Source organism: Lepidochelys kempii, chromosome 3 (assembly GCF_965140285.1).
Source record: "Lepidochelys kempii isolate rLepKem1 chromosome 3, rLepKem1.hap1, whole genome shotgun sequence".
Taxonomy (NCBI): domain Eukaryota; kingdom Metazoa; phylum Chordata; order Testudines; family Cheloniidae; genus Lepidochelys; species Lepidochelys kempii.
This window is the reverse complement of record NC_136382.1, coordinates 16704309-16776397: the sequence shown is the minus strand read 5'-3', so window position 1 is coordinate 16776397 and position 72089 is coordinate 16704309. Positions and strand designations below refer to the sequence as shown.

Genomic DNA, 72089 nt, shown 5'->3' with positions numbered 1-72089 from the left:
TTTATGCAGATCTACAGTAAAGTGGTTATAGGGATCTTTCAGGATAACGGGGACTAAAAATGTCAGATTATTTGTCCTCATGCTAATCTCCATCACAGAGTGTAAGTGAAAAGAGTCTCGGGCCCACTGTGTCAGAGCTTATATTCCGCGTTCCTATTTGCTGAAATCAAGCCCGCTCTTCAGTTACCAACAAATGACTTCCAGCAAAAATGTCCAGAGGGTTCACATGGCACAATATATTTCTTCCTTTTCAGTTTACAGCTAGCTACAGATCTTTGCCTGGCTTCGTATCAGCAAGAGTCACCAGTTTCAGGTAAGGAAACCGCCTTTGGGTTGTTTTTCTTTTTCAGAAGATGTGAGCCCTTCTTTCTTCTTGTTGTTTTTCCCCCTTTCAGGAGACACAAAACGAGGCATAGGAATGAGATGGCCCACAGTTACTGTGGTTGGAATCCATACACAGCATTGGGATAATAGTATGACAGGCCCACTAAAACACAAACAAATGGAATTCCCCTAAATGAGTGTGAATATGAAGCATGTGGGTGAAATTCATCCCTGTGCGTATGTCTGTGCAGCACTTTTAGCTCTCAAAATAGGGCCAAATTCATCCATACAGTGCCAGGTATTAGTACATTCTTGAATCAAAACTCTTTTTTAAATTCTTGGCTCTGTTTAGGGCTGGAAGTGTTACTGTGGACTATGAGATCAAAGCTGCCCCAGCAACAGTCTCCCAAATCAAAAGTGCCAGCAGAAACATTCAACACTCGCTAGATGCATCATATATGTTAATCCCTGATTCATTAGAAATAACAGGTAAGATTTAAGCTCTATTATGCATGCTATGAATTTGCTTTAAAGTTTGTGAACAATCGTTTGTAATACAAACAATAACAGTAACAACCATTTGTAGAGCTGCCTAACACTACTGAACACTTGAGACCAGACTTTCAAAACAGCTCAGCTCCCATGGAGGAAATGAACGAGCCAGTTGTCCTACATTGTGCTGCACCGCATCTCCTATTGACAACAAGAACCCTGTCACCACAGCAATGAAGCCCAAGCTAGCCTCTCCCAGAGAGATAAATTGAACATTGTATTGTTCATTGCAAGGGATCAATGAGGCAAGACGTTACAAACCAAGGCCCATCGGAATTGAGGCTGCTCAACATCTCAGGCCCCAAGCACCTGTCCACTCTTTGCACATTGCAAATCTCACAGCTCCTGTAATGAGAGCTGAGGTTTGCACTAGTGTTCTTGGCTAGAATTTCCACTCTGCTATTGGGCAGCGTGTTATGCACCAGTCATCGGCATAGCTGATGCCCTGCACCCCAGAGGTGGCTGCATATCATTGACACCGAATGTGTATAATTTGTGAAATGCTTTGAGATGGGAGGCACTAGGTAAATGTCAGCTGAAGTAATAAAATAAATAAATAAATACTACTACAGGTTTCTCTTTGCCTTTCCAGGTCAAACCAACATCTCTGTGTCCCCTGAGGACATTTTCCAGGGGGATACAGTAATAATGAATTGTAAGACATGGGTGGATACAGGGAACGTGACCTGGTATCATTCTGGACATGAAATCTTGAATAGCATCCGGCATTCAATACGTACAATAACTATAGAAGAAATTACAAAGTCAGTTCTGGAAATTACCAGTGTTACACAGCATGATACTGGTACGATTGTGTCCCTCTTGCAAAATCTGTATATGGAAGTGTATTGTTTGCAATAGGCAAAGGAACAAAGAAGAATGCAATGATTCTATTTATTTAAAACAGAAGGGCAAATGCACCTTTCCCCCCATCATTTTCCTATGACTTTCTTTAATGAATTAGCTTCTGAATGGTGATGCCAGCATAGTGCATTTATTATATTATAATAAAAAGTAACAGCTTAGAGTTCCATAGCAAATTAAATTGTTAATGTTTGGAGACCCCTTTGAAAAGAGGTGATATATTAGAGCTCAGTATTAAGGAGCCAGGTAACATGGACTGGACTGGGAGGTTAGGTCTAGTGGGTGAATAGCTGAATCTATTTTTCATTGCTTTAGGGGATTAAGGCAGAATGAGTTCTCAGCAGTAATATTGTATTTCCTTTACAGGTCCTTATACTTGTGTTTTCATGAGCAGCAGTGCGGACTACACATTGTCATTTAAAGAAACACAAAATATAACAGTAGCTCCAATAAACGTTGTACAATCAGGAGACACTGAAGTTGTATGTGACGGTACCAAAGTAACGCTGAGCTGCTGCGTTGATGGAAATATACAATACTTTACTACTAACTGGAGACCAAATAGAGCAACAAATATTTTGGGTAAGACAGAAAATATTCAGTCTCACATACTATAGGCCAGTTTTTTCCTAAATCTCTCCTCCTAATTTGCAGCTAAAAAGAGGCACATGCAGCTGTTTCATGCACAGAAGGGCCATATCCTCGGGGACTCCCCAGATGCTTAGACCACAAGTCAGTGGGTGCTGTGCCAAGCCAAGATGAAGTTCCCACTTGCATTGTCTTAGTGCCACTGTAGCCATTGCTGTGCACTGTTAGAGCCGCGTGAGGGCTGCTCTAACTTCTGCCACCCCATAACTGCCACAGAGGGCTGGAAACCTATCCCAGGACAGTGCAGCCTGCTGATATCTAGTCATCTTTCAGAAAGTGCATGTCCCCCTTTTCCTGCTTTGTTGACAGCAAGGTGGGTATGAGGTGTAGAAGTCCCTTTATTGGTTGTCCACAACTTCAGGGTCACCCTTATACTGAGAGTACCTTCCATGGGCCATGTACTCAGCTTTGGCAAGCAAACGGTGTGGCACAAAACAGCTGCAGCACAGCTAAAGATTGGGGCCAAAACCCCACATGCAAGTGTGAACTGTCCTGTGCAAAATGAATCATGCTTGATATTAAAGTTCCATTTCAAATGGATTTATAAATAATGAATAGACGTGTATAGCATAAACATGCTACAGACACCAGCAGAACATGGTATAGATTTTTATAAGCACATCAGTAGGTGGTGTTATAAATGGTTGTAAGTCTTAAGCAACCAGTTGCCCTTTTGGACTCTATAACAACCTATAGCAAAGGAGTAACCATTTATTAAAACACCTATTAATCATTTACTAGCCTTTTAGTAACTGTATAGAAATGGAACTTTAATATGAAGTATGACGGCAAACTAAGTAACTGTAAATGCACAAAGGTACATAAGAACATCCATACTGGGTCAGACCAAAGGTCCATCTGACCCAGTATCCTGTCTTCTGACAGTGGCTAATGCCAGGTGCCCCAGAGGGAATGAACAGAACAGTGATCATCAAGTGATCCATTCCCTGTCGCCCATTCCCAGCTTCTGGCAAACAGAGACTAGGGACACCATCCCTGTCCATCCTGCCTAATAGCCACTGATGAACCTATCCTCCATGAACTAAACTAGTTCTTTTTTGAACCCTGTTATAGTCTTGGCCTTCACAACATCCTCTGGCAAGGAGTTCCACCGGTTGACTATGTATTGTATGAAAAATACTTCCTTTTGTTTGTTTTAAACCTGCTGCCTATTAATTTCATTTGGTGACCCCTAGTTCTTGTGTTATGAGAAGGACTAAATAACACTTCCTTATTTACTTTCTCCACACCAGTCATGATTTTATAGACATCTATCATCTCCTCCCTTAGTCGTCTTTTTTCCAAGCTGAAAAGTCCCAGTCTTATTAATCTCTCCTCATATGGCAGATGGTCCATACCCCTACTCATTGTTGGTTGCAATTTTCTGAACCTTTTCCAATTCCAATGTATCTTTTTTGAGATGGGGTGACCACATCTCCATGCACTATTCAAGATGTGGGCATACCATGGATTTATATAGAGGCAATATGATATATTCTGACTTATTATCCATCCCTTTCGTAATGATTCCCAACATTCTGTTAGCTTTTTTGACTGCTGCTGCACATTGAGTGGATGTTTTCAGAGAACTATCCACAGTGATTCCAAGATCTCTTTCTTGAATGGTAACAGCTAATTTAGACCCTGTCATTTTATATGTATAGTTGGGATTATGTTTTCCAAAGTTTTACTTTGCATTTATCAACATGAAATTTCATCTGCCATTTTGTTGCCCAGTCACCCAGTTTTGAGAGATCCTTTTGTAGCTTTTTGCAGTCTGCCTGGGACTTAACTATCTTGAGTAGTTTTGTATCATCTGCAAATTTTGCCACCTCACTGTTTACCCCTTTTTCCAGATCATTTATGAATATGTTGAATAAGACTGGGCCCAGTACAGACCCCAGGGGGAGACCACTATTTACCTCTCTCCATTCTGAAAACTGACCGTTTATTCCTACCCTTTGTTTCCTATCTTTTAACCAGTTCCAAATCCATGAGAGGTCCTTCCCTCTTATCTCATGACTGCTTACTTTGCTTAATAGCCTTTGGTGAGGGACCTTGTCAAAGGCTTTCTGAAAATCTAAATACACTATATCCACTGGATCCCCTTGTCCACATGCTTGTTGACCTCCTCAAAGAATTGCACTTGGACCCAGGGATTTATGCGCTTGTGAATTACTCAGACATACAGAGTGAAATCCTGGCCCACTGAAGTCAATGGGACATTTCGACCATGAGTTTTGCCTGCACAATAGATACGCACTCAGATTCTGTGCATGTGATTTAGACAGGCAGTTTTGGTAAATTTGCCCCATTATGTCTAACCCTCTTCTCTTGACATCCAAAATACAGTTACAGGGTGGCCCTTAAAAATGTTAGTTTCCCCTAAGATAAATAGATGAGTTTAATATTTGCAGTATCTCTTTGTACTTTCCACTGCTTACTGTAAGAAACACCTTGAATCTGCCAATACTGAGAGTATCTGACTCCAAATACTTCTCTCAGGCCTGAATCTGAAACCGTTATTCACAGTGACTTGTCCTCACTCACCCAAACAGTGCTATTGGACTCAGTGGGATTACTCGTGGGAGTATGTGCTGCTCAGCATGAGTAAGGATTGTAGAACTGGGCCAATGGGTGTCTTAGGTAATTGGCAAGTATTAAGAGCCACTTCCATATGGGCACTTTGGCCCAATCCTGAAGTCCTTACGAGGCCACTGTGAGTTTTGCCCAAGTAAAGGCTGAATGTGGACTTCAGGGTGGGTGAGTTTAAAATGTCTCACTGTCAAAACTTGTGCCTACACCTAGGGTTTGTATAGGTAGGACAAGTCCTGTATCTACAGGCTTTACTTGTGGTTGAGGTAGACTGACAGCTCTGGGATTGTTTATTTCAATACAGGAACCATCAGTTTCACTCCAAACTGTGCTGAGTACACTCTCCAAGCCAATCAGTCTCAGTGCCCAAACAAGTCTGACCCTGAGATAACGTACACATGTGATCTGAGCACAGGGCATGGCGCCCTCAGAAGCAAAGCCATCAAAGTGACATATTTACGAGGAGGTAAGGAGCCTTTGCAGAATGCTGATAGAATCTGATTGCACATTGCTGAGTGTAAGTGCCTTGGGCAGGGACTGTATCTCTGTTCTCTCCATACGGCACCCTGCCTACCTATTGGGCCACATGCAAATGACAAATAACAATAATGTGTCATTTATCTTATATTTTTCAGCAAATGTAGAAATATCTTCAAACACAAAAGCTCAAGTTTCTCAGGGACACAGTTTTTCTCTAACATGCACCAGCAAAGTGAGCAATTGCAATAATGTCACCTGGCAAATCCAGTCTCAAATTATAGACTCGGGGCTGTACCTCTGTAACTTGGAATCCCCAAGCAATGTGAGGTCCGTGCTCACAGTGAAGGCTGCCACTCAGGCCTGGAATGGTAAGTGAAGGCGTCACATCACTGTGTGTTTCGGTCAGAATGACAAGATAGGTGACATTACCAATCATTTGAAAATTAGAACTTCACCTAAGTCCCCATCCTGCAAGACACTTAAACACGTGCACAGCTTTGATCACACAAGTGCTCCCATTGAAATCAATGGAACAAGGGCTAGAACTTGGCATCTCCCAGGTGGATGCCTTAACCAGCAGGCTATATTGTCAGTCTCATGGTCTGTCTCCGGCACAATTAATATTTAAGTATTTCATACAAAGTGGAACAGCTTCAAGGAGAGAGATGGAGAGAACCAACCCCAGAGGTTAGGATGCTCAACTGAGAGGTAGGAGACCTGGGTCCAAGTTCCTCCTCCAAAGCAGGCAGAGTGGGGATTAGAATCTGTCTTTCACATCCTTCATGAGTACTCCAGCTATTGCATATAAAGGGAGCACCATCAGCTCCTTCTCCAGCTGTGTTTTGAGCAGTGCACAATCCAGTAGGCATCTACTAACCTGGCTGTTGTGCTTGAGTGTTTGCAGGGATGCTCCTGATCTGGGTCGTTGTTTTACCTTTCCTGCTCGGTGTCTTTAGCAATCCTTTTTGATCTATCTCCATAGCAAGTAAGCCTCCATAAACAACCACACAGAGACATATACCATATTCATAAAAATGTCATGCAGCTATTTTACCATTCATCACATCACAGTCTGCATTCCGTGGCTTTCAACTGAGGCCTAGTTTTGTTTCATTGCTTTCAGGCACCTACACTTGCACGTTCTTTCAGAAGTTTTTGTCAAGTTCTGCTAGTACAACAGTTGAGATTGTTCCTCTGCCTCTGAGCCAGAATATTGTACGGGATCCCATTCAAGGATTTATCCAATGCAATGTACCTCAGATCCTAAAGTGCTGCATAGATGGAATGGAAAACTATGTTGTTATGTTCACAGTCCGACAAATGGAATTTAAGGGTGGTAAGGAAGTTGACACTTTACTCTGAAAATAGTATTGAATGTGTGGATAATTGTGGACATCCCCCCTTAAGATTCATTTCTTCTATGATGCCCACAATTAGTGAGCAAATAATTATAAGTATTTTTTTAAAATGTGCAGTCTCATTACTGTAATCTGGCCTCTTCTTATCCTTGTGCTTTGTTCCCCTTAATCATTACATCATGTCTAATTTGGGATTGTCACCATTTTGAACCCAAGATTTCTCTGTTCATGCCATAGTACAGGTCGCACACTCTCATAATTTAGTCTGAAAAGGTCTGACCCTGATTCTATTGGAGTTAATGGAAGTTTTGCCATTTACTTCCATGAGTGTAGGATCAAATCAAAAATGTGGTTATGTTAAAGTCCTACAGCAGGAATCGGCAACCTTTGGCACGCAGCTCATCAGGGTAATCCGCTGGTGGGCCACGAGACATTTTGTTTACATAGACTGTCCACAGGCCCTGCCCCCCGCCGCAGCTCCCAGTGGTCGCAGTTCACCGTTCCTGGCCAATGGGAGCTGCGGGAAGTGGCGGGCCACAGGGATTCTGCCTTTACTCTGTACCAGTGACTTTCATATCAGGTTTCATCAGTTTGCCAACATTTTCTAGCCATTTATTTTATTTTACATTCAAAATTTAGGATCATATTTTTCATGTGGGTCCATGTAACTGGATGCATAGCTATGATTCAGGTTGATATGATAGCCATCCCCAAGCATTTAAAATGCATAAACTCCAAGGAAAGAGACATCGTTAAGGGTGGCTCAAGTGTGTAGGGGTAATAGCCATGAAACTAAGCAAAAGCATATTTAAGATGAGTAAGAGGAAACATTTCCTGTTAGTAATGTCTACTAGACGATGGAACAGCCTCTCAAAGCTAGTGGTGAAAACTCCGCAAACCAAACCAAATGGGACAAAACTTTCAAGAATACAATGTAAGGAACTATCCCATATTCACCAAGCATATGGACGAAAGGACTTTTCCAGTGTAAATGTCTGTGGTTCTAGGTCTTTGAATTTAGTGCAGTTATACATTCTACCAATTATTTAGCACATTGTGTACAGTCGAAGTTCCCGAGTGGCTCAAAAAATTAACAAATATCATGAGATTAGAAAAGAGAGAGGAATAACCATCTAATTATGCAGATACAGAGCATCCTGTTTGCATCAGTCAGCAATTGCCATGAATTTGTACTCTGCTTGTAGCTAAAATAAGCAAGAACAGAAATGTAATAAAGTCAAAGGTTTAATTAATTTGACTAAAAATATTCCCAGAAATTACATACACCCTCAGCAATTCAGCTAAACAGTTATTGGAGACTGACATTTAGATTAATTTAGCATCGCTGTGGATAGGCTCTGAGGGGAATTGCATCTAACCTTCCTTGACTAGAAGACTGCTAAAGGATACAATGTGCTGGCCTGAGGTTTCTGGGAGGGCATGTAAAGCAGGAGGAGACTGTGGGTGGGGGATCATTAGGCTTGTGAGTAGGATGCAGAGAACAACACAGGAGAGGTTACTGTTGAAGACCCTTGGGATGACTGAAAGATAAACTGAGAACAGTGCAGAACCTGAGAGTCACCAGATGAAGAGTTAAAAATCCTAACCTAAACTGAAAGGCTTCAGCAGAAGCAGGGAGAGCAGAAATGAAAGAGGTGCACTAAAGTGGCTACCCCTGCCACTGTTGCTGCACCATAAAGGACTTTGGGGGAAAGTTGCTCTCATAGTGGAAGCCCAGAAGGATGCTTAAACTATATGTCTCAGTCTGTAAACAGAAGAGACAGCATAAGAAGGTAGCAAGGAATGAGCATAAGCAGCAGAAGATCATGAGCTCCAACAGTAGGAGACAATCCTTAGAAGGGCTGAGAGAGCTGTTCTTTAAGAGGCTGAGAAAGGAGGTTTTCACAAGCACTTCCTGTTCTACTCTAGCTACAGAACCAAACTATTGCATTCACGGGAAGTGGGTGAACCTGCCCCCCCTTCAGGGAGGCTAGTCCCCAGGCCCTGCCCTTTCTGCCCGAAGCCCCACCTGCCAGAGCCCTGACCACACACGTGCCTCCACCCCCACATGGGGCTGGAGGAGCCCCAGCTGGCCCAACCCCCGGGCTGGCCCGAGCCATCTCTGGCCACCACAGCCCTTGGCCACCAGCCTGATCCCCGAGCTCCAGGCCACCAACTGGAACTGAACCCCCGCCAGCTTCAGGGGAGAGGGGGAAGTGAGATCAGGGTCTCGGGATGGAGCATGGGTGGGGCCATGGCCTGGGTTAGGGGAGGCTTAGCCTCCACTGGCCTTCAATACCTGCTGCCCATGATTACATTAACACACCTAAAATCTTTCTTTGTAGTGAGAAAAACACAAGGAAACCAAGTGTGCTACACATACAATTACACAGAAAGGTGCAACCCGCCGTCAGATGTCGTAGCATATTGTACCTTTGTCAACCGCATTCAAGATAAGGTCGAAAGTTTACCTATGAACCTAAGTATTATACCAGGTAAGAAGAAATCTTGGTAATTATATACAGCAATTGCATGTATAATCCTGACGTATTTGCCAAATCAAAGGACATGTATTGTATCAGTGAGGTTGCTTAAATGCAGCAGCATGTGCTTTGGTTAAATCTGGTTGGTAATTTTCTATCTAAATGTTTTTTGATAGAAAATATGGTTGTCATAAGAAAATGTCAATTTTGCTGAAATTTTGAAAACCAAAACAAGGTGTTTTGTTTTGGCTCAGTTTCACATTGATCTCTGCAGCCATCTGAGCTGCCTTGGTGCCTCATAGGAATTATAGCTCCGGTGCTTCATGCCCCCAATATTCCCCACAGGCGGGACTCCCTGGCTAGACTACATCACCCGTGATGCATCATGGTCATGGGACTCCCATGATGCACCACAGCAGCTCACCCAGAAGGACACAGGTAGGAAATGTAGTCTGGCCTAGGAGCCCAGCCTATACAGGAGAATGGTGACTTGAGATACCAAAATTACAACTCGCAGCAGGTCAGGCAGACACAGATTAATGTTAACCTGAAATTAAACTTTCAACATTTCCAAATCGAGTTTTTATGCAATTTTTTGTTTGACAGAAAGTTTTGATATTTTGAATTTTTATTCTCATTTGGAACGTAAGCAAATGTTGACATATGGACTTTCCCCTGGGATGGAAATTCCATTGTTTGATCAGCTGTAGCTGCACTGCCTACCACTAAACCTGTGCATTACAGTAGAAATTTCAGTCCCCTCTTCTTCTGTTAATATAGCATGTATTTAAACAGCTTTCGAGGAAGACTGTGAACTCTGACTCACACTGGTGAATAGTTACTCACACAAGTGATCCTATCAAAGTCAATGAGACTATTTGTGAGAGTAACTGCTTCCCAGTGCGAGTAAAAGGTTCACAATCAAGCCCTTATTACTATTTACGGTTTGTGTTCCGGTAGCATTTAGACACCATCATCAGCTAGATGTTGTACAAACACATATTCAGAGATGTTCTCCTCCCCAGACAAATTTTAAAAATTGGGGGCTTGGATGATTATTCAAACCTTCTAAACTTTCAGGAGTCTGCAAAATTGGGCTGGAAATTCAAAAGATGTGTTTTTCCATAAGACTTTTGGTACTTCCTACTTTCATTTGAGCTAGAAATACTTCATCACCAGTAAAGTTTGCAGCTGACACAAAAATTGGGGAGTGGTAAATAATGAAGAGGACAGGTCACTGATATAGACTCGTGATCTGGATCTCTTGGTAAACTGGGCACAAGCAAACAATGTGCATTTTAACATGGCTAAATGTGATCTTGCAACAAAGAATATAGGCCAAGTTTGCATGATGGCAAGCAGAGACTCTGAAAAAGATGTGTGCAGTCACAGTGGATAATCAGCTGAACATGAGCTCCCAGTGAAATGCTGTAGCCAAAAGGGTTAATGCAATCCTTGAATGCATAAACAGGGGACTCATGAGTAGGAGTAGAGAGGTTATTTTACCTCTGTATTTGGCACTGGTGCAACAGCTGCTGGAATACTGAGTCCGGTTCTGGTGTCCACTATTCAGGAAGGATGTTGATAAATTGGAGAGGGTTCAGAGAAGAGCCACGAGAATGATTGAGGGATTGTAACACATGCCTTATAGTTCTGGACAGATTCCAGAAGCTCAGTCTATTTAGTTTAACAAAGAGAAGGCTAAGGGGTGACTTGATTACAGTCTATCAGAACCTACATGGGGTTCAAATATAATGTAGCAGAGAAAAGTATAACATGACCCAATGGCGGGAAGGTGCAGCTAGACAAATTCAGACTGGAAATAAGGTGTAAATTTTTAACTGTGAGAATAATTAACCACTGGAAGAACTGAGCAAGGGTCCCGGTGGATCCTCCATCACTGACAATTTTTAGATCAAAATCAGATGTTTTTCTAAAAGATATACTCCAGGAATTATTTTGAGAAAGTTCTGTGGCCAGTGTTCTACAGGAGGCCAGACTAGATGATCACGATTGTCGCTTCTGGCCTTGAAATCTATGAGAACTGTTGAATTTCAGCTCTTCCATTTCTGCTCCCACCTGGAACCCACAAGTGCTGAGGTAGATGAAAATGAAAATAAAATAAATTAATAACATGAGTGGATCGGGTCCTAAACCAAATCTTGCTGAACCTCAGAAAAACTTCTGTTCAGGCTTCAGAAGAAAGGTTGGAGAGATTCACCCATCCTTGTGATTTATTCTTATCCACTACAACAGCAAATCTTTGCATGCTTTTGCAGGCAAACAGCTGCCCAAAACTTATATCTAAGGGTGGGTTATAATTAAGGATAAACCCAAACCAAAATGCTGCATCCAAACACCTCTTAAGTTGGGATAGGTCAGCTGTGGATACAAACATTTCAAACCTGAGCCCATGTCTGCTAATAAATTTGTCCTTGCTTGCACAGTGCTTTGAAAATTGTGTGATTGTTTTAGGAAGAAGGATGATCTTGTGGTTAAGGTCCTAGGTCTAGGTTGAAGATCTTGGCTCTATTTTCATTTTTGCCACAGGAGTCTTGTAAATTACCTTGGGTAAATTACTCAATGCTGATTTTTCCATCCTGGAGATAAGACAACTTTTCTGCCTCTCAAGCGTTGCAAGGTTTCATTCATTAATGCTTGTGAGGCATGCAGATACAACACTACAGTGAGGAATGCTAGGGAAATATGTATGTACATCCATATATATAAAATATATATATGTATCCAGAAGGAAAATTATCTGTAATAAGGAAAATACAGAGAAATTAGAGAATTCTATTCCCTGTCATCCATTTATTTCTTTTTCTTAATACAGAAAATAAAGTTACGTGCTCAAACAGCATTGGTGTGGGACAGCAAGGAGCACAGATAATAAAACCATGCCCAGACTCTAAAGATGTGAATGGCACGAGCAGCCCTGTCAGAGGGACTATAATCTATGTGTGTAACAACTCCAACTGGGAAGTTGCTAGAAAGAGCTGCATATCTGACCGAATAAACACACTGCTCAGTAGTGCTGAGGTAACAACTTTGTGTTCCTCTCATGTTTTTTCAGTAGTTTTAAATAAAGACTAGAAGGTGCTTTCAAAACTTGTTTCTATTGCTCAAAATGCTTTACCCATTTAAAAAGACATTCAATACTGGAAAAATGCAACTGTTCAATTAAAAGTTCTTTTAAAGCTAGGTAATAAACCCCCTGTTCCATGGGCTACGGGGAGTTATGAGTGCGGCAGAGTAATTGCAGTGCTTATCAAGCCAACCGAAGGAACAGGGTTGTGAGGCACTGAAAATTCTATTACAGTCTAAAGCAAAGAAAATCTCACTCCCCCACTCTCCACACACCCTTAGCTTGCAGGGTCCACTGTTCTCTGACAACCTCTCGAAACACACACACAAATAAATTATAGAGTCTGAGCGCTGTTATTGTAGATGCACTTTTTGTGCTTGTTTCCCTAGTAAATATAAGGGGGTAGTGCAAATATGTGATGCTGAATAAGGGGTCACCAACCTGAAAACATTGGCTTAGTCTGCATGATACTTACCTACTGTGCAGACATTACTGTCCAGCTCTCTCACTAGCATTCCTCACTCAGGACAGCACTTAAGTGTGTGCTTAAAAGTATGCATGTGTTTAAGTCCCACTGAAGTCAATGAGACTTAAGCACATCCTTAGAGGTAAGCATGTGTTTAAGTGCTGTCCTGAATCAAGGCTTTATCCCATGCTCATCATCACAATGTGTGTGCTATATCACACATAACCAACCTTGGGACCATAAGCACAGGCTTCTACCACTTGCCTTAAAGGTGAATAACCCTTAGCTGTTAGACGTAGTAGGGCTTTTGTCTGCCGTAGGTGAGTGTATATAGTACACATACCATGACTAGCTCTGAAGGGAGCATTCATGGCACTCCACAGCCAGAGGGAGGGTCACCACAACACAGAGCCTTCACAGGAAGCGAGGAGGGAAATGAGGACCAAGTCAAGCCTCTCTCCAGAGCTGTCCAATACTAGCACAACATTTGCTTCTTGCCTCTGGTTCTCCTGTAGCGCTGCCGGTGAGCATCGTTGGCTTGCAACTCCCATGAGCATGCTCCTGCCCCCTGTTCATATTTCAATGGCCGGATGGTGACCACGACTCTGTCCTGCCATAGCCTTTACACTGCTCAATAACGGTGGCCCTCTATTTGCAGACACACCCCACGCATATGGCATCGCTTCACAGGTAGCTCCAGAGCACAAGCCATCCCTTGCTGTCAGCTAGTCCCCGGCTTGGAATAATTCCCACAGCATGGTGCCTGGCTGAGCGGTTGGTAGGACCACTCCCATTTTTGCTTTTGTCATAACCCCCTTTCTAATCTGCACTGTCCATTGGATACAACAACAGTCCTGCTGCTGCATCCTTTGTCTTCCCTTCTAGAAATCACCTGCAGTCACCATATTCCTCGTTCAACTCGACCAGTGCAGGAGTTACATGTCTTTCCCCATGGACTCATTGTGTATCTTGACTGAAGGTGCATTGCATATATGTAACATCGTGTTTAATTTCCCTTCTAGTCTTTGGTGTCTGGTCCCCAGCCAGCAGAACAGCTAGCCACATATCTTGAGACTCTTCATAATATTACAATAAAGGAACAACAAGAAATAAACAATTCATCTGCAAACCTGGGGGCAGTAATTACCATTCTGGATTTGGTTTCAACCATCCCAACAGATGCAGATCCACACACAATGACAGTAAGTTACAGTTAAGCCGTATAGAAGCTGATTGGCTCTTTGGCCTTTGCATCAGATGGGAATATACTCCCTGATTGGTTAGTACGTGGATTAGGGAGGAGTTGAGGGAATGATAAGGTAAGAAGAAATAAGAACAAAGATACAGATGAAGGCAAGATTATGAAAGGCCTTGAAGGTGAGGACCAGGAGCTTTGCTTTTACATGAAAGGATTCATGAAAGGGTGACATGTTTGGAACAACAGATTATTATCTGTACAGCATCTAGAAGTGTGCTAGGAACTTTACAGAACATAGAAGACAGTCTCTGCCACAGAGCTTCTGGTCTTCATTTTAGACATATACACAAGTGAGTCTGATAAATAGTAGGGATAGTGGAGAAAAGGAGGAGTACAGAGGTTACGGTGGTATGGTCACAGAGTTACTCAAATCAAGATGGTTCCCCTAGATTTATAAAGGAAGGACTTGGGATATTGTTTCTTTAATAAATTATGGTGTTTATAGAGAGGTTATGAGTTATCTGGGGCGTGAGTGAAACCGAGATGATGGAAATGGGGGAGGCAGCTGAGGTGAAGAGCATGTGTGAATGGCAGAGGTGGGTGTTGAGGAATGACAGGTTAGGAGCAGGTACGAGAAAAATGAAGCAGATAAATGTGGAGGGGTTGTGATCAGGCAAGGGAAACGAATTGGCAATAAAACAGGTGAAGTGCAAGAGATGAACAAGGAATAGTCAGGAAGTGGAGTTAGAGAGGACAGGGCTGATTTTTAGTAATAGATCTAGCTGGAAGAAATGGCAAGTTTCAACAAGAGACTTGCTGATTTACACGAGCTAAATGGACTGGATGTTTGAGCAGCAGGCAGACTGGAGTCAGAGATAACACAGAGGATGCAAACCTGGGAGCCAGGACTGGAGCCAGGCAAAAGTGTAGCAGTATTAGAAGGAAAGATGAGCACCTCTGCTTTCAGTGACCCTGACTGGAGACGGGACATCCTGGGGGAAAGGTCTGAGGGATTGCTTGAGACTGGGCAAAAGGAGAGAGGCCAGGCTAGAAAGATAAATTTCAGATGTTATTATTGATAGTAGCAATGATCGTAAAGAACTTAATACCAGATGTTTGTCTTTATTACAGAATTTCCTCTCTACAGTGGACATTATTGTCAACAGTTCCACAATACCTGCCTGGAAAGATCTGAACAATCAGCAGACAGAGAAAAGTTCTCTGTTACTGAAATCAGTGGAGAGATTTTCCCAGTCCCTCCAGCCAGCTAATAATATCATTCCTTCTATCACCAACACCAACCTTCAGCTGCAAGGTATCATTATCACAGAAAATAGCATGTTGGACTATAATAAGAACTTTACTTTCCCCAGTTCAGCAAACCTCAGCGGTAATGTGCTAATTAGAAGAAATGAAACTGAGAACTTGAAACCAAACTCGACCATCATCACCGTGGCTTTCTCAACCCTCAAAGATATTCTGCCCAAACCCAACGAGACAGGTAAGGTTGTGAATGGTTTGGTGATGATGACAACAACAATGAACAGCACACTCTCTCCGGACTTCCAGATCTCTCTGACATTTGCCAAAAGCAATTCTTCCCTGGAAAAGCCCCAGTGTGTCTTTTGGAACTTCTCTCTCTCTGGTAATGCAGGAGGATGGGATGACACCGGTTGTCACCTGAAGGATGAAGGAGACAATATCATTTGCACCTGCAGTCACTTGACTTCGTTCTCAATTCTGATGTCGCCCAACCTGAAGCTGACCCATCCTGGAACCCCACTAGATTACATTACCTACATCGGCCTGAGCATTTCCATAGCGAGCTTGATGATCTGCATATTAATTGAATCCCTGGTATGGAAATATGTGACCAAAAACAGAACCTCCTACATGCGTCACGTCTGTATATTGAACATAGCTGTGTCTCTTCTGATTGCAGACATCTGGTTCATTGTCACTGCCTCCCTACAAGACACAAAGAAGCTAGTGAATGGGAATGTCTGCATAGCTGCCACCTTTTTCATCCACTTGTTCTACCTCAGTGTCTTTTTCTGGATGCTTGCCCTGGGCCTCATGATCTTCTATCGCCTGGTCTTCATTTTACATGACACTAGCAAGACCATCCAGAAAGCTGTAGCATTCTCTTTGGGATATGGGTCCCCTCTTATTATATCAGTCATCACCATAGCTGTCACTCAGCCGCATGATGCTTACAGAAGGGAAAATGCCTGCTGGCTCAACTGGGAGAAAAGCAAAGCTCTCCTTGCCTTCGTTGTACCCGCGCTGATCATTGTGGCTGTGAATTCAATCATTGCGGTTGTAATCCTAGTCAGAATACTAAGGCCTGCCATTGGAGAGAAGCCAAGCAAGCAGGAGAGGAGCTCCTTGATTCAAGCCATCAAAAATGTTGCCACTCTGACGCCACTATTAGGCCTTACCTGGGGATTTGGACTCGCAACCCTTAGCAAAGACAGCTCAATAGTATTCCATATACTATTTACTCTCCTCAATGCTTTCCAAGTGAGTATCATGTATGCACTGCTTTATTTTTCATGACCACTTAACACAGACTCATAGAAAAAGAAGACAGGAAGGACTAAAGATGCTCATGCTCCCGAAGTTACAGGAAATAGATTGTGTTTCTTACTGACTGGTCACAGATGCAGGTGACACCCCTACTCCCAACGTCTCTGCCAATAAGTTGTGAGGCAATTCTTTCCCCAAATTGCGCAAACAGCTGTACTTTGTGCATGGAATCAAGATTCACTATGGTGAAGGATGTATTCCCATTTATTACACAGCCTGAGATACCATCAGATTCTGTCTCCTCCAGTGTTATTTTAGCAGGTTATCACTTCCAAATAATTAGGGATTGTAGGACAGCAGTCCAGGTCTAAGGCATCAAAGACACAATACATTGATGAGCAATACTAATAATTGCTCATCAATTTATAATAATAATAAGTGGGAAGTAAACAACTGAAATGGACCAACCCTGTTTTCTGCCAATCATGAGCTAAGATTTTTACTTGCAGAATGAGTTCTAACAGTTAATGAAGTAACCTGGCAGTATGGACTCCTGGGTTCTAGTCCTCTCTCTGCTTTTCATTCTGCCCAGGGCTTTCAGGTTCTATAGCTCCATGGCATCCCATCAGGCAGACGGCTCTAGAGCTGGAACCATATTCCCTTTCACTGAGAATGTTGAAATTTTTGGTTTCTTTGCAGATGAGAAAAACACCCAACAAATTCTGAAATATCAAATTCTCCATAAAATGGAATTACCTTTCTCTACCCAGCTCTGTTAACAAATAATAATTCACATGTGTAAACCACTCAGGTTTCCTGGGTGAAATGCTTTATAAAATTGAAAATAACTATCAGAATTATTGTGTCACTAAGGTGCAGGTCTGGGGGGGAAAGGAAACATTTGGAAAAGATATTTGAGGGAGGAGGGTCCATTTTTTTGCCCGGTATGGAAAAATTGTCAATTTTGGGGGGACAATTGAAAAGGAACTGTTATATGAAACATTTCAGTGAAATAATTTGTAGAGTAATGTTAAAATAATGTTACTGCTGCCTTTCTTGCCTTCAAAATATTTTCTAATAATAACTAATAAGTATTTTACATTAACAAAATGTTTCTCTAGGCAAAAAAATGCACCTAAGTACCTAAGTGTACAGCTGCAACTCATCCTTAATGCTAGATGTATTTGTTCTTATTATCTGAATCAAAACAATAAACTGTATACTTCTTTATTTCATCAGTATACCAAACAGTACTTTTTATAGGCTAACTAAATTATACATAATACGTTTCTCATTCTTAAAGAAGTCAATCAAGTTTAGTTTTGATAAGCAAGTAACTACTGCAGATATTTCAATTTTTCACAAAATTTCATTTCTTTTCTGAAACAAAAAGAGAAAAAAATGCTTTTTTTCCCCCCGTCTTCTAAATTGTACATGCCTAGTCACTTTGCATATTACTTTTTGATAGCAACATGTTAACCACACGGTAACAGCCTGGAAAAGAATGGTAGTTAATATTGTGGAAACACTGAATAAGCACTACTGCATTATAGAACAGGGCATTTAACTGCTCGCCATCTTCTCATGCAGTACCAAGGAACAATGGGATGATTTAAAGACACAATGACATCCATAACCTGGAAATTCCTTGTCTGTGTTGGTTTGTGTCACCTCTGTGAGCTGAACTATTATTGCTATCTATATTACAGCAATGCCTAGAGACCTCAAACAAGATCAAGACCTCATTGTGCTAGGTTCTTTACAAACATATAGCAAGAAACGGTTCCTGCCCTAAAGAGCTTATGATTTAAATAGTCAAGACAGACAAATGGTGTAGGGGAATGCTCTAGTGTGGTTGAATGTGGACAAATGCATATATTGTTTATATTTAAATATCATATTTTTATAGGGATTATTCATTCTGGTGTTTGGAACTCTCCGGGACAAGAAGGTAAGAATTCAGATAATGTCTTACACCTGATACAAAGATATGCTTATTATTTGAATTGACTGCATGGATTTACTGATTTACTTTGTTTGCAAACCACAGGTATTAGAAGCCTTGCTGAACAAATATTCATTTACAAGATGGAGTATGCAGCAAACAAAGGTTAATCCTCTCTAAGAACGGATTTCATAGTTACTTTATTAATACTCTGCAGTGCCTCAGATGTATTTTTAATCAATGTTAATCATTAATCATATTTTATATTCCTACTTATTTACTAGAACTACTCAAAAAAGAAAAGAGCTGGGAGAAATTAATTATTATTTTTTTTAAATCTCCTCCTTTTTTCAAAATTCAAAATATTTTGATCTATAGTTGGTCAAAAATGTGGGAGGTGGAGTTACGTAAATTTAATCAATATTTTTACTTTTAAAAATTATATTCAAAATTTCTTTGAAACTTTGAAATTTGGTTGATATTTTTGAAATTCAAAACATTTCAACCAGCTCTACTATTGACACACACAGGACCACAGAAACAAATGGGTTGCCTGATTCTGGGGGGAGTGCCCACTGACTACAAACAGGAAGGGATAGAAAGCCACGTGCTTCTGGGCATAAGACAGCTTCGAAGGGCACGTGTTAGCGGGGCTCGCATTAGCATGCTAAAAACAGCTGTGTAGATGTTGCTTTGACAGTGCAGCTCAGGCTGGAGCTCAGGTTCTCGTGCCCACCCCTTCCAACCTCCTCCCCTTCAAGCTTGAGAGCCTTTGCTCCAGCCCAAGCTGTGAGGTCTACAGAACTATGAGAACCCCACTAGCATGAATCTGTGTGCCTGGGCTGGGAGGCTCACTCCCAGATGCAATGTAGACATGCCCTGACTATTGGGGGTCGGGAGGGACTTCCTCTGGAGGCAGGTTTATCCCATAATTTCCTACTGCAGGGTTTCCTCCACTTCTCTCTGTACCATCTGGATACTGGGCTAGACGGACCATGGGTCTGATCCAGTATGGCCATTCCTGTGGCCCTGATGTTTTTAAATGGTTAAATTCATAGAAATATGGGCCTATGAGAGACAATGGAGTTTATGCACAGAAGAATGATTTATATCTGTCGTGAAGCCACTGCTGCAATTGATACAGATTAGCACCCTTACTGGCGGGCACGTTAGAATCCCAGGATGAAATACACTTGCCGTCCCAGAGCTGATGCCGCCACATAAAGGGTTAAGGCACTTTGTCCAGACAGTACAGGAAAGCTTGCGCTGTGCCTCCCTGTGCTGGACTTATTCCGTGGCTTGACAGAGGACTTCACCAACACACCTTCACTACAGACTCTTTGCAAACAGCGTTTGTCAGCCTCCTGTCAGACTGGGAACATTTCCATGAAAATATGTCATTGTTCATCTGGTGCCTGCTAATCTGCAGCCTCTGGTTGGGTTGTTGTTACGACTGGGTAATAGCGTTCAATCTGAAACTCATCCAGTGAGCCACTCCAATCAGAAATGACTAGCCTAACTAAAATTATACACTCCTTACTCACTCCTTATTCAGGTAAAGCCCCCATTGGGCCAACACAAATGCCCAGCAACATCAGTGGAAGTTGCACCCTTCAAGATTTTGGCCTCTTTCAAAGGGAGTTTTGCCTAGTAAGCAGAGAGTAAGCAGAGCAGATCGGGCCCTGTGTGATCATCCTTCTTAAAAATAATTAATTCACGTTCATCTTCTTCCTTGATCACTTTATGAACTTGTGTTTCACATCTATTAAATTGCACCCTTTTTTCCATAGTGACTCAGTCTGACAAACCTTATAAAAACACTATCACATTTAATAGGGAATGAGGACCCTGCTATAGAAAGTTTAAACCGATCTATTGCAGAGATCTCATTAAATTCTATAGGCTTTTAAAGTATTTCTATTGAACCCCTCTTTATTTCTGGAGAACCCTGTTGGTTCCAGCCCTATAGAATTCTATGGGACTTTTCCATAAAGGAAATTTCCTTCGTCTCCAGCAAGATAAACTCATTCTCTCCCTGCCCCTGTGTAAAGTACCAATTGCTTTATAGGTTTCAGAGTAGCAGCCGTGTTAGTCTGTATTGGCAAAAAGAAAAGGAGTACTTGTGGCACCTTAGAGACTAACCAATTTATTTGAGCATGAGCTTTCGTGAGCTACATCATCGTTTTATAGTTTGTGTTCCACCTACCCTCTGGTGGATGGAATCAGATTTGCTGAAATGCTTGTGTAATCTCATCTGCTGAGGACTGACCTAAAGAGCATCCGATGAAGTGAGCTGTAGCTCACGAAAGCTCATGCTCAAATAAATTGGTTAGTCTCTAAGGTGCCACAAGTCCTCCTTTTCTTTTTGCGAATACAGACTAACACGGCTGTTACTCTGAAACCTAAAGAGGATGTCAGCCTTAGTGTTACTGGCCATGCTAATGGGAATTCTCCTTGAGCACAAGTGGCAGAAGCCCTGTGCTGTCTGGAGTGAAAGGTCCTGTAGTCTAACCCCATATATCATATGCGCTATTTAAGCAGAGGCTGTTTGTGGCTGTGTCTTGTACTTTATTTTAAGTTTAATCTGTCTGCTTCTCTCTTGTCCACGATCATTACCATAAATGTACATATTCCTGGCTGGAGAATATGCCAGACAAGTAATAGAGTGACAGCACACATAAAAAAAATTCAATCTAAAACCACAATCCAGTCCAAACAGAGCAAGCCACAAGAAAGCACACGCAGAGAGAAGTGAAGGCTCTAATTTGCGCTGATAGGTTGAATGCTACTGGATGCCTCAATAGCATCATTATTCCCTCTGCAATAGATTGCTTTAAAGCAGTGGTTCTCAACTTTTCCAGACTACTGTACCCATTTCAGGAGCCTGATTTGTCTTGCGTACCCCCGAGCTTCACCTCACTTAAAAACGACTTGCTTACAAAATCAAACATAAAAATACAAAAGTGTCACAGCACACTGTAACTGACAAACTGCTGACTTTCTCATTTTACCAAAATAATTGTAAAATAAATTGATTGGAATATAAATATTATACTTACATTTCAGTGTATAACATGTAAAACAGTATAAACAAGTCAGTGTCTGTACAAAATTTTAGTTTGTACTGACTTCGCTAGTACTTTTTATGTAGCCTGGTGTCAAGCTAGGCAAGTATCTAGATGAATTGCTGTAAACCCTAGAAGACCCCTGTGAACCCATAGGGATAGTGTACCCTTGGTTGAGAACCACTGATTTAAAAAGCTCCTTTATCTAGCCTGCCCAACACCCCATTTATATGCCTCCTGTGTGCTCCACTGAACAGCATTCTGTTCACACAATCTCTTTTAAAATGTAGCTGCAGAAAATGTTCCTGACTTTTAACTAAAACCAGTTTCTATCTTACAGTCAATGTCCCTGGGTGATTCTGCCCCCGTGTTCTCCATGAGCTCTCAAGTCTCAGGAGCACTAAACAACTTATTTGGCAAAACAGGTATGTGACAATGGCTACATGATATCAAGGACAACAGACAGGATTTTTGTGTCCTTTCAAATCCTTTTCAAATAGTGTCTCTCTCTCTAAAATGGTAGTTCCATTTTCCAGTAGCTGAAGGCAGTGGAATGACTAGATTTACAGCAGTATAACTGGGAGCTAGAGCTGGCCTATTAAGTTTGTTTAAAAATTCATTAGATTAGGTTTTTCTAAAAAACTCAGTCATCTCAAGCAGTTCGTGGCCCTCAGAGACCGAGTACGGGCTCTTGAAACCAGAGTGACTGAACTCGAGAAGTTAAGGAAACAGAGAAGTACATAGAGGAGACTTTGTGGGAGACAGTAGAACAGTCCCACCCCCAGTCTGACAGTGTCTATGCTGTTAAGGAGAATGAAATTCTTATGGAAGGAGAACATCAAGCTGCAGAAGAGAGAATTGATCCTGTAGCTGGGACCATCCTTCCAGATGAAGCCATGGTATCCTCTCACACCGAGGATACCCCTTCCGGGGAGGGGACCTCCGTTATTAGGAAGAGACAGGCAATAGTAATGGGGGATTTGATTTTAGAAATATAGGTAGTTGGGTATGTGGTGACTGGGAGAACCTCATGGTGAATTGCCTGCCAGGTGTGAAGGTTGCAGTCCTCTCAACACGTATAGACAGACTTATGTGCAGTGCTGGGGAGGAGCCAGTGGCTGTGGAAAAGGTAGGTACAAATGATATAGGGAAAGTAAGAGAAAGGTAATGGGGACAAATTTAGGCTGCTAGGTAAGAGATTAAAGTCTAGATCTTCCATGGAAACATTCTCTGAAATGCTTCCAGTTCTATGCATAAGGCCACTTAGACAGGCAGAACTGCAGGGTCTCAATTGTTTGGAGAAGGAATTTAGGTTTATTAGGAACTGGAGAACCTTTTGGGAAAGGAGGAGCCCATACAGGAATGATGGGCTCCACTCAAACCAATTGCTGGCATGTAAAATTAAAAAGGTCATAGAGAAGTTTTTACAGTAAGGCCTGAGGGAAAGCCGACAGGTGCAGAGAAGCACATGGTTCAGACAGACACATCCCTTAGGGGAGGATTTATTAAAGGGGATGCTCTATATCCTAGATAAGAGGAGAGGATAGAAGTTGATAAAATACAGGTAGAAACTGAAGAGAAACAGTCAAATGAAAAACAGTCTCATTCAATTACATCACATGAAGCCCGACAACTAACTACTGCTAAATTTTATAAGTGCTTGTGTACATATGCAAGAAGTCTAAATACTAAGATGAGTAAACTTGAGTGCCTGGTATTAAATGAGGATATTGATATAAACAGGCATCACAGAAACTTGGAGGAATGATGATAATCAATGGGATATGGTAATACCAAGGTACAAAATATTTAGGAATGACAGAGTAGGTTGCACTGCTGGGGGAGTGGCACTATATGTGAAAAAACAGAGTCAAACATAGTAAAAATTTTAAATGAACCAAACAGTATCATAGAATCTCTATGGATAGAAATTCCATGCTTGAATAATAAGAGTATAGCAGTAGGAATGTACTACCAACCACCTAACCAGGATGGTGATAGTGATTGTGAAGTGCTCAGGGAGATTAGAGAGGCTACAAAAACAGAAAACCCAATAATATTGAGGATTTCAACTATTCCCATTTGTCTGTGTGTAACCGTGCCTTAGTGGATCATAACTGAGAAAGCCAAATTCAGGGCAAACTTCTGAGGAATAGGGCAAACACAACCCAGAACTGGTGGCTATTCTTTTATAAGATATGCCAAACCAGCCACAAAATTAAACTCCTATTTCACCACACTGGCTAACAAGAAAACATAAAGGCAGTTTCCTCAGGCAGTCCAGTTCTTATATCACCACTAGAAACACTGGATTCAGAGATGAGTGGGTCTTTTCAACCAGTCTCATCAAATAATAGGTTCTTCTGATCCCAAAGGATCAGCCACACACCCAGGTCAATATATAACTTAGATTGTCCCGAAAATCACGTTTGTGCCAATCCTTTAGTATCTAAAATCTGAAGGTTTATTCATAAAAAGAAAGAAAGAAAGATGAGAGTTAAAATTGGTTAAAGGAATCAATTACATACAGTAATGGCAAAGTTCTTGGTTTAGGCTTATAAAAGTGATGGAATAAACTGCTGGCTTAAGTCAAGCCTCTGGAATACATCCACAGCTTGGATGGGTCATTCAGTCCATTGTTCAGAGTTTCAGTTTGTAGCAAAATTCCTCTAGAGGTCAGAAGCAGGATTGAAGACAAAATGGAGGTGTTTCCAGGGCCTTTTATGGCTTTTGCCCTGTGAAGGGCACCCCGTTGTTCTTACTGTGAAAAATTACAACAACAAGATGGAGTTCGGAGTCACATGGGCAAGTCACATGTTCATGCATTTCGCCTAGTCACAGCAGGGAATTCCATTACCTGTAGAAAGGCATCTTCCATGGTCATTGTCAGTTAAAGGTTTTTGCATCTGATGAAGTGAGCTGTAGCTCACGAAAGCTTATGCTCAAATAAATTTGTTAGTCTCTAAGGTGCCACAAACACTCCTTTGCTTTTTGCGAATACAGACTAACACGGCTGCTACTCTGAAACCTGTCAATTTGAATAGTTCCTCCAAGAATTGCTAGCTAATTACTTCATGGGTGTTACCCCAGGGGCAAATATTTGAAATCCAAGTATAGAGCCAATACTTATAACTTCACATACAAAAATGATGCGTGCATACAGATAGCATAATCATAACCAGCAAATCAGAACCTTTTCACAGTCACCTTACTTGACAAACTTTGTACAATAGTTACTGCAAATATATAACGGTGGTTGCAACAATGATCTATATGATCATATTGTAATCAGATAATGTCACACTGTGTGTGTTACCTCAGGATGGGATGCAGAGATAAAATTTCTAGACACCGTTAATGACTGCTTCTTCAAGCATCTATTCCAGGAACACACAAGGGGAGAGGCAATTCTTGATTTAGTCCTACATGACTCACAGTATCTGATCCAAGAGGTGAATGTAGCTGAACTGTTTGGTAATATCAACCCTAATGTCATTAAATTTAACCTCCTTATAGGAGGGAAATACCAAAGAAAACCACCACAGTAGTATCTTACTTCAAAAAGGGGAATTACACAAAAATGAGGAGGTTAGTTAAACAGATATTAAAAGGAACAGTTGCAAGAGTGAAATACCTGCAAGCTGCATGGAAACTTTTAAAAAACACCATAATAGAGACTTAAATTAAATTTATTACCCCAAATAAAAAAACAAACAGTAAGAGTACCAAAAAATGTCACCATGTGTAAACAAGAGAGTAAAAGAGGTGGTTAGAGACAAAAAGACATCCTTTAAAAAAGTTGGAAGTCAAACCCTACTGAAGAAACTGGAAAGGAGCATAAACTCCGGCAAGTCAAGTGTAAAAATATAATTAGGTAGACCAAAAAACAATTTGAGAGCAACAAGCAAAGGACACGAACACTAACCACAAGAATTTTTTTAAGTACATGATAACAGCCTGCCAAACGGTCAATACAGCCACTGGATAATCGAAGTGCTAAAGGAGCACTCAAGGAAGACAAGGCCATTGCAGAGAAGTTAAATGAATTCTTTGCATCGGTCTTCACTGCAGAGGATGTGAGGGAGATTCCCACACCTAAACCATTCTTTTTAGGTGACAAATCTGAGGAACTGTGCCAGATTCAGGTGTCAATACATGAACAAACTGATAAATTAAACAGTAATAATTCACCAGGACTAGATGGTATTCACCCAAGAGTTCTGAAGGAACTCTAATCTGAAATTGCAGAACTACTAATTGTGGTATGTAACCTATTGCTTAAATCAGCCTCTGCAACAGATGATGGTGGATAGCTAATGTGACACTGAATTTTTAAAAAAGGTGATCCTGGCAATTACAGGCCAGTAAGCCTAACTTCAGTACCAGGCAAATGGGTTGAAACTATAGTTAAGAACAGAATTATCAGTCATAGATGAATACGATATGTTGGGGAAAAGTCAACACAACTTTTGTAAAGGGAATCATGCCTCACCGATCTATTACAATTCTTTTGCGGGTCAACAAAAGTGGACATGGATGATCCAGTGGACAGAGTGTTCTTGGACTTTGAGAAACCCTTTGACAAGGTCCCTCACCAAAGGCTCTTAAGCAAAGTAAGCAGTCATGGGATAAGAGGGAAGGTCCTCTCATGGATCAGTAACTGATTAAAAGACAGGAAACAAAGAGTGGGAATAAATCGTTAGTTTTCACAGTGGAGATAGGTAAATAACAGGGCCCCCCAAAGATCTGTACTGGAACCAGTGCTGTTCAACATATTCATAAATGATCTGGAAAAAGGGCTGAACACTGAGGTGGCAAAGTTTGTAGATGACACAAAATCATCGACAGGATATGGGGCTAGATGGACCATTGGTCTGACCCAGCATGGCCATTCTTATGCTCATGACATGGCACAATTAGTATAGTTCTGAGCTACACTGTACCACCTAGGAGTGAGAAGATCTGAGCTGTTGCTTGAAAGCAGCACCTGTTGGCACAGGGTAGCTGTTTTACTAAGGCTAACTTATTAATTGATACTTAGGGAGGTATCATTCTAAATTAAACTCAGAATAAATTGGTCCCTATAGCTGTGGTCTTTTTAATCCAACTATAGCTCAGAGGAGATGAGGAAAGGTTTGGGCTGAAAGCAGCAAATGAGGGATCTTAATAGATAGCAAACAATTATGCTTTAAAAGTGTCTTTTTAACCACATATTGGGGCAAAATCTAGTGCCAGAACCTACTGAAACCAAAAAGATTGCATCAGGACAACCGAAAAGAATTTGTCCGATATTTTTAAAAAGCCAGGCCGCGATTTTCCCAAATGGGTGTTTAAAGTCATACTCCCACATTCGTATTCAGGCCCCTCAATAAGTAGCCTGATTGCTTGCTATGGGAGCTGCTGGGTGCTCAGCACGTTGAAAATCGAGTCACTTCTTTAGCTACCTAAGTATTCATATATTTTAAGGCCAGACGGAACAATTAGATCATCTAGACCTACCTGAATATGAATGTACGAGTTTATCATTGAGCACGGACTTTAGAATCCAGGCCTCAGTTGGTTTGCAGAGGCATAACGGAGAACAGAATTTACATCAGCATCTGGAACTCTGTAATGGAAGTCAGGGGTCACTGTCAAACAATCTAATCTAATGCAAGTCAACATAATCTATATGTGTTAGCATGTGATACAAATCACAAGTCATGTTGTTTTTGTGGTCCGTGATGTAGCCACAGTCCAGATGGAATCAACCAGTTCAAGGCTATTGTGTGTTCAGCTCCAAAACATGTTTTTTTTCTTTTCAGGAAAATACAAAATTTCTTCCACAGAAACAACAGGTTCATTTAGTGAACCCACCTCCAACACATATTCTCTGCTTCACTGATGTGTTGCAAATGTTGAACCAAGAATGTGAGAAAGGACCTGCGTCTTTTTGCAAGCCATACATCAAAAGAATGAAAAAATACTCTGAATCATAGAGAAGTGGACATCACCCAGATTGCACTGTGCCTTGGCGTGTTTTTTAACAAGCATCCCTTCTATTTAACATGTATGGAAAGTTCATGATGTGGAATGTTAAAGAGACCACTAATGCTAAAAGAAATTTAAAAATATTCCACATAGGGTCCAATTCTATGATGGGCTCCCCCTAATCTCAGTGACAGTTGAAGGCGGTCAGCATCAACGAGGAGGTGCTTGGCACTGTACAGGATTGAGCCATAAGACTACACTAAACTTCACATGGTCTTAATAGTTTCGCTTTGCCAATTTTCTGAATGATGTCAAATGCATGCATATATACATCCAAGCCCTCTCTCTCTTACTTGCTCGTGTAGGGGGCAGATGGTTTAGTAGTTTACATTTCTTGCTTGAGCTATCTAGACTTCCTGGAATGACAGGTTCAAACCCCAGATGGGTTAGCTCAGAGTGCTGACCTTCTGAGACCTGGAGTACCCTGATGATTACTACAGGGAGGTCTGTCAGATGTGACTTAACAACCTAAGTGTTTCTTGCTCTGGTTTAACACTGAAGGGCCTCTATGGGACTTTTGTAAGAACATGATGGCTTACCTTATATCCTTAGCTAAAATTCCCCCTTTCTCACTGGTATATTATGTATTAGAGATGGTTGGTTGCTGCACTCCACCCTACAGGTGGCTGCATTCCTGTGGTTTATGTATATAAGGTCCCATCATGTAAGCGCTCAGAGATCTTCCATTGACAACAATGGTAGGCCCAAACTCGGAGGGCTTGCAGGATCAGTACTACCATCAAACACTTTGAGTGCCAGGCAGGATGAAAGGTTTGTAAATTATTATTACAGTGCTGAATTTGTAGCTTCACAATTGTTTCCAGGGCTGCAGATTTTGATGTCTTAAGCACAGGATTATGAGAGTTGCCTGCAAAACAGTCATGGCCAAAGACAACATTGTTTGCAATCAAAGGAACTCTTCATGCAAAATTTGGCATAAGGTATTTCACAAATTCACCCAGTTCTGGATTAGGGGCCAGATTCACCACCATTATCAATGGGTGCAACTCCATTTGGCCTCAGTGGAATTAGGCCCACGTGTGCATGGGGCAAATTTGGTCCTGTGACTGCACTGTAGGATGAAACCTGTGTTGTGGGGAGAGAGATGTCACTGTTACAAGGGTGTGGGATGGTAGCAGAAGGGAAATAGAGAAGTATTGGTCAAGCAAATTCTTTATACCGCCAGCAATTTATTTTTGCTTTAAAGTCTCCTCCAGTGTGAAAGTTCTTCTTTGAAATGACCTCCGTATTCTCAGAGCTTAGGATAGGTGTGAGATATTGTAAATGGGTTGTAGCTTCAATGGCTAACAGGAAATGGATCCTGCAGTAATGAGAGCACTGTGGTGTGCTTGCCGAATGACTCCGGCCTCAGAATGAGGACAAAGATCCTACTTCAGAGGAGTCCATCCCTATGCTGCTAAAGCACAAAGCATGTGCTTCATTTCAGGGGCTTTCTTCAGTCTCATTGATATCAAAGTGTTTCAGGACTTTGCTGAGCAGGGACAGATTTAAATACGTGCTTAAGTGCTTTGCTGAAAAGAGACCTAATGGGGAATACGTAACAAGCACATCCCCAGTGTTAGGGGGCTTTTTCCTTCACCCACTTACTTCCCTGGTCCTTCTCACATGAACAGAGAGCAACAATACCCGAAGTCCAAAGGTGCAAACAATTTGATGTTTATTGGGGTGAACTTCCAGCAAGCATGATTCCAGTTTCCTTCCTTAGTGTCCCCCTTTCCAACGCAGAGCCTTACCTATGTCCCTGTTCCCATTCTCCCCCTTAGCAAAACATGATTCCAATTTCCCCACCCCCATTCCCTGTTCCCATTTCCCCCCCTTACTTCCTGATTGACTGCAGACTATATAGTAAAACTTGAGTTCTGCTTAGCTATACCTTAACCAATCATTTTCCTGAAATTTAACTAACCAATCCTAACATATTGTAACATGATTAGCTAACCAATTATATCCCACCACCTTAATTAGTTTACACCCAGCAAAATTAATTATACAGCAGACAGAAACAATCACAGAACCAGACAGAGACCATGCAAATAAACAACAGCAAAGTGGGAATTATAATGACAAAACAATACAGAAGTGAGGATTTCACATCCCAGCTATTGATAAGTGAGTTCTTGCCAGACAGGATGCTATCAAACTAAGTTTCCTTTTACATCTTCTAGGCTCTTCCCTTTCTCTGGAGGTGATAGGCAGTATCAGGACAGGATTGTAGTCCTAGCAGCCCAATAGCACCTGATTTCAATGTGACTAGTTTGAAATGTGAGGATGTGACTGGTCGCTTCCCAGCTTAGGGCTGCCTCTGCTGCTTAGCCTAAAAACAGGGCCTCAGTCTGTCACAGTAAGAGAAGGCCCTTACACCGGCAGACAGTGATTTTGATTCTTTTTTTTATACCTCTATAACTAGCTAAGTGATAAAAATACACCTAAATTCTTAGAGTATAGGCCTTTACAGACAGGCCTGACAATCTATATCCTAACACCCAGCACAAGGATGTGCGATAAGACTGCAGTCAAGATTCTCAGCCCTGCCTAAGTTCCCTAAAGCTGTCTCAAACGGGCAGCTGAGCACTTGCCCTATGCAAGAGCAGTGCCAAGGTGTGGCCCTAGTGAAAGCATCAACCCTGCCCTGTGGTGCTAAATTTTTGACACTGAACGGCTGTCAATAACCACATCCACCTCGAGATGTGCCCCTCGCCAGTTCCCCCGCAGCCTCTCTGCAAGGTGGATTGTGTAATACGGGTTTTCTGTCCACTGGGAATGGGACTTTATAGCAGATCCCGATGCCCTCATCAATCTGAGTGTGCAAGAGCAGCTGCATGTGCCTGGTTAAGCATGGGATCAAAATGCTTTTTCACTGATTAATGGTCCAGGACCTTTGGGAAGGTGGAGTGGAGGGAACAATTCTGATTTGCACTACATGGCTGTGCAAGGGAGAAAGGGGTCGTGAGAACTCCCTTTGGCCTGCACATGGGCTGATTGCAGTCTGGGTCCAAATGCATAAGCGCAAGCAGTATTACACTCTCCCTCCTTTTCTGGAGCAGGTGGCCTCGAATGCTCAGAGCCTTGGTTCTACCGCTCCAACTTGCTGGCCACAGTAGCAGAGCCAGCACATGAAGGGTGGCAAAGGAGGGAATTGTGACTCAGAGGGGTATCCTTTGTGTTCCCCAGTGCTACCTGCGTATGCCTAAAGTGCAGATTTAGCCTATATCTGTAAAATGCTTTGAGATCCTCCAAAGGCGCTACATCACATATGATAAATGTAAGCCTTATAACTGTGATTGCTGACATTTCCCTACATAGAATTGACTTGCAGAATTAGTAATTGCTCAACAATTCTGGAGTTTATACACTGTAAAATTCACATTTCATTTCTGTGAACTACGAAAACTGTTGTGCCATGATTTTTTCATGACTCTGTCATGTGCTAGCCATCACAGCTTAGAGTAGGCTTGTTACATTGCCCCAAGGAAGATACATTTATGCAACAGCTGCATTTTAGAAAGGTAAGTTTGTCAAGAAAAATAAACCCCATGTTTAACAGTCACACAGTCTCTTAAGGATTGACATAAGCTAACGGGTTATCTAAACAAAATTATCTGACATCTGTCTGGATAATCCAGTCTTCTTTCCCTAGATGGGGATTCGGAATTCAAAAACGTACAATAAAGTGTATTCAAAATCTAGGGGAATTTCCCTTAACCACTTCCCATTCTATTGCTTAAAAGATTTTTCTTTGGGGCAAATTCTGATAATTTCTATGCAGCTTCTTTCAGTGTTATTTTACAACCCTTCCTTTTTAGAAGAAGTGATTGTTAATGTCTTCCATTTGTAGGATAATGTCTATAGTACTTTACAAATGAAAGCACTTTATTTTTGTACTATGATTTTCTTCCTAATACAGTAACTCCTCACTTAAAGTCGTCCCGGTTAACATTGTTTCGTTGTTATGTTGCTGATCAATTAGGGAACATGCTTGTTTAAAGTTGCACAATGCTCCCTTTTAACGTCATTTGGCAGCCGCCTGCTTTGTCCACTGCTTACAGAAAGAGCAGCCGGTTGGAGCTAGCTGGTGGGGCTTGGAACCAGGGTGGACTGGCAGCCCCCCTATCAGCTCCCCACCCAGCAGGCTATTAATTGCAGGGCAATTCAGCTGTCCCTGCCCCCCACTGCCATGTGCTGCTCCTGCCCTCTGCCTTGGAGCTGCTCCCCGGAGCCTCCTGCTTTCTTGCAGAGTGAGGATGAAGAGGGATACTAATGTCAGGGTGGCCCCCCTTCCTTCACTCCTGTACCCCCATCTTCTGTACCGTATCTCCCCTGGGGGGCGGGGAGGGGACACGACTCTACAGGGCTCAGGACGGAGGGTGCTTGCTGGCAGCAGCTGCTGTCTCAATTTGATAATCTACTTAAAAAGGCAATGTACTTAGCTTGGGGTCAGCATACTTAAAGGGGCAATGCGCGTCTCTGTCTCTCTCTGCCATGCTGTCTCCCCTCCCTCCATTCGTGCTGCCTTAGAATCATAGACTATCAGGGTTGGAAGGGACCTCAGGAGGTCATGTAGTCCAACCCCCTGCTCAAAAGCAGGACCCATCCCCAATTAAATCATCCCAGCCAGGGCTTTGTCAATCCTGACCTTAAAAACCTCTAAGGAAGGAGATTCCACCACCTCCCTAGGCAACGCATTGTAGAGTGTCAGGCTACATTAACATGTTCACCTTTGAGGGCTAGTTCATCCCACCCTCTGACTTCACCACCTCAACCAAGCTTCACAATCATCACTGCTGTGTACAGTATTAGATTGTTTAAAACTTACACTGTTTTATAATAACTACAGTGTTAAGCGAGGCGTTACTGTTTACAGTTTATATCTCAAAAGTGTGAAAGAACGCAAAAGCATGCATGCTTACTGTGCACATCTATATCTTTCACTGTTAATTGTTAATAAAATCTGTTTGCATATAGCTCAAAGGAGACTGGCGTGTGTTGTCTTGGAACGTTCAGCATCATAAAAGTAAACTAGTGTCAGGAAAGCACTGGTCCCATGTTTGTAACTCAAGGAAAGATGGGTGTTATTTAAAGATGACAGCTGTCAGGGCTACTAGGTGAACTGTGCCTTAGACCCCTTTTAGTCCCTCTTGAGTGTGCCCCATAGGTGACAGACTTGGCTCCCTGTATCTCTCTCTGGGTGGAACCACACTGTCCAATCACTCTCAGACTGGATCTCTGGGCTGCAGCCCCTCTGGTTCCCAACCCTGTTAATGAACCAGGCCCAACTCAGTTTTGGCCCCTGTAAGAGTTTCCCTTCAGGAGTCCGCTACAACATCCATTTGCAGTGACAATGAAACAGCATAATCAAACCAAAGCATTATTTATTCATTCCTCAAAGGTACAAAGCATTTAGGAAATTGGGTCAATTCAAGAAAAGGCTTAGACACAGATTTCCTTTCCTAAGCTTAGCCTCTCTCTATCCATAGCTCAGGGAGGTCCAGTTTATTCCCATCTCTGAGCTGGGAGAGCCAGCCTCTCCTGCTCACAACATGCTCCCCGTGTTTCAAGGAAGGTGTCAGCTTTCATTTACTGATACCTCACCTTCCTCTCCTCCTCCTCAAGGCCAGCATTTTGTAGATTTAGGGTCCTTTGATCCCAAACTCAGCCTTGGAAAGCGCAGATCACACCAGCCTGGATGGAGCTGGATGGGGGATATTGCCCAGTAAACTGTTCTTCCGTTGTTTCCTCCAGGACACCCATCTGTGTCATTGTTTCCTTTTCAGTGGGCTTCTCACTCAACAGTCTCCTGTGATTTAACTCCTGGCATTCAGGCAGGTGAGTATGAAACATAACCTGAAGGGCATAGACACCTTATCAAAAATACTACATATAACGCCCTCATTCTCCACCACTGTGTCTAACGTTCCTGGTCCACAATACTGAAATATACAGTGCAGGGGAGTCTGGATCCAGGGTTTTGACCCAGGGCCCTTTCTAGGGGTTTGATGGAAGGCTTGAGTCCTATTCCTCATGCTGCATAGGTAGGATCCTAGTAGGTAGGGATGGGAAACACACAGAGATCTTTGAATCGGTCTCTCTACGAAGACAGGCTATAAATCCAGCTCCGCAGAGTGATGTAAGCTGATGAGATAACTCAGCAGTTTGCAGCAGGGTCTACCTTAAGCCAGACAAATATAACCAAGAAACCCCTTCCAAGCCTGAGATTAATCCATACTGGGAGGACCTGTGCGTGGACCCTGCTGTCCCACAGCCATTTTGCCTCTCCCTCTCACAGCAGCCTGATCCTAAGCAAGGGGATGGCAGCCAGAGTTAACCCTTTGTTTACTGGAGACTTTGTATCACTCCTGTACCCTCTGACAAAGGCATATTAAATTGAGACCACGTTGGAGCCTTTCCAGTGTGGGTGGTTAATGACTGATGCTAGTGTACATAACAACAGGTATAGCGCGTGGCTCGTAAGAACCACCCTGCCCCAGAATTGTTTGGGCTGATACCATAATGCTTGCCTGGCGGATTGGGGGAGGGGCATCTGAGTTTGCACAGAGCAGCTTCCTCTAGAGATGGGCTGTAAAGGAAGCTTTCAGCTCTGGAATAGGGTTAAAATGAGGTTGCGGGTCCTGAATCAGGGCTGCAGTTCAGATCCAACAGCACAGCTAGCTCAAAAGATTCTGCCCCCTCCAAAATAAACTGGACAATCGGATCCTTCTGAGTCTTGGATCTGAGCTGGACTCAGAACCACAGGAGAAGGAATGGATCCCGGCGCTCTAGGGCAATATTAATACTTCATAATAAAGGGGTTTGGATGCAGGATTCTAGTGGTTTCAGGTTAGGGTGCCCAGATAGCAAGTATGAAAAATCAGGAAAGAGTGTAAGGGGTAATAGGCGCCTATATAACAAAAAGCCGCAAATATTGGGACTGTCCCTATAAAATCAGGACATCTGGTCACCCTATTCCAGGTCAGTTCTGACAAAAACAGAAAACTATGCAAGAGGCAGCGGTTAGGGTCTCAGCCTGTTAATATCTCTTCACTATATATTGCAGTGCAGAAATATATGGCAGTGAAAGCCAGATGGATGAGCATCTCAGGGAGCATCTGGAACAAGCCTAGGATCTCAGACACATGACCTGAATATTTCAGCTGTGGCTTTCTACTGCCACCTTGTGGGAAAATGAAAGTAGAGAACAGGGAAGACAATCAAAAATGCTGAACATTGCTTAGGTTTTGAAATGGGAGCTTAGCTCTTTTGAACACGTCCCAGTGGTGGGTGCTGAGCACTTGAAAATCTGGCCCCTGAACGGATTGATGGAACAGACTTGTGCTTCTGTGAGCCGGTAGATGCAGAAATAGCTACTGTGAGAAAACAGCAAAGGCTGTAACTAAGGCCTGGTCTACAAAGTAAGGCCTGGTCTACAAAGTAAGGCCTGGTCTACAAAGCACTACAAGGTTAGGTTGATGCAAGGTACCTCACATCGACCTATTTATGTATGTGTGACCTCCCTTTGGAGCGCAGGAAGCGAAGCTCCCCAGAAGTGAGGAGGATACCAGCCCCGCCCGTGCTCCACCCCGAGGCCCCCCCTCCTGCTCGGCATCTTCCCCCGAGGCACCCTCCACCCACCACTCGCTCCTCTCCACCTCAGGGGAAGAGGCGGAGCGGCGGCAGTGGGGGGTCTCAGGGGAGGAGATGGAGCCATGGTCCAGGGGATGGGGCTATGGTCCAGGTACTGGTGCCCCCCTACTTCTAGGGAGCTTCTGGCACTCGCGTGTAAGCCTCTCCAAACAGAAGACTCACACGCTGCCTATGCAGACCACCATGAGTGTCTCGGAGGCACCTGAGACAGAAATGCCTGGATGAACAACAAGGAGCAGGAAGAGGAGGGAGAACAGGTGTTGTGCAGCTTTCAAAGGTGAGCTTGGGAACTTACATTCATAACATAACAAACCAATGGACTTCACAGAGACACTGGTTTTCTGGCTCATTACAACAATTTAACACATCACACTGCCTGCTACCTATATTTACCAACTTCAAACCCTTTATGCATAACAATCTGTCCCCAGTTGCCCACTTTGTTTCAGTTGACCACCTCCAACATGTAATACCCTTTCTGCTTAACAATCTGTCTCTACTTCCATTTAGAAGAGACACTCTGCTTCCTTCCCCAGACCTGAAGAAGAGCTCTGTGTAGTTCCAAAGCTTGTACCTTCCACCAGCAGATGTTGGTCCAGTAAAAGATATTACCTCACCTACCTTGTCGCTCTCATAGAAAACTAGCCCTTTCTGTTAATATACTCCATGATAAGGTGGGCTGGTGCCAAAAGGTGTGTGCCAGCTGTCACCGCAATGCTGTATGAGAATTCCATTGCTGCAAATCCATCCACTATTACTTGCCCATTGCCAAGAGTCACAGTTTTCCATAGAAGAAGACAATTAATGGCCCTGTATTTGCATGACAACAGCCCCCAATATGGCTCTTCCTTCCAACTCCAAAATGATTTCCCACTAACCAGAAGCAATCTGGCATTGTAAGCTTCTAGAGTGCAGTCACCACGCACTTCTCCCATCAATGCAGATCTCATTCTGGTGTCCCTGCGCTGGAGGGTTGGAGCAAGCTCAACACACAGGTCCAGGAATGAGGCCTTTCGCATCTGAAATGTCTGCAGCCACTGCTCGTCATCCCAAACCTGCATTGCGATGCAAGGCTACCAGTCAGTGCTCACTTCTCAGGCCCAGAAGCAGCGCTCAACCAGCTGCAACTGTTCCGTGAACACCACTAACAACCTTGAGTTGTTTTTCCACTATGCCTCTCAGCAAACTGTCCTCGAAGATATCCTCATGGCCCTAGTTGTTGCAGTTCTTCTTGAGGGTCTGCAAATACAGGAGAATCATGTGTCCTGTGTTTGCAACATTCATGAGAACAGTGCATACCTCTGCATACGCCATGCTTCTGCCAGATGTGACAGAGACTGAAAAGCACCATGCGGGTTTATGGGTGTTTTTAAAAAATGGCATGACAGTTATGGGATATGGATGGTTTTATGGGATGGACAAAGTTACATACTGGGAACTTGACTCCTAGCTCTCAGAGATCCCAGGGCGAGTCATTACTGTCCCATAAAACACTGTGAAAGTGTCCCAAAAGGTATTGCACCCGAAGCTGGTGTGTGGCCCACTGAGATACCTCGGTGTGGTGCACCATGCTTTAAATTGACACCTGGTGAGTATGTGGTTCCAACTGAAGCCACCAAGTATGCATGTGCCCAAGTGGCAGCTATATTCCCATATAACTTGTGTCAGCCTTGATTTGTAGTGTAGCCATGACCTAAGACCAAGTAGGTGCTAAATCAGGTTACAGCTGGGATCCTATCTCTCTGAGCCACATGTAATATCCTGTCTGATCAGCAGCTGTATGTGAGATATCAGGAAGTGACTGATCACGTAGACTTTGTCCACAGTAGAACTTTCTACATAGCTTATCTCCTTCAGCTGCTTTAAAAGTTATCATAGGTCACACCTGCATTATTAAGGCTGATAGTGTAACAGCAAGAACTCATTTTTCCCATCACCATTTCAATTAAACAAGATTTAGCAACATTACTGAAGAGTGTCTTCCCACAACTCGGTGAACTATTGGTCTGAAGCAGTAGTTCTCTGTCTCACTTCCCTGTGTGTTAATTTTTGCCTTAGCCTTCCTAAACTTCAGGGGATCAGATCCTTGTTAGGGGCTTTCTCTTCACCCCTCCCCTGGTTCTTGTCACGCAGACAGAGATCAGAAGCCTGGAACTGCAAAGTGCAGGCAATGTGATGTTTACTGGGTTAGTTTCAAGCAAGCCTATCCATAGCTCTGATGCCACAGAGTCTTTATCGGGGTCCCCGTTCCCACCTCCTCCTTCTTAGCAGGCATAACTATACCTGTAATGCATGCCCCGGTCCCACCCCTAACCATTTATGGTCATGCTCCATTTTGGAGGCTCGCGAGTCTGGATCCTTTGGTACCACCTCTTTTGTATCCCACGGGAGGGATAATGAGTGAGATTGTGCTTTGGTCAGGGACTGGCCTTTCTTTGGCTTTTGGTGTTTCTTATGCCTTCCCCCACATCCTCCTCACCCCTCCCGACTGGTTGCTTGACCTTATCGTGGGAGAGGAGTTGAGGCAGGACCGTCCTTCAGGTATACTCTCGTCTATTAAACTCCCACTCTACCCAGCAACACTTTAGCTCTAGTCCTTCTCTTTTCTGATTATACTAACAAACCCATCTGCTTGGCCAGAAGCAACACACAGTGTCTTTGTTCTTTGCTCACACATATTAGTAAGGATGTAAGAGTATAAAAAAAAAATCAAACCCAAAATTCTATCTCAGGCTAACCACCAGGACTGCATACTATCGGGGGGGTCTCTGTATTTGGCTTACACAGCAAAAATTTCCCACCACAGCTATCACTGCATTGGTGCTAGCAACAGTGGGAGCACCCACGTAAACAAGTCTCCAGGCAGCCACCGGCATCGTAAGCCTCAGAGCAGGTCTACATGACATACTGGTTAAAAAGCTTACCTATAAAAATGCTTCCCCCACTGCAGCAGAGCCATTGATAGCAACGGGGGGAACTTTTGACTTTACCGTGACTTGTATCAGTGTGGAAGAAACAGTTAAAAGGAATGAAAACAGAGGCCAAATCACCTTGGTTATAGGCTCCTCATTAGGTTTCCAGGCCCTTTCTCAAGGGAGTGTCCATGGATATATTCATTAACATAAGGGTACCAGAATAAAGCAGGTTAATGTCATGAAATGCCCTTGCTCTTAGCCAAATGGTTATTAGTTCATGCACATTGCTCCGCACTAAACATTTCACTTTGGAGCTCTGAATGTTGATGGTAACAAGTGCCTCCCAGTTCAGCAGCTGAATCAAAAGGCAGAGTTCACAGCACAGGTCCTGATCCTCAAGTGGGGCTGAGCTGCTCTTGATGTAGGACCTGAAGAGGGGTGGCAAAGGTGGCTGAATGCCACTTTTGTCCTCCCCATGAGCTCTTCAGATATCAGGGGATAATTTGGCCCCCAGTATAAATTAGAGCACTGTGACAGAATGTACCCCTGGATCCTCACCCTACACACTATTATAATAATCTTTGTACAAAGTATGCCTTGTAAAGTATAATTGGAAAACACATAATTTGCTGGTACTGTCCTGGCAAAATGTGTGTGGCAACATTATATGTGAAGTTATAACATGCCAATGTCTGGTGTTAGTAACACACATTCCAAACCCCACAGCCCTGTCCAAACAGAGGCTGGCAAACAGGTCTGTCCTAAACAAAGGAATGTGCGCTCTGCTTATTGGCATTTAATCACTAGACAGAGTCATCAAGCATGAAGGGAAACAAACAAAAGCCAAACAGGTGAGAAAAATCCAGCAGGAAACGTCCTTTCACATAGATTCCTAGTGCCCAGCTGGAAATGTCTTTCCAAGAGAGGGAAAGAAACTATAAAAAAGCAGGACAAGCACCCCAGGTATCCCTCTCCCCCACATCACGCCCATCGCATTCACTGCTCATGATGTGGCAAAGGAAGCATTCATTGGACTTTAGGGGTTGGGTCCTAACCTAGAGGGTTTGGTTAGTAAGACTGCTCAAAGCATGTGGGGAGAACCTTTGCTTGACTCTAATATACGGTAGAACCTAGTTTATCTGAGCCTTCATTATCCAGCTCTCCCTATTAACCGAACCAGGCAGCCGGGCTCAGACTGACAGCCTGAGCCCCACCCATTCTCCTGATTATCCACATTTTTGATGATCCAATCTGGCCCTGGTCCCAGTTTGATCAGATAAATGGATCAGCTCCACTGTAGTTTAAGTTAGGTATTAGTAAATGTCTTGTCCTTTTTTTTCTTGTAATCATTTCTGACTTAGGCCTCATTCCTTGTACTCATTTAAAATCTCTTCATGGTTAATAAACTTGTTTTACTGTTTTATCTAATCCAGTGTATTTAAATTGAAGCATCTCAATAGTTATTTGAGATAAAATGGCATATTATTCCCTTTAAAGAATAACGGACTCAAAATATTTTGTACTGTCCAGGAGAGAGCTGGGCATTGCAGGACATACATTTCTTTGGGGGGGGGGGATCTAGGACTGGGTTTGTGTTGGGGTCACCCTGCAGTATAACCCAGGCTGGTGAGAACCTGGTGAGAACAGAGTGTAACCTGTGTGTGGCTGGCAGGTTGCCATTACCCACAGAACTCTGGGAGTGGCTGGCATGCTGGAAGGCTGTTTGTGAGCAGCCCAGGTGGGAGCTACTTCAGCAAGGCACTGTAAAGCACCCAACGTTGCAGGGCAGGAGTGACACAGCTGCTCATTAAGCTGGATCGTACCTTGGTATGTCACAAGCATCCTTGGGGCTTGTTATCCAAATTTCTAGAAGGCTTTATGCTAACTATAAACCAAACTCCCAGTGTGTTTTGAACGCATGCCAGGCTTATAGTAAACTGTGCATGACCTCTGTTCCTGGTTTCTGTAGGAAACAAACAATTGGTGCAGGTACTAGAAATCATTGGGGAACTAGATAAGAGAAAGGAAAATAAAGGTCTGTAATAAGACAGTGAAATCTGGTATAAACATGAGCCAAAATGAGCTCATACCTTTGGAACAGTGAAAATGTAAGCTGCAAACCTGTTCCCAGATTAGGTCAAGTATTATCCCTTTCTGTATAGTGCTGATCTATTTGGCGTTAATAAACTGATTGAGCTGAGTCATCTGATGGCTTATTGATCTATAATTTAAATCAAACCCTCCACAGGCTGCTCTGACTCCATCTTGTAATGGCCCTCAAGGAACTGCTGGAACACAGTGCAGTCTGGCCAAGTTCCCACCCCAACATATCCCTCACTTGCTCCCTAGATGAGGAGCCTGGAAGAGGGTGGTGCAGTGCTGAATAAGTTAGAGCACCTCTGCATTGCCAGAGTGATTCCAAAGGGTATTGCAGGCCTGGAGTGTGACCTGACACATTTCACCTCCCCTCTTACGAAAATGGGACAGAATGCAAAGCATAGGGGAGCCTCACATTTCCTTCTATGGTTACCAGTCAAATTACACTTTGCCTACCAGAGAAAACAAGCAAGCAAGCCTGCCGCACTGCCTCCTTCCAACTCCAACCAGCGTAGTGGTCTCCGTCCAGTTCCCAATGGACACATGGCAATATCACAGAAGCCTCCACAATGACTGGGCGCGATTGTTGGCAGACTCAGCAGGGCTGATCATGCTGTACGGGAACTTAGGAGACCTGATTCTATTCCTGCCTTGGCCGCTGCTCTGCTGGGTGACCTTGGGCAAGTCACTTTCCCTCTCTGTGCCTCAGTTTCCCCATCTGTAAAATGGGGGCAATGATGGTGACCTTCCTTTGTAACACACATTGAGATCTACTGATTAAAAGAACTATATAACAACTAGGTATCAGTATTTGGAGACTGAACTACAGTCTCTTTCCTAGAGGTAGTCCCTGCAATCAGGGACTTTGTGGGGAAAACCAGTGTGACCCCCCCTCTCTGCTTTAGTCAGTTTCTGGCTCAGTAGAAGACTTTGGCCTCCAGCTCTGTCATGCCAGCACTAAATTTCTATGGACTGAGAACAAAATTCTCACGTTACTGCTCCTCAGCCCCGGACTGGCAGAGCAGTTCTCACCCCCTCCCTCGAAACACATTCCTTCCCCTAGTCTACAATGTTAATTTCTTTTCCTCTATCTATTGAACCCATTCCTAGCTGCTCAGCACCATAGGTTATTTTTTGTTTAGTCAACTCACCCTAAGTCAACCAATAAGGCACAGATCTGAAATTCCTCCTGTACATACAGTGAGGGAGCCATAAAATTCCATATGGTCCACAGGAGAGTTTCTGCCCTACAGCATGAATTTCATTTTAAAAAAGGATGTTCCGACAGGAATGCTGATGGCATGAAATTGACAACTTGATGTGCACTAGTCCCTGTTTACTGTTTCCCACTTAACCCATCATAGCGAAGTAACTGATTGTTATCTGCCAGTGCTAAGTTACAAGTCCATTTTTCATAGATTCATAGAGTTTTAAGGCCAGAAGGGGCCCACTGTGATCATCTAGTCTTACATCCTGTTTAACACAGCTCCCCGAAATTAATTCGTGTTTCAAGTCCAGTAGCTGTGGTTGAACCAGAGTATAACTTTAAAAAAAATCCAAACTTGATTTTAAAATGTTCAGTGATAGAGAATCCACCACAACCCTTGGTAGGTTGTTTCAATGGTTAATTTCCCTCACTATTAAAAATCTGCACTTATTTCTTGTCTTAATTTGTCTAGCTTTCAACTACTAGCCACTGGATCTTTGTCTGCTAGTTTGAAGAGCCCTCTATTGTCAATTTTTTCTTCCCATGTAGGTACTTACAGACTGTGGTCAAGTCACCCTTTAACTTTCTCTTTGATAAGCTAAATAAATTAAGCTTCTTGAGTCTATAACTGAGACAGGCTTTCCAACCCTTTAGTCATTCTCATGGTTCTTCTCTGAACCCTCTCCAATTTAATCAACATCCTTCTTGAATTGTGGCCAGCAGAACTCACAGTATTCCACTAGTAGTCTCACCAGTGCCAAATACAGAAGTAAAATAACCTCTCCATTCCTACTAGTGATTCCCCTGTTTGTACATCCAATGATCACGGGGTTAGCCCTTTTGGTCACATCATCGTACTGGGAATTTTGTAAGTTATGGTACACATAACATCCTTGAAAGGATTAATTTTTGTAAGGCTGTGGCTCCCACCCATAGCTAGCAGCAGCATCATGCCCTCTGTGTGTAATCAGCCAATGACAGTGCTTTCCAATATGGAAACTTGGTGCCTGTTACTGACTGAGGGTGAAATTCCTCCCTGTGTAGAAGCCCAGCATAAGGCCAAGGTACCAATGAAATCATACTCATGGCCTTACTTTGGTGGAACATCACTAGTGGTACTTCATAGGCCTTTATGCTGGCTCTCTGCATGGGGTGAATTTCACCTGAGTGTATTGATCAGGGAGGTAGGAGAAAGTGAGGGAATAACAAGAGAAAAGAGATCTTTGCGGAGGAAGAGGATCCCTAGAGCAACATCACTCAATGACTTCAGTGGGCATTGGATCAGGCCTTAACGAGCAAAACACAGCATTAAAACATCAACAGAATGGCAATAGGGATGGATTTGGCCTTTCAACGCTTAGTGCTAAATTCAAATGCACATGGAAATACACAACAAAGTCACTGTCTCATGGAACTCATGGAAGAGGGGTGGGAATGTTTTATAAAGGAGACTGTGGGTCCTGATATTGGGAGGTGCTGAGTGAATCTGGTGAATGCTGAGCACCCTTAGTTCCTATTGATGGTGGTAGGAAGTGTTCAGTAACAACTAGGATCATATATTATCAGGCGGGGTTCCAGTTATTTTCTACATCTGAGACTTTATTTCCCGAGTTTCATCCGAGAGCAATTTCATGTAGGCAGAATACAGAACTTTTGAAGACAATGGAAGCTCAGACAACAGCAATCGGAATGACACCACCTAATATTTATCGGACACCCGACAGAGTAACTGTAGCTAAGGGGAAATGTGATGGGGTATACCTGACCCTTTGAGGCCCCCTGCTGGAGACCCTGGCCAAATCCATCCCTATTGCCATTCTGTTGATGTTTTAATGCTGTGTTTTGCTCGTTAAGGCCTGATCCCATGCCCCCTGAAGTCATTGAGAGTTTTCCTTTGCCTTCAAGGGGCATTGGATTGGGCCCACAGAGCAGACCAGCACTGAAATATTTGATAACTCCATATGGAAGGGTCCTATAGAATTTAATATAAAATTACATCCCTGATATAGAATCCATAGAATGGTTCAAAGATTCATAGAAAGGAGCTTATGTTGTATTACATGCTGTTTGCCAGCTTCTCAGCTGGTTTCAAGCAGCATAGCTCCATAGAAATCAGTGGAGCTACATCAGCTGAGGATTTAGGCCAATAAGTTTTTAGAGTAATTGCTATAGAGGTTCATTATATTTCTAAAGAAGCCCATTGGGTCTGTTCCTGTTGAATTCTATGGGCTTTTTCCACAAGGGAATTTATCTCAGTCATTTCAAAAGTTCTTCCAGTTACTTTACCTGAGTTTGAACATTGGCTATTTTCCACTGGGTAGATCAAATACATGGGATCTCCTCATTCCTGCTTGTCTGAGAAGAAACAACAATCTGATAAAAGAACATGCAGAAAAGATTCTCCAGGTTGTTCTCATGTTATAAACCTTTATTAAACAGAAGTTCTAGGTGAAGGATCTTTAAATGCTATGCCCTGCAGAGCAAACGCATTGTCACTGAGATTTTAGTTGAACATTTCTATATCCATATCTTGAGAGTTTCTACATATTTTATTCCTGCATCTGTTTTAATTAAAAACCAAATGCTCTCAAGCTCCAGGAAAAAAATCACGCTGAAGCATTTATCTTCTAGTTAGCATGGAAACAATTACGATAATTAATACTATTGTTCCGGCGGCTCCACCAACCATCATTCCAAGGAGATTCCCATGGACCTGTGCAGCCTGGCATCTCTCACCTGTATAGAAGAAGGTGTTGCCTGAGGGACACCTGGGAATAAAAGGCAACAAATGTAAAGGCTTGGTGTGTATTTTCCTGCCCTGCAGGGACATTGCAAGATCATCCATCTACATTCAGAACTCCTGAAAGAACTAAGGGGCCTGTCTGCTGTGGATTGAGGACTGTTTGGTTTGAGAGAGGATGTTCCATCTAGACACAGCCTTGAGCAGGGTCCTATGGGGAACCATCCCCTCCCAGAGCTGAGAAGGAGAGGGAGCTCAAGGAGGCTCCTTCCCCATCAAGATGGCTGGGTTGCATGGGGCAGTTCCCAGTAGAGGGGTTCAGGCCAAGTCTCCCACATCATCCCCACTTCCTTTAGGGTAATTTATGTCCCCTGGGAGCACCCACAAAGGGAGCAGTCCCTGCACTGCCCTGAGGACTGCTAGTAAGAGAATTCCCAAAAGCTGAGCAAAGGAGTGCTGTGTTCCTATCACTGTGCCTGACAATGTGGAGGATTTGATACTAATGTCTGTAGCAGTGAACGGAGAGTCTTATCTTCTCATGAGCTGAATGTCTATTAGATGCATCAGCTAGTGCATGAGAAATCTGCGGCTGGCATGAAAGGGGCCTGTGGTACCTGCAGCTTGCTTTCCCTTTCACATTCACACAGACGCCATCATTTTGGCAAGGATTTGGGTCACACGGGTCTCTCATGTAGGATGGCCAGTCTTCAAGGGAGCCAGTGTTCAGAGCTGATCTCCTTTGCCTTTCAAGAATAAGGTCTTTGGTGATGGATTGAGCAGGTTTAATAGGGACTTCAGTCTTTTTGAGATAGGTGAGATCTTTTGAAAAGGAAAAAAAGAGAGACAGTGATTAATAGCGACTGACATTATTATACATTGCACTTTTCATCCGAAAGGATCTCAGCAATGGCATATTATCTCTCCTTGCTCCACACAGGGAGCTCTCACTTGTATTGGAGGAAGCTCTGCATGTATAAAAAGAGGAGAACATGCCCCTGCTATATACATTAATACGTATAATATATATCCATGTATATATACATATACTTTCTATATGTATATTTGTATATATATATTATAGAATGGACCAAACTAAAACCTTACAGCCTGGGATGCTTGAAATCCAGATCCACATTTTACAGTCTGAACCCACCACTAACACATATAGGAATCACTTCACCAATAATAGAGATTACTTGGCAAATGACTTCAGTGCAAGGCTGCTATGGTAGCTTTCTCTGAAATGCCCTCACATGGGGCTAGCTAAAAGGGGGAAACTTCAAGGTTTTAATACATGGATGCCAAGATGGCATAAGCAGGAGGAGTTTCATTTTATTAGGCACTGGGGAATTTTCAGGCTCCACATTAACCAAAGTGTAACCAGACTGCTGGCACAGAAAGTTGATGAAGTTTTAAAGGAAGATCTTAAAGCAGAAATAGGTGAATTAGAATATAAAGGGCTTTGCTGAAACAGGGTGGAGTGACAAACATCAAATCTGTATGGATACAAGTCCCACGTAATAACAATAGAAAGATATTAACAGAATTGTTCTACCAACTTCCAGATGCGGGAAAGGTTATAATGGAGTGCACAATGCTGAGGGAGGTCACAGAAGCAATGAATTCTAATAAACAGTAATCAATGGTGTTTTCAGTTAGCTGGGTATAAACAGATCAAATGTCCTGATGGAACAAGGTTTAGAGTGGCAATTTCTCGACATATTAAATGATTGCTTCTTGGAAAGAGAATGGACAAGAACAGAGGCGGATAGGCTAGTTTCATCTTAGGGTGTGTCTACACTTAAAACACTGCAGCGGTGCACTGTAGCGTTCAAGTGTAGACAAGCCCTTAGTAATACACTGGAGATGGGTAAAGAAGTTAGCTGACCCCCAAGACAAAAGAATGGAAATTAAAAACTTTAGACTCATGATGGAGGCTATTCAAGCAACCTGCGCAGAGTGTCCCAGAAGGAAAGCATACCCCTCAACAGAAAAGGAAGCATGCAGGCATGTAAGAGAAGATTGGGGATGAAATTTTCAAGTGTCCAAGCAAAATAGGAGACTAAATCTCATTTTCAAGAAAATTAGAACTCTTGGGCCCAGAACCTCAAAGGCATTTAGACACCCAACTCCCACAGAAATTGGTAGGCATTAGGTGCCTAAATACCTTTGAGGATCCGGGGCCTAGGAGCCTACGTCCCATTGAAAGTCAATGATTTTGTCTTCTAAGGATTTTGATTTCCTTTCCATTGAAAGTCAATGGGACTTTGGATCTAAAATGCCGTCACTTTCGAAAATGAAATTTAGACTCCTAAATCACTTAAGCTATTCTGAAAATGTTACCCCAGAAGATTAAATGGCAAAGTTCAAGAGGTTATTCAATCAAAGAGATATCCTTCCAAAAATGGACACCCAAGCCAAAAATAAGCAATCAAGACATAAAACGGAAATTAGGAGCAGGGGTGATTATTGAAAATATACTAGCTCATTACATCAATCAATTATACATCCTTACTTGGAATACTGTGTTCAATTCCAGACATCCTTTTCCAAACAGACACAGCAGGCCAGATTTTTAAAGGTATTTAGGCACCTAAAGATGCAGATAAGCACCCACTGGGATTTTCAAAAATGCCTAGGTGCCTAACTCTTATTGAAATCAATGGGAGTTAGACACCTAGGAGCTCTTGAAAAATCACACAAGGTGCCTACCTGCATCTTTAGGTACCTAAACACCATTAAAAATCTGGCCCTGCAAAATAGAAGGGGCTCAGAGATTGATGACAATCATTATTGGAATAGCCATCTGAACTGACATTGAAGGAAGAGCCTGTTCAGTTTGATTTAGTTGGGGTTGGTCCTACTTTGAGCAGGGGGTTGGACTAGATAACCTCCTGAGGTCTCTTCCAACCCTGATATTCTATGATTCTATAAAGAGAAAGAAAAGATTCTGCACCTTTAAATTCTGCAAAAATAATGAGATCATCATTTTTCAGGAAATTCCTCTGTCTCAGATGTTTGTGAGAGATGAAATTACTCCACCCCCAGTCTAAGCTTCTATTACAGTTGCATGAAGGGTCGAATGTTCCGACAACAGATGGTTTATCCCACATTGAAGTATCATTTTTATCTGCAAAATAATAGAATTATGCATGACTTGTTTTTAATCAGCAAAAAGCCTAGAACCAAATGTTATTCAGCGATAGATGTTAAAGCATTACAAGGACTTTTTCTGCATTAAAAAACTAGTGGTGAAGTCATGCCACAAAGTAAGATTCAGATTTTGAAAGTTTAGAGGTTTAGAGGTGTGAGAGTTTAGAGGTTCTGGATTTTATCCATCATTATTGTTCTGTGAAAAATCTTTGTAATTAAAAACATTAATATAGAAAAGATCATACTGAGAAAGGTATGGAGAGATGGGGACTCAGCTGTTGCGGTTTTACTTTACCATCAAACTCTTTATTGTTCTTATTATTAATTTTATTACAATATCACATAGACGTTCTAGTCATGGACCAGCTGGGTGTTGTACAAACATAGAACAGAAAGACTGCCTCTTCCCCAAAGAAAAGGAGTACTTGTGGAGTACACAAGTACTCCTTTTCTTTTTGCGAATACAGACTAACACGGCTGTTACTCTTCCCCAAAGAGTTTATAATCTAAGTGTAAGGCAAGAGGCAATTGATGGAGACAGAGATATGGATGGGGCGGGGGATTACTGGATGTGCTCTGGATGATGGTAACTCAGAACTCCCACAGATTTCCAACTACTTTATTCGTTAAATAAAATGTTTTGGATGCTTTGCATGACGGTTTTTGGATGACAATCTAAATGCAACCAAGCTGTCTGTATTCAAGTTTGCCAAACCGCAAAATCTGCATGTTCAGTTGGTCAGGTGCATCGCGGGAAGGTGATGCTCTTGTGGTGTTGCAATGTCACATTTTGACACACCACTCATCAGATCCTGTCACTAGCTTGGAAGTATTCTGATCTCCCTGAGCCCATTCTAAGAACACAGGCAGAATTCTGGGTCTTGACTTGGCTTTGAAGAACTTTATATTTAGAGTCAAACTCATATATCTCTGGGCTCATTCGCCCCTATAATAATAAATAATAATTATTAATAAACACCTAACACTTATAGAGCACATTGTTATCCCAGGTGAGCTTGTATCACTATTCCCATTTTACAGATAAGGAGTCTGAGGCTCAGAAAAGGGGAAGGGACTTGCCCAAGGTCACCTGACCAAGTAATAGAACAGCTGGGAATTGAAAGTAGGCCTCCTGACTCCAAGTCCCATGCCCTCTCCACTGAATCACACTCCCTTTCTCTTGTGCATGCTGTTTCAGTCATTTTCATGCAAAAGCCACTTACCTGGCAAAACTTGGCTCTTGTCTGTTGTGAAGGTCCTGCTTGAGGACATCCTGTTCCTGATGTCAGGGTACTGGTCTAGCACCGTTAAAATAGCTTGTCTGTTCTCAGCAGGCCATTGCAGAGCATCATCATTCTCTCCACTGCACAAGTGAAAAGAAATGCGGGTGTAATCTGGAAAGTAGGAATTAGATGTGCCACGAGGATACAAAGATATACCATAACCATAACCCTCAGGGCTATAAAACCGGGGACTACGCATCACAGAGCCTGAAACAGAAGTCTGGAGAATATGGGTGAAGTTCCGAATGAGCCACACGGCATGGGGGCATGGTGTCTCAGTTAGGGTGACATCATCAATAAAAATTCCACCAGATGAGTTGCTGGGATTGCCCCTGAGTCCTTGGAAGACGTATCTGAACTTCTCTTGAACATTGAGGGTCACATGGGCAATTTTCCAATTGTAGTCGCTATCTCCTACCGGAAGAAATGAGAAAAAGGGACACAATTAATAACAATATACCTTAGGCGTGGTCTACATTAAAGAGTTAGGTCAGCACAAGGTGGCTTACATTGACCTACTAATGTCAGTGTCTACACTAGAATGCTGCTTCCGCCAAAGTAAGTGGCCCACTATGCCAACATCATGACTCCACCTCCAGAAGAGGCACAGTGCTTATGTCGATGTAGTTAGGGCCCCACCCCTGCCCTACCACTGACCGCCCAAAGTGTCAGTCGCCTCCTCCCACACCCTGGCGTGACAGCCTGAGCTGTCAGCCAAGCACGTGGCTCACCTGGTCCCCGGCTAACAACTCGGGCTGTCAGTGCCAAGGCAGCTGTCAGTGCTGGAGTGAGGGAGGGGACCCAGCTGTGAGCCTGGCATCCAGCTGACAGCTTGGGCTATCAGCACCAAGGTGATGTGGGGGGCAGGGAACAGATATTATCCCCATGCGGGGCTGCCAGACTCCAGCTGACAGTGTTCCACAATGCCCCACTTCAGTCAGTGGACGCTCCTGGTGAGGACGCGCACCACCGACAGAAGAAGTGTGGACGTGAATTACAGTGGTATCTATACAGTGATTTGAGTCGACTTAATTTTGTAGCATGGACAAGTCTTTAGTAGCACATTTATTGTTCTCCAACCACTTATTTAAACCGCATACTAAGACATGTGGATTCCCCCATAACCCCTCAGGGTGGAGATCTCAGGTTGTTGCTATTATACATTTATATTTCAGTATCACCAGAGCTCAGCTAGGCCAGGGGCCCATTGTGCTAGGTGCCATACAAATATTTAGTAAATGGTAGTCTCTAACCCAAAGAGCTTACACTTTGAAAGACAAGAGATAAGAAGTCAATGAGACAAACAAGAGGCTCAGGGAGGCTGGCACCAGCTGTCCCAATATCACCCTGATTTTGCCAAGGTACAATCCTTCATCCTGAAAATCCCACCTGCAGGATATTCCTAGGTCCCCCAAACTCCCTGGGTATTGCCACCACAACAGCACCATTTCACGATAGCTGAGTTTGTGCTGTTGAGCAAACTCACAAAAAGTGGCAACTCTCAACAATGTTTGGGTTTGCATTTTTTTAACTTGGTCTAAAGTGATCTCAAAATAAACCATCAGGGTCAGATCCTTTCTCAAGGTGACTCTATGGCAGTCGTTAGAGTGACACAAGGGCTGAATGTTGCCCTTTCTGTTGTAGGAAAGCCGGATTCTGATACCTTTACTCACACTGAGAAGCACAAGACTCCTTGGGAAGTCCAATTCTACGTGTCAGGTGCATTGAAATCAGCAGGATTGCTCATGAAGTCAGGTGTTATTTAGTATGACTGACATACTATCAGAATATGGACTACTAGGTCTCTGACTTTGTGTGGTCCATTCTGAGACCATTCGTTAGCTAACCCTTCACCCTTCCCTATTATTCCAGGCTGACCCCAGGATGCTCTAAGTGTTCTCTGTTCAGACACAAGTTTAAAGTTTGATGTCAAAGCACTTGTATTAGATGGTGCCACTTAAATTCACAAAGAGAAAAGGAGGACTTGTGGCACCTTAGAGACTAACAAAGTTATTTGAGCATAAGCTTTCATGAGCTACAGCTCACTGCATCCGATGAAGTGAGCTGTAGCTCACAAAAGCTTATGCTCAAATAACTTAGTTAGTCTCTAAGGTGCCACAAGTACTCCTTTTCTTTTTGCGAATACAGGCTAACACGGCTGCTACTCTGAAACCACTTAAATTCAGTGAATCATTGGAACCATGTTCTACTGGCAAGCAATAAGGAGTTAATGAATTTTCTGCATGGAAAATGCTCTAGAAGCAAATACATGTGCAACTTGTCAGGAATGAAAGGTCTTATTTGCATTAACAATGCCGAGGATCATTGCTCCTATTTGCATGAGAACAGTGATTAATTACCCCTCATGGTGCAAATGTAAATCTTTTACAGTCCTGCTTTGCTCTTACCCAAAGCATTAAAATGGTGTCCTATATTGTTTGGGACCATCAGAATTTCACCATCCAGGGCTTACATACAGCCATCCACGTAGTAGGTATGTTGTGCTCAGATACCAGAATACCTACCTGGATAGCAAGATGCTGACCTGATTGGTTTAGGAAAACTCTTGTGTTTCTGAACCAGTTTGTCTCATTTCTGAACACACTATGGTATCCCTCACCCACCCCAATTTTTTGTAGTCTAATATTTTCAAAAATACCTTGAAATGTTTTGACTTTAACCAGCATGTTAACAGTCCCGGTGCCATTATCCTTTCTAACCCAGATGACAAGCTTGTCCAAGGGGCTTCCGGAGATCTTATAGAAGAACTGGAGACACTGCTGAGTTCTCTTTGGGTAAAGGATCCGGGATTCTAGGAGAGCCATATCTTCTGCCTGGCCAGAGCTAGTGCTGAAGTACATGAAAGAACCAGCATCTACAGAGAAAGTGAGTATTAAGTATTATTAATTATTAATTAATTAGTTATTAATTAACACATAATCATAATAAATTAATTATTAATTATTGCCTCTTCTTAATCTTTCTGCCTGCTGCATATGACTTGTGATTGCATAAATGTACGTGCAGTGCAGATAAAACAGCTGCATGTACAGTTAGTGGTGCTTTTCTTAAGCCTCACAGTGCCATCATCTTTTTAGGTATTATCTCATATCCCCATGTCACCAACAGGGAAACTGAGGCACAGAGAGGCTACACAGAAGACCCAGGAATAGACTGGGGTCAAGCCCCTGGATACTTTCTCTAGTCACTAGACTGTACTGTCACACAGCCAAAGTCCCTTTAGTTACACCTGTGAAATAAAAAATAGGGGTGTGACATTTTGGGGATCACACAGACAGGAAAAGGGTTCTGTCACTGCCTGCCTTATAACTTTGGGTGCCTTAATGCTATGCTGCAATAGCTCAGCACTCCGATACCAGCAGCCAGCCTTCAAGCATAAAGGGCTTCCACCCACCTAGTTACTCCTTGTAGGGTGACCCCAATAGCCCGTCTGCTCCCGAGCCTCCCCATATCCATCCCCTGAGTTCTTAACAACCAGACACTTGGACTTTTTCCATTGGGATCATCATCCCAGAAGGAGCGCAACCTGACCCAGTCAACAGATAACTGCTCAGGGTAAAAATAAATAAAAAGTTTATTTAATAGAAAAATCACAGATTCAGAGATGAAATCACAAGGAAAAGAAAACACATAACGAGTTACACAGAACTTAACCATAGAGACACAACCTCAGACTTTACACTTCAATATTAGCGAAATCCCCTTCTCTAACACAAGTTACCTATTGCCGCTGAACAGTTTCCCAGCATGCTCTCTGTCCTAGAGGGGATCCAGTTTTTAAGGAACAGCACCCTGCTGAGATGCTGGCCCTGAGTTTCTGCATAGCCTGCACTTCAAACTCCTTCCCTTTTAACTGGGGGGTTTGCAGTTTTTTCCTCTTCCTTTCAGGCTATGAGAATTCATGGTTACAGAGAGTGGGGAAACTCCCTCCAGGTTGCCTTAGTCCACCAACCATCATCTTGGAGTTAGTTTAATGTAAACAGCTAGCCTGGGAGGTGCCCTGCCTGCCTGCCTGGTGGGAGGCGACACGGCAGCTGCACCCTCGTTACTAGGACAATGTTCTACACATATATCCACGCATACATTCATAACCATCTGAAGAAGTGGCAAAGAGTCCTGTGGCACCTCATAGACTAACAGACGTACGGGAGCATAAGCTTTCCTGGGTGAATAACCAGTTGGTCGGAAAAAGAAAAGGAGTACTTGTGGCATCCAACAAAGTGGGTATTCACCCATGAAAGCTCATGCTCCAATACATCCGTTAGTCTCTAAGGTGCCACAGGACTCTTTGCCGCTTTTACAGATCCAGACTAACATGGCTACACCTCTCACATCTGAAGAAGCGGGTTTTTTACCCGTGAAAGCTTATGCCCAAATAAATCTGTTAGTCTTTAAGGTGCCACTGGACTCCTCGCTGACCTCCTAATGACCATCAAGTTTCGGACATTACATGCTTTTCATGAAAGACCTTACTTAACCTACAGTTCTACTCTGTAACATTGTGTAGAACCCGCTGATTCAATTGCTTATCCCTTGGGGTTCAGAGCCCCCTGTTCTCTCCTGGGGGTGTCTGGACATTGATTGTCACAGGAGGGGAAAGAATTCAAAGAAAGCCTGCAGGCTGTTTTATTGGTGACCCTTAGATTGCTTCCAAGTATCATTTCCCATTCCTTGTTTAAATTGTATCTGATCCTGTGTAACCATTCCTGAGAGAGTGTGAGTCTCCGTGTCTTCTTCACTTTTGTGGCTGGTCCACATTAGGGGATAAGAGTGTACCACAGCTGCCAGCAAATGGAATTGCTCCTTTAGCTCAAATGATAGCGGCTCATGCTTAGGGTCATTACACCTGCACTTCTTACTTAGGCAAAATTCCCGCTGAAGTCATATTTTCCCAAAGTCTGAGGGAGTTCTGCCTGACTACGTAGTGGAAAATCAGGTCCTTAGTTGTCAAACAAGCCTTTGAGAATTTTTCTTTACTTTAATGTGTGAGCAAATTCTTCCTGGACTGACACTGCTGGGCTCTGTGACTGGCTCATGCTAGGGACTGACTTTGCATTTTTTTGTGATGCCACTCGTTTGAAAAACAGAAAACTGGGGATTTTGTGTAAAATTGTCATTCAACACATGAATAGAAGGACCTTAAAAATCATTGTTGTTTGATTCTTTAGGAAACCAAATATTGACCTGAGACTGTACCAGCCTCAACACACCTCACACTTCGTTTATGTTTCAAATGTAACAGTTATCAGAGATTTGCGTGCAACTCTTCACTCTTATGTTGTGCTAAAATCACTGTTAATCAAACAGAGGTAGATAGTGTAGGTCACATTCCAGCATATATTTATTATGCCTCTAATACCATAAACCATAATACGTGTTCTTTGTCCTCTTTGATATTGCTGATATGGTCTAGAGAATGCAGTGTATGTTGCAAAAAGCTTCTGATTTGGCACTGGTAATATCAGCACCTTTGTTCCTCATTATCAAAAGGAAGCACATTGCCAAGGTGCTGGGAAAAGGGTGCTAGCATGGCCAGGGTCATAACAAACAAGCCTTCTTTAGAACAGGATCCTCCAAGATAGTCATGCTTTTCCTGGCTTTGAAGTACCTTTCAGTTTGATCAGCTGCGAAGTTTTTCCAAGTGTTGGCTGCAATGTTACCATCAGTCTGAAGCTGTCTTTAAAACACAGCTGTCACCCTCGCTAAGGCATGAACAAAGTGACCTTTGGGGTCCCTAACTTGTACTCAGGTCTGTATTTATTTTTTATTTTACCTTTGCAGCGTCCGAGGAGCGTGTGGTCTTCTTGTCCCATGAGGCTGCTCTTCTTATGGACCCAGTCTGCATCATCTCCGGTGCCCTGAACCATGCCACAGATATTGGCAAACTCAAAAGCACACTGGTCCAAAAGGGTGTGAGTTGAAGCTGAAAGAACATGCATATGGTGAAATCCAAAGAAGACTCTAGTAAATAAAATGTGTTTTAAGGAAGACTGGGATAATGCTGTTCAAATTATTTTTCCCTTCTGTACGCTTTTCCTGAGGGATACATTTCTATGCAACACATCATACGGCCCATATACAATCCTGCAACCTTTACCCTCCCTGAGTAGTCAAAATCATTCCTTAGGGAGCTATTACACAACTTGTTGGTTCCTGAAGGTAGCAAATAAAATCAGCTATCCCTGACTGATGCACAGCCTGACAATTGGCTGATTTCTTGGAGTTATCACAACTGCAAGGATCTGAAGGAGGAAGAGGTTAATTCATTGAGGGGGATCCCTGAATAAAGCACACATGAAAGGAGGCATAGAATTGGATGAGTGTAAGTCTTTCATTCACTTGCTGGACTGCTTCAAAAGCAGTAATGGCTAGCAGAGACCTAGAAAGGGATTGGGATGGGGAAAATAACCTGCTCCACACATCACTCATCCCCACAGTAAGGTAAACTGAGGACAAGTTTTCTATAGCTCCTCCCAATTTGGCTCTCTCGTCTTTTTATTTATTTATTTAGACATAAAAATGAAGGGGGAGCAAAGAAATCCTGTTAAAGTCCAAAAATGTGGAGCACTTGATAATGGCTCAGTATGGACTTACTGCAGTTGTACATGCGATTGAGTCTTTCTAAGTCAATGGGGCTGAAATCCAAGCGCTGCCCAATAATGTCATTAAATGCTGGTATCTTCGCAGTGATTGTTGGGACACTCTCGTTTTTGTTAAAGGATAACGGCTCATAATGCATTACTGAGTCATAATCGTAGGGGGTGTTCAAGTCGGAGATTAACATGTCGTCGTACTTCACAAAGTTGTGAGATTGGCCTGGTGAAAGAACAAATGAGTGATTCATTTTTAAAATGGTCAGAATCTTTCCCAAGGCAAAAATGTCCCTGGGATGGACATACTAAAGCTCAAAAGTTACAACATATTAATGCAGAGCAGATATGGTGGATTCAAAGACAAATACCATATGGTTAGAATTAGAATCTTACATTATTGGTTTATGAAGCAATTTTGACAACAAAGTCCTCATATTTTAGATCCCAATTTTCATTTCACGTGTCTTCTGCTTGTGCACATTTAAATAACTGCCAGATTCAGCTTTTGAGAGCTTTCACTTGTGAAGGCAAATGATGGAATTTTCATGCACGAACTATATTTGTGCTTGACGGTCACTCAGCTTGCACCTGTAAATAGATCGTAAGAGCCAACTTCTCCCTAACTCACACTTATGTAAACTAGTTCAGTGAGAGCAGAGTCTGGACTTGTGCACATGAGATGGCATGCACTAGTAACAGTGCTCAGAAATGGTGCACGTATATATAAGGCCACATTTTGAAAAAGTGGTTCTGAATGTTTTTTCCTTTTCTGAAGGTCCTCAGGCATCTCCTTGTTTCTGTCTAATTTGCTTCCCTTCTCTGCCTCCTTTATGCCTCACATTACAGCTAGTCTTCTTCTAGCTATGGCCTTGACCCTGCAAAGTGTGAAACTCTCTGGCTTCAATCCAGCAAAGCATGCAGGTAACTGCTCCATTTTACTCATGTGAGTAAATCTGTTGACCTCAGTGGGACTACTCACACACTTAAAAGTTAAGCCCAAGCTTAAGTGCTTTGCGAGAATTGGGGCCAGAGTGCTCAGCACCTCGCAGGATTAAGCCCTAAGGAATGATGAGCATGCCTCATTCTGGAGTCTTTAATTACTGATGCAAATGTTTGCCTGGGTATTCGGTTCACTGTAGAACAACCAGGGGTACTTCTTCTCAGGAGGGGGATGGATGCAACATGCACCCTTAGTCTGTAGAGTGCTCCCAGCCCCCGCTAGCCTGTGGGACAAATTACATCTTCCATTTAGAGCTGAGTGAAAATGCAGTTTTGCCACACTAGATATAACATTTGCTGCAATTTTATCCATTTTCACATCCCTATGACACTAAAACGTTAATTTGGCTGCAGAAGCACATGAAATCGTAACATTTCCATCATTTTCCTAAAAACAATGTTGCTATAAAAAAAGGAAAGACCTATTTTTTCAATGAAAATAGTCTCTATTTAGTGCAAATAATTCACAAAAGGGACCAGTTTCAAGCTTGCAGAGTTTGAGGGAAAGAGAGGGAAAAAATTAACATTTCAAACTATACTGTGAATGTTTTGGCTGCTTCTCACTGCTATGAAATTTCTTATTCTTCTTAATTAGAAATAGCATGTGGCCGCACTGAATGAACAATTATTACTAAATAGCCTCAGTTGTACTATTTCCCAGTGTAGCTTACTGGGGTAAGCAGCTACATGCTCAACACAATGGTCTGCGATTCAAGGCTGAGGATTATCTGAAAGTTTATGTTTATTTCCTTTTAGAGATTTGAATTGAGACTTTGACTGGATTAATTATCAGAAAGGATGTCACTCCTCCCAGGGTAGCACTATAGCTTCTTATAGCTTGGAGGCAGGTAGTCTACGAGAAGATCAGTTCTAACTTTTAGATGAAGATCCGTTCTAAGACGAGCATGGCACTAGCTGCCAATAGAAGAAGCAGCTGGCAGGTTGCACAAATATTGCCAGTGATTCAGAGCCAGAGATTATCCAGTCTTTATGCAGATGCAAGATATGAGGAGGGCATGCAGAACCTTCCACTGTATCCCCCATGCAGTGCCCAGCTAGAGTTGCAGTCTCTCAACTCCCCTAAGAAACTTTAAGAAGTGTTTTCCCTCAGTAAGGCCTGCAGGATTTATCCCAGCGGGAAGTGGGATCTATAGCTTGTAATGACACCTGCAGAACATCGTACCTGCAGTAAAGTTACGCTAACATGCACTTGCTATATTTTTTCCTTTTTTGCGTTAGGCAGGAGAATGTTATAATGCTCCCAGTCAATTACCATTTTATTGCATGTGTCATATTTGGGCTGAGAGGAGGCAGAGAGGGGTGTTATTGATCATGTGAAAAGAATAAAGAAAACTGATGACTGGCTGGCTCCAGGGATCAAGAAGGCTGATGTGTTTAATGTCTATTTTGCTTCAGTCTTCACTAAAAAGGTTAATGGCATTCAGATACTCAACACAATTAATAGTGACAACAAGAGGGAAGGAATGCAAGCCAAATTAGGGAAAGAACAGGTTAATAATATCAGATAAATCAGATGTATTCAAGTAAGCAGGGACTTATGACACTCACCCTAAAGTACTTAAGGAATTGGCTGAAGCCGTCTCAGAACCATTAGCAATTACCTTCAAGAGCTCATGAATTGATGAGGTCCCAGAGGACTGGAGAAGGGCAAACACAGCATTTGTCTTTAAAAAGGGGAACAAAGAGGACCCAGGAAATTATGGACTAGTCGGCCTAACTTTGATACCTGGAAAGATACTGGAACAAATTATTAATCAATAAATTTGTAAGCACCTGGAGAAGAATAGGGTTATAAGGGATAGCCATAATGGATTTCTCAAAAATAAATCATGCCAAACCAACCTAATTTCCTTCTTTGATGGGGTTACTGGCCTAGGGGGGAAGCAGTAGCTATGACATCTCTTGATTTTAGAAAGGTTTTTGACACAATCCCACATGATATTCTCATAAACAAAATAGGGAAATGTGATCTAGATTAAATTAGCATAAAATGGGTGCACAACCAATTGAAGACCATAGTCAAAGTGAGCTATCTCTGGTGTGCTGTCAAACTGGGAGGGCATATCTAGTGGGGTCCCACAGGATTCAGTCCTGGGTCCTGTGTGGTTCAATATTTTCTTTAATGACTTGGATAATGGAGTGGAGAGTATGCTTATAAAATTTGTGGCTGACACCAAGATGGGAGGGGTTGCACACACTTTAAAGGACAGGATTAGAATTCAAAATGACCTTGACAAATTGGAGAATTGGTCTGAATGAAACAAGATGAAATTCAATAAAGACAAGTGCAAAGTACTACACTTAGGAAGGAAAATTCAAATGTAAACTACAAAATGAGAAATAACTAGGATATTGTTATGCACATGCACAAAATGGTACACAGATGTCAGTACTGATGAAAAGGATCTGGAGGTTATAGTGGATTTCAAATTGCTTTGGGCAGGGGGTTGGACTAGATGACCTCCTGAGGTCTCTTCCAACCCTAATCTTCTATGGTTCTATGATTCTATGAATGTGAGTCAGTGTAATGCAGTTGTCAAAAAGGCTAATATCATTCCGGGGTCTATTAACAGAAGGGTCATATGTAAGACAAGGGAAGTAATTGTCCTGCTCTGTGTGACACTGGTGAGGCCTCAGGTGGAGTAGGGTCCAATTCTGAGTGCCACACTTTAGGAAAGATGTGGATAAATTGGAAAAATCCAGAGAACAGCAACAAAAATGATAAAAGGTTTAGAAAACCTGACCTATGAGGAAAGAGTAAAAGAACTGGGCATGTTTACTCTTGAGAAAAGAAGACTAAGGTTCAAATATGTTAAAGTCTGTTATAAAAAGGATGGTGATCAGTTGTTCTCCATGTTCACTAATGGTAGGACAAGAAGCAATGGGCTTAATCTGCACCAAGAAATATTTAGGTTAGATATTAGGAAAAACTTTCTAACTATAAGGATATTTCAGTTTGAAATAGGGAGGCTGTGGAATTCCAAGGCAGGCTGTGGAATTCCCATCACTTGCGGTGTTTAAGAACAGGTTTAACAAACACCTGCCAGGGATGGTCTAGGACCTGGTCCTGCCTCAGCACAGGGGACTGCACTAAAGGACTTCTCAAGGTCCCTTCCAGCCCAGCCTTTCTATGATTCTACTATTGGTAATGGGTTGTGGAGCCTTTCAACACATCTGAAAAATGGGGATAATTATACTCTCTGGTCTGTCTTATCTATTGTAAGGACCAGAGACTGTTTCTTACTATGTATTTGTTCAGCACCTGGCACAGTGGAACCCCAAACTCAGCTGAGGCATGTAGGCCCTACATTTAATATTATTATTGTATTTTATATTTAAATCCAGCTCAAGTTAATATCGTCTGAAAATTATTGCCATCTGATGACTGACTGGTGATCTAAGTGAGGCGAGTTGTTCCTAGTTCAGTTTAATGATGAAAAACATGGTATGTAAAGCCCACATCAAGAGTTGCCCATCCCAGTCATGCCATGTTGGCAGTCCCAACACAGACATTAAGGAAGGAATTGGCATGGATGTTCAACTCCTCTCTCGCTTCTAGAGACCCTTCTGCCACCACACGGGTCAGACACATGTTGGGGCAGAGCTGAGAGAGCATGCATATACTACTGTTATCCGTTTAGTACAAAATGACAGCTATTCGGTTTGGAGGACAGAAGAGAGTATTTTTACCATCAGTTAATTAGATAACTGAATTATTTTGGTACATTTTCTTTCTGTTTGTCTTGCATTTATTTAGTGTTTGTGAAAGGTGGTGAGTGGATAGCCCTGAACATTGAAGTCATCTGTTTATCACATATACCATGGGCAACAACACCGCAAGCTTCCCTATACAGTCCCACCAATGTACCTCAACACTGAGCAAAAAGAACCTCCTCTAAGAGTAAAAGAGTGGCTCATGGTCTTGATGCTGAGACTAGCAATAAGGATGCCAATGGAGGTGATATTTGTTACATGGTCACATGGGACAGGTTATTGTTGAACCTCAATTCTTCCATTCTTCTACTTTTATGTGTGCGTTCTCCTTTCCTTATTATTATTTATATCACATTAACCTCTAGCACTAGGACCACAATGTGCTAAGTACTGTATAACTCCATAGTAAAACACTGCCCCGGCCCCAAAGAGCTTCTAATTCAAAAAGAGAATACAGAGAAATAGGGAGAGGGAAAACAGAGGTAAAATGACTTGCTTAAGGTCACACAGCAGGTTACTGGCAGAGCCAGGAGCAGAACCCAAGACTCCTGACATCTAGGCCAGTCCCCTATCCACTAGGCAATGCTGCCTCTCTGATCTGTGTTATCCCTCGGGGGTGGGGGGGAAGCAGAGCTGAGATAAAATGATGTCGGACTATCTACTACATCTAAACTTGCACGAGTATCAGCTTTTAGAGATGTCTGATGCTGCACCCTTGACTCTCATCTGGCTCTAAAATTCCATGTCAAGAGGCTTTAAAATCTTAGTGTATTAGTGAGAAAAATAAAATACTCTCTGTACTTCCCAAAATCTGTATTGATATTTAAAACTGACCTGAAAGAATTTCATCCCACCAGATGTTCACGTAATCATCCCGATCTGTCCTCGACTGTTCATGATAAAATCCCATCGCATGTAAGAGCTCGTGTTCTACAATAGCTTTATGGTCACACCACTGCCCAATGGAAAGGTTTTGTCCTGTCTGCCGATCACCGACCATAGACCAGCACCTGAGAAAGAGAGAGAGTGCACAGTCATATAACCATAGAAGTGTAAGACTGGAAGGCACCTCAAGAGGTCATATAGTCCAGTCCCTGCACTCAAGGCAGGACTAAGTAATAACTAGACCATTCCTGACAGGTGTTTGTCTAACCTGCTCTTAAAAACCTCCAATGATGAAGATTCCATAACCTGCCTGGGTAATTTGTTCCAGTGCTTAACTACCGTGACAATTAGGAAGTTTTTCATAATGTCCAACCTAAACTACCCTTTCTACAATTTAAGTCCATTGCTTCTTGTCCTATCCTCAGAGGTTAAGAAGAACAATTTTTCACCCTCCTCCTTGTAACAACCTTTTATGTACTTGAAAACTGTTATCAAGTCCTGCTGCAGTCTTCTCTCCTCCAGACTAAACAAACCCAATTTTCTCAATCTTTCCTCACAGGTAATGTTTTCTAGACCTTTAATCATTTTTGTTGCTGTCACTTGAGAAGAGTTTGGAGGTCTGTATTTAAGGACTCAATTTACTTACTTTATCCAAAATGATGTTGAAAAAAATGTTCACATAAATATTTAAATAACTAATGACAGGTTTCAGAGTAGAAGCCGTGTTAGTCTGTATTCGCAAAAAGAAAAGGAGGACTTGTGGCATCTTAGAGACTAACCAATTTATTTGAGCATAAGCTTTTGTGAGCTACAGCTCACTTCATCGGATGCATTTAGTGGATGCATTCACTGACTGCATCCGATGAAGTGAGCTGTAGCTCATGAAAGCTTATGCTCAAATAAACTAAATAACCAATGTTATTATTTATTATTTGTTACAGTGCTGACAATGTGCTCAGTGTTGACCAACACACAGAATAAAGGCAGTCCCTGGCTCTGAAGACATTATCACAGGAGGCCAGTATATGACAAGTTATGCCTGTTAGACAAGCTCATTCACAATGTCTTAGGTCTACTTGTGGCACCTTAGAGACTAACCAATTTATTTGAGCATAAGCTTTCGTGAGCTACAGCTCACTTCATCGGATGCATACTGTCGAAAGTGTAGAAGATCTTTTTATATACACATAAAGCATGAAAAAATACCTCCTCCCACCCCACTCTCCTGCTGGTAATAGCTTATCTAAAGTGATCACTCTCCTTACAATGTGTATGATAATCAAGTTGGGCCATTTCCAGCACAAATCCAGGTTTTCTCACCCCCCCCCCGCCACACACAAACCCACTCTCCTGCTGATAATAGCTTATCTAAAGTGACCACTCTCCTTACTATTTCCCCTTGTTTTTTCCTACCCCCCCCCTCAGATGTTCTTGTTAAACCCTGGATTTGTGCTGGAAATGGCCCACCTTGATTATCATACACATTGTAAGGAGAGTGATCACTTTAGATAAGCTATTACCAGCAGGAGAATGGGGTGGGAGGAGGTATTTTTTCATGCTTTGTGTGTATATAAAAAGATCTTCTACACTTTCCACAGTATGCATCTGATGAAGTGAGCTTTAGCTCACGAAAGCTTATGCTCAAATAAATTGGTTAGTCTCTAAGGTGCCACAAGTACTCCTTTTCTTTTTGCGAATACAGACTAACACGGCTGTTACTCTGAAACCTGTCTTAGGTCTACGAGAGTTAAAAACATAAGAACGGACATACTAGGTCAGACCAATGGTCCATCTATCCCAGTGTCCTGTCTTCCAATAGTGGCCAATGCCAGGTGCTTCTAGCAGTTGAAAGTTTAAGGACACCCTGAGAATAGGGTTGTGTCACTGACCACCTTGGCTACTACCCACTGATGGATGTATCCTCCATGAACTTATCTAATTCTTTTTTTAACCCAGTTATGCTTTTGGCCTTCACAACATCCCCTGGCAACGAGATCCACAGGTTGGCTGTGTGCTGTGTGAAGAAGTACTTCCTTATGTTTGTTTTATTGCTACTGCCTATTAATTTAATCAAGTGACCCCTAGTTCTTGTGTTATGACAAAGGTGTAAATGACGCTCTCCTATTCACTTTCTCCACACCATTCCTGATTGTATAGGCCTCTATCATACCCCCCCACACACACACACATAATGCTTAGTTGTCTCCTTCCTAAAATGAACAGTCTGAATCTTTTTAATCTCTCCTCCTATAGTCCCATTATGGGTGCCATTTTGCCATGAAACACATGGCCAGACTGGATTACACATACAGACACCATCCTCATCAGTGAAAACTGAACCTTCCACCTCTTGTGCTAAAGAATTTGTCACTAGTGGGATTTAGGATGAGAGGCACTTAGGCATCTTATGAGGGAGTATGTAATGTGCTGGGATCTGAGCTATTGATTGGGCCAGCAGGAGTTAAGAGTGTTGCAGAGGCAGCATGCTCAGCATTTAAGGGAAGGGAACACTTTATGTCATTCACTGGTGACTTCTCTGGATGACTCAGAATTGGCCCTGATGGGATCCAGAAAAAGTCTCTTCAGTCTGGAGGATAAATGAGCCAAGGCAGAGTGGAGGACAGGGGAAAATATAATAATCTTTTTGACTCTGAAAAGTCCTTTAAGAAACCATGAGATAAAAGAAACATACATAAGTGATATACTGGATAAGATTCTTATCTTTTTCTAGCTGCCTCCTTTGTACTCAGTGATCTGGAGATAGTTTATACACAGGAAATAAAAACTGTGTTTCAATAACTTGAGCTTTCATGGCATCTTTTCTTCTAAAGATTTCAAAGCCCAAATTCTGCCTCCCAACACCCCTGCAAAATAGGTAAGGAGCGTACATAGGGGTCACTTCACCCAGCACTGAAATGAAAACATCTCTGGGGAAGAAGGTGGCGACTGTTTAAGGGTGTGCAGCAAATCTACCCAAAGAAAATTAAACAAGAATCTAGGAGGTTATCATAATACTTGCCCATTAGATTTTTGAAATCGTATATAGGAGCGCTCTCCTTCATATGGCTTGAAATCCACACAAGACTTAAGACGGAACATTTCAAACACTTCAAGTATGACACCCTTGGCATTCAGATCTGGAAAATATATTTCAAAAAGTACCGTTAATATATTGTAGATCACTTGTCTGTGGAGATAAGCTATATGCTGTACATACATTATGCCAGTGGTTTTCAAACTTTTTTTCTGGTGACCCAGTAGAAGAAAATTCTTGATGCCTGTGACCCAATGGAGCTGGGGATGAGGGGTCTGGGGTGTGGGAGGGGCTCAGGGATAGGGCAGAGGGTTGGGGTGCAGGGGTGAGGGTGTGAGGGGGTCAGGGCTCTGGGTTCGGGGTGCAGGATCTAGGGTGGGGCCATGGATGAGAGGTTTGGGGTGCAGGAAGGGGCTCTCGGTTTGGGGAGGGGCTCAGGGCTGGGACAGGGGATTGGGGCACAGGGTTGGGGCGGAGGGTTACCTCTGGCAGCTCCCAGTCAGCAGCACAGCCGGGATGCTAAGACAGGCTTCTTGTCTGTCCTAGCACCGCGGACCGCACTGCACCCTGGAAGCAGCCAGCAGCAGGTCTGGATCCTAAGCGGAGGCGTGCAAGAAGCTCCGCGTGGCTCTCGCCCACAGGCACAGACCCCCCCATCCTCCCACCAGTTCCCATTGTCCAGGAACCGGCCAATGGGAGTGTGGAGCCGGTGCTCAGGGTGGGAGTAGCGTGTGGAGCCCCCCTATCGGCCCCTGCCTAAGAGCCGGACCTGCTGCTGGCTGCTTCCGGTATCAGAAGAGGTAGGAACTAGCCTCCCTTAGCTGGGCAGCACGGCTGACAGGACTTTTAAGTGCCCAGTCAGCGGTGCTGACCAGAGCCTTACATTCCGCAACCCAGTACTGGGTCGCGACCCACAATTTGAAAGCCACTGAATTATGCTATATCGCAGTCAGAGACAAACACTTTAAATTACATTTTTTGCTATATCTTTGTGATGCTGTGGAATTTGATCTTAAGTGTAATTGATGGGCCTGCTTATTAGTGTATTTTTTAAAGCTTTGAATGTCATAATGTCATTTCTCTTAGGGTCAAATTCTGGTATCATGTTAACTCCAATGAGACCAGCATTTGGCCGTAAAATTTGAAGAATAAAATATAGTCTGCTTTACCTAAGTCATCACCCAGAATATAGGGAATGGGGAACTTCCATCTGTAGGCCTCATTTCTCAGTGCATTACGCTCATTCTGTTGAAACAAGAGGGAAAGATTAACAGTCAGTGGTGCATCCCTTGGAATAGGGAAGAGGGATAATAGTAGTACTGCAAATATGATGCGTACGAATTACATCCATGCATTTACAAAATACTTACTGGCAGTAAGATATCCCCCTGAAATAGGTTCAGGCCAGCAGCTGAAAAGCAATTTAGGAACAGATTATTTAAATGGAATCTCAAATACTGTATCTTATATCCCGAAAAATGCTGAGTTTATAGAATCATGGAAGTTTGAAGTCCACAAGTGACATTTATGGATAATTATGAAGGGCCTGTTTCTAGTCTCACTGAAGTAATGGCTCTGTCCCTAAATTAACAGCAGATGCTGCTACCTGATTTGACAGGTTTCTAAAAAACATGTTACGAGAGGTTTACTCTGCCTTATGGCTGTCTATGCTCCAATGTCTTTGCTTCACTATAATCATAGCTTCATAGATTTTAAGTTTAGAGGAAACTATTCTAATTATTCCGATCATCAAGTCTGACCTCCTTCATAACACTGGCCATAGGATTTCACCCCCTGATTCCTGCATCAAGCTCAGAACTTGTGTCTGAGCTAGAGCATCTCTTTTAGAAAGAGATCCAGTTCTGATATAAAGACTTTAAATGATGGAGAATCCACTATGTCCTTCGGTAAGCTGCTGCAATGATAAGAATAGAATAGATTTTATATATATATAATCAAAATCAGATTACAAAAAATAGAAAATTAAATGAGGTGGGTTCATTTTGCTACGTGTTTTTCCATGTAATTTCTATACAGTTCAGACAGAAACACAGTAAACCACTAAATTACTGCTGACTCTCTAGAACCAGCTGTTATGGCGGGTGGGGGGGAGTGCTAACTGGCTTCTAAAGCCATTCCTAATTGGCACCCCACTCTGGGCTATACTGTTAATTGGAATAGTATCATTCACTTCAATGTAAATTCCCCTCAGCTATAGATCTGGCCCAATAGCTCTGAGTCTTCAGGAGAGAAAGGCTCTCAGCCCTAGTGGCTGTTCATTAACATCACAGAATTACCACACAGGTCAGTATGACCTCTGGTTTTCGTGCAGGAGAAGCCCAAGGTTTGGACAGCAGGATTGTGGCAAGGCTAAGATGCAGGAACACTGGTGTGCAGGAGGATGGTCAGTCCCATCCTGCCCTCATTATGTCTGTTTATGTCCATTGATCTGACTGCCTGCCCTGCCTGACCATGTCACCCAGTTTAAAAAAAAAAAGACTAAAAAAAAATTAAAGCTTCTAAATATTAGAAGGTTGCACCAGCATTTTGCTTACAACCATCTCAAAAGGACTGCATAGGAATTAGAAATGCAACCCACCTAAGTTTATTGCTGGAATGTCCTCCCTCAGTTCACCAGCATCAGCATCGCGTGCTGTAAGAAAAGCAAATTAAGAAGAAAACATTATGCATCCCCCGCTCCACCCACAAAAAATAAAAGAAAATATCTCAACCCTAGAAATAGTTTACCGAGTCCTTACCTTCTCCCTTCGGAAGGTGTCTAACCTGAAAGAGAGTAAAGTACATGTTGTAGAAGTTGTGTAACATGTGCTGAAAGAGAGGATCTGGCAATACAAGAGTTAGACTTACCGAGAATGTACTGCAATAGGCAAAGCATAATATGAGACATAGGCATGAGGAAAAGTAAGTGGAAACCATTCTTGCAGCAGAGAGAGAAAACAGAGTATTTACAATTTACAACTCTCACATTTTATAGAGCAGTTCCTTGAACTTTGCACTTATCATCAGGAAAGAAACTTTGAACCCATCCTTTTCACCAGGAGAATTATTAAAATAGTAAAGATTTTTTCAGTGACATGAGATGGTGTCATGATCATTGTTCACCTAAGTCTATTTGCAAGAACACGTAACTGAGCAGCCTGATATCTTTCTGTCTTCATTCCAAAAGCTGAAGGGCCAGACTCCGATCTCAAGTACGGCTTCCAGGTCTGAATTCAGCCCAGAGATTAAGGAAGTTATCTCGTTGCTGACTGCAGTTCACTCTGTCAACATTATGGACCAATTCTAATCTCAGTTACTCTAGCAAAAATCCAGTTTAGCTCCATTTGCTTTATGCTCAAGAAACATGCACTGTAAACTCGGCAAGGTGAACTTTGTGGCATTTCCTGGTCATAGAATGCTAGGGTTGGAAAGGACCTCAGGAGGTCATCTAGTCCAACCGCCTGCTCAAAGCAGGACCAATCCCCAGTTTTTGCCCCAAATGGCCCCCTCAAGGATTGAACTCACCACCCTGGGTTTAGCAGGCCAATGCTCAAACCACTGAGCTATCCCTCCCCTATAGGGTCCTTCTGTCTCTCCCTATAGGTTTTACCACTGGATGATATAATATACCTGTAACATAACAACAGCCTTGTTTTCAGACAGTCTGCACACAAACAGTGGAAAATGTATGTATGATGAGCTCCTGGCTCAAACTTCATACAACAGTGGTTAGCTTCCCAAGCTACCTCTTTCTTCTTCTTGCAGACTCTTTGCTCTGTACTTGTCAATTAATGTGTCTATTATAGCCAAAGAATCAGTGATAGCTATAGTTAAGGTTCCCTAAATGTGTACATTCTAACACTTTTTCATTTTCTCACGGCTTTCTGAAGCTTTCAACCTTCCGAATTGAATTTTTCCAGGTCTGATTTCCGAGTGAGGGTGAATTGAAATAAATGTGTCTGATTCTCCTAAGAGAGAGCAGGTGGGTGAGGTAATATTTTTTATGGCACTAACTTCTGTTGGTGGAAAGGACCAACCTTCACAGAGCTCTTCTTCAGGTTTCTCTGATTCTCCTGTCATTCACACTGAGCCAAAAACAACTCAGTTTAAATCAGTGGTGTTAGATGGTATAGAATTGGGGTAAGTGAACGGAGACTCAGGTTCCGTGAGGTTCTCTTTATGTGTTGACTTCTTATGGAATTTAAGGGTCTGGCAAACTTGTCTTAGGGCCTGGCAAACACATTTATTTAAACTTGGTTAAAAGTTTCCTTTTTACTGAAAACCAATAAAAAATATTTCAAACAAAATCTTGGAGCAAGTCCCTGAAGAAGCCACACTGGCCACTTCTTGCTCTGTGCACTTTTTACAGTGAAATCGAAATCCGTTGTTGTTGGATCATATTAAAGAAGTTCTGTATTAAAATCACAAATGAGTTTGATTCCCCAGAGTTTCAATTCCAGGCTATTACTAATTAAGAGGTCTCTTGGTTTTGGGTGCTGTTTCTCTCCCTCTCTGTGTGAAACTTGCAAGCTGCTAATTGTGTTAGTACATTCCAAGACAGAGTCTGTTCTCAAAGCAATTCACAGAGAGAGAGACTCAAAGCAATACTCTAACAACAGAAACAGCACCCAGAGACTCCCCGCCCTTTTGTTGTATTAACAATTGTGATTAAAATAGAAATAGAGGATGTATGTGGATGGATGCTTGGTGTGGATAATAACTGAATGATCAGGGAGGTGCCAGCCTAAGAATCCAGTGTCCATCGGCTGAAGAAGGCGTCAAGTGGAAATAACCAGAGGACCCCCCCCCCCCCCCAGAGGGCAGACTGGAATCCACCCAACAGCCTCAAGAATGGGAGAACCAAAGAACAAGATAACATCTAGCTGCATGGAGCCGTCAGGAATGTGCTATCTGCTGATTGATTCATAGACTGGCATAGGAAGAAATTCCTATAAAAAGAGACTCTAAAAAGTGAGAATTTTGGGGTCTGATTCTGCAAATCAACTTCCAGGAGCATCAGATGAGCATCTGACAAGGCCCTGCTCCCTCCTCATGTCCAGGCCACCTGGCCAGTGGCTTGGCATGAGCAACTTTAAGGCTGGTAACTATGATAACAACCTTGCAGAACCTGTATATGTGTGTGTGTGTGTGTGTGTGTGTGTGTGTGTGTGTGTGTGTGTGTGTGTGTGTGTGTGTGTGTGTGTGTGAATGAATGTGTGAATAAATATGAGATTGAATGGAATGTTCTAGCTATAACTAACTGCTTACTATGATTCTTTCTGTATTCACAATAAATGTGGTATTTTGCCTTTTTCCCTTTAATAAGATCCTGCTGGTTTTTAATTTATTGGTACAACAATATAACAGTAGGGATATATGTAGGAGCAGGATTTTATATTTGTACTATAAGAATTAATGTATGATTTGATCATCCTGCCAGCCACCTTTTTTGAATAGCAGAAAGGAATGACCCTCTGGGACATTGGTAGAAATGCTTCTGACAGACTGCCAGTGTCTGTACTGATGTTAAGGCAGGGACAGACCAGAACAATCCTTATGACTGATTATGGTCACCCTTTTGTTTTAGGATAAGTTATAATGTCTACTATGGTTTCCTACATGTATTATAAATTAGGCACTCTAGTTAAATATACATTTCTTTGTTTTAAGATTTAGTAAGTAAGAGACAGGATCTTATATTGTGTCTATATTAAGGAGCTTAGAGGAACATTGAAGGCCTGGGCCCCAATGTGAATTGTTTTGATTATAAGATTTAGGAAGGCTTAATTTACAATGTCTTTTGCTCAGTATAAACTGACACTGTTTGTATTCTCAAAGGTCTCTGTAAAAGACTGTTTGTGTGAATGAGGAATGCATGCATCAGGAAAAGATAAGGCGTGAAGGTCATTGTTATAGCTAGATGGTCAAGGAAGAAGGAGTGAAGAGACTTGACATCAGAGAACCATCAACATGCATCCATAATGAAGGAAGGGCAGATTGACGACCCTGAGGTGGAGGCTGGCACCCCTAAAGACAAGACAATTGATTAAATTGAAACCAGGACAGGATGACCCTCTCAGAGGTGTTTTGGAATGTTAACATCAAAAGAAACACCAATTAAGAAGTAACCGGTCACAAACTGACACAGCAAAATCCATAGACTTCAACAGAGAAAAAAGACTATAAGAACAGGATGCTTGGCCATGGGACTTTGGGTTCATCTTGCCACACTCCAGGAGCATCGGATCGTGACTGACAGAGCCCTGCTCCCCCCTGCGACCATTCTGGCTGGCCATTAGATTGATCCAGACTCTGGACTGGTAACTATAAACATCAGTTGGCAGGACTGTGTGCATTGTGTGTGTGTGTGTGTGTGGTTGAAAAGCATATGCTAACTGTTGTATTCTCAATAAATGCAGCATGCTGCCTTCTCCCCTATAAAGATCCCGTGTGGTTCTTATAAGTATAACTATTATTGACCACCTGACCAGGACAGTGATAGTAACTATGAAATGCTAAGGGAGATTAAGAGGCTATCAAAATAAAGAACTCTGGGGATTTCAATTATCCCCATATTGACTGGGTACATGTCACCTCAGGGCGAAATGCAGAGACAAAATTTCTCAATACTTTAAATGACTGCTTCTTGGAGCAGTTGATACAGGAACCCACAAGGGGAGAGGCAACTCTCGATTTAGTCCTGAGTGGGGCGCAGGATCTGGTCCAAGAGGTAACTATAACAGGTTTTGGAATTAATTGAGAAACTTAACAGTAACATGTCACTGGGACCAGATGGCATTCACCCAAGAGTTCTGAAAGAACTCAAATGTGAAATTGCGGAACTATTAACTATGGTTTGTAACCTGTCTTTAAATCAGCTTCTGTACCCAATGACTGGAAGATAGCTAATGTAACACCAATATTTAAAAGGGGCTCTAGAGGTGACCCCAGCAATTACAGACCGGTAAGTCTAACGTCAGTATCGGGCAAATTAGTTGAAACAATAGTAAAGAATAAAATTGTCAGACACATAGAAGAACATAAATAGTTGGGCAAAAGTCAGCATGGTTTCTGTAAAGGGAAATCATGTCTTAGTCTTACTAATCTATTAGAGTTCTTTGAAGGGGTCAACAAACATGTGGACAAGGGGGATCCAGTGGACATAGTGTACTAAGATTTCCAGAAAGCCTTTGACAAGATCCCTCACCAAAGGCTCTTATGTAAATTAAGTTGTCATGGGATAAGAGGGAAGATCCTTTCATGGATTGAGAACTGGTTAAAGACAGGGAACAAAGGGTAGGAATAAATGGTAAATTTTCAGAATGGAGAGGGGTAACTAGTGGTGTTCCCAAAAGGTCAGTCCTAGGACCAATCCTATTCAACTTATTCATAAATGATCTGGAGAAAGGGGTAAACAACGAGGTGGCAAAGTTTGCAGATGATACTTAACTGCTCAAGATAGTTAAGACCAAAGCAGACTGTGAAGAACTTCAAAAAGATTTCACAAAACTAAGTGATTGGGAAACAAAATGGCAAATGAAATTTAATGTGGATAAATGTAAAGTAATGCACATTAGAAAAAATAACCCCAACTATACATACAATATGATGGGGGCTAATTTAGCTACAACTAATCAGGAGAAAGATCTTGGAGTCATCGTGGATAGTTCACGCAGTGTGCAGCAGCAATCATAAAAGCAAGCAGGATGTTAGGAATCATTAAGAAAGGGATAGAGAAAAAGATGGAGAATATCTTATTGCCCTTATATGAATCCAGGGTATGCCCACACCTTGAATACTGCTTACAGATGTGGTCCCCTCATCTCAAAAAAGATACTGGCATTAGAAAAGGTTCAGAAAAGGGCAACTAAAATGATTAGGGGTTTGGAATGGGTCCTATATGAGGAGAGATTAAAGAGGCTAGAACTTTTCAGCTTGGAAAAGAGGAAACTAAGGGGGGATATGATAGAGGTATATAAAAACATGAGTGGTGTGGAAAAAGTGAATAGGGAAAAGTTATTTCCTTGTTCCCATAATATAAGAACTAGGGGCCACCAAATGAAATTAATGGGTAGCAGGTTTAAAACAAATAAAAGGAAGTTCTTAACACAGCGCACAGTCAACCTGTGGAACTCCTTGCCTG

The 72089-nt window shown here is 42.5% G+C and overlaps 2 protein-coding genes across 5 annotated transcripts in view; one reads left to right on the top strand and one right to left on the bottom strand.

The window, feature by feature from the left end:
• Nucleotides 1–32569, top strand: part of ADGRF5 (adhesion G protein-coupled receptor F5) — a 66777-nt gene extending 34208 nt beyond the window's left edge. For 3 of the 4 annotated variants that reach the window (XM_073335808.2, XM_073335806.2, XM_073335805.2), the window contains exons 7-20: nt 255–313; nt 677–813; nt 1469–1681; nt 2107–2322; nt 5288–5449; nt 5619–5831; nt 6587–6799; nt 9167–9316; nt 12141–12346; nt 13881–14060; nt 15188–16579; nt 18495–18536; nt 18636–18695; nt 27400–32569. In XM_073335808.2, the coding sequence (XP_073191909.2) occupies nt 255–313; nt 677–813; nt 1469–1681; nt 2107–2322; nt 5288–5449; nt 5619–5831; nt 6587–6799; nt 9167–9316; nt 12141–12346; nt 13881–14060; nt 15188–16579; nt 18495–18536; nt 18636–18695; nt 27400–27573 (3417 nt within the window). In that variant the 3' untranslated portion in view covers nt 27574–32569. Of the gene's footprint in view, nt 1–254; nt 314–676; nt 814–1468; nt 1682–2106; nt 2323–5287; nt 5450–5618; nt 5832–6586; nt 6800–9166; nt 9317–12140; nt 12347–13880; nt 14061–15187; nt 16580–18494; nt 18537–18635; nt 18696–21935; nt 22021–27399 lie in introns of all 4 variants that reach the window. The other variant, XM_073335807.2, reaches the window with a different exon arrangement.
• Nucleotides 32570–43920: 11351 nt separating this feature from the next.
• MEP1A (meprin A subunit alpha) lies at nt 43921–66890 on the bottom strand. The gene is made up of 14 exons (XM_073335089.2): nt 66815–66890; nt 66706–66730; nt 66546–66599; nt 65317–65357; nt 65116–65191; nt 63932–64049; nt 60862–61037; nt 55295–55516; nt 54474–54623; nt 51339–51554; nt 48620–49093; nt 47200–47373; nt 44858–45062; nt 43921–44271 (listed from the first exon to the last, which is right to left on the bottom strand). Exons 1-14 carry the CDS (start codon nt 66881–66883, stop codon nt 44124–44126), a joined length of 2148 nt encoding a protein of 715 aa, XP_073191190.1. The 5' UTR covers nt 66884–66890; the 3' UTR covers nt 43921–44123.
• Between the last annotated feature and the right edge of the window lie 5199 nt (nt 66891–72089).

Coding starts and splice junctions, on each gene's coding strand:
- MEP1A (XM_073335089.2), bottom strand. CDS start 66,883: ATGGTTTCCACTTACTTTTCCTCATGCCTATGTCTCATATTATGCTTT. Junction 65,358..66,545: donor CATTCCAGCAATAAACTTAG/GTGGGTTGCATT, acceptor ATTGCTTTTCAG/CTGCTGGCCTGAACCTATTT. Junction 47,374..48,619: donor CAAGAGCCAAGTTTTGCCAG/GTAAGTGGCTTT, acceptor ATTATTTTGCAG/ATAAAAATGATACTTCAATG.